This window comes from Cervus elaphus, chromosome 2, assembly GCF_910594005.1.
Source record: "Cervus elaphus chromosome 2, mCerEla1.1, whole genome shotgun sequence".
Taxonomy (NCBI): domain Eukaryota; kingdom Metazoa; phylum Chordata; class Mammalia; order Artiodactyla; family Cervidae; genus Cervus; species Cervus elaphus.
In genome coordinates, this window is record NC_057816.1 from 4592153 (window position 1) to 4661416 (window position 69264).

The following is a 69264-nucleotide window of genomic DNA, read 5'->3' on the forward strand; positions in this document are numbered from 1 at the left end:
AGAGTTCTCTATGTGTGGTCCCCGAACCGGCAGCGGCATTGCCGGGTAACTGTTAGAAGTGCAGGTTCCCAGGCCCCCAGATGGCATGTGGGCGGGGCCCAGGACTGGTGCTAACCAGCCCTCCTCCAGGGGATTCTGAGACCTCAGGAGGTCAGAGCAGGTGGCCAAGACCCCTGACCGATGCCCAGTCCTCGTCAGGCACCAGGCTTCAGAAACGGGTGCCGCTCGGCGTGGCTGCGGGTATCCAAGGCTCCTGTCTCCCCACACATCTTCGTGCCTATTAACCGCGATGAAAAAGCAAAGTTGGAGGGCGTGTCTGGCAAGTCTGGCTCACCTGGCGACAGGTGTTTTGGGGCCCAGGTGTGGATTAGGCAACTGCTGTGGGATGCAGGGCCGCAGCCGGGACCCGCAGGTGTGGGCCGGCTCCCCGGGCGGGCTCCGATTCTGCTTCCCAGGAGAACAGCTCGGCCACATGTTGGGGGGCGGAAAGGAGGAGCTGGGTGATGTGGCCTCTGCCGGCCACTTTGATGTGAGGGGTGTCACACGCCCCACACCCCCTTCTTTGGTTTTTAAGAGCAGTGCGGGTACCTGCCTTCCCACTTTTTTTTGTTTTAAGCAAGGAATCGGTCTAACGTTTTGATAAGAACCACCAATTACCAGAGAGGCAGGAAACCAAACCCTGGCTGTTTTGGTGAAAGACAAGATTCGGAGCAGACCACATGAAGGGCCCAAGCCCGCCGGCCGGGGCTGGCCTCTGAGGTTCCAGGCCCCCCAGGCCCGCCGGCCGGGGCTGGCCTCTGAGGTTCCAGGCCCCCCAGGCCCGCCGGCCGGGGCTGGCCTCTGAGGTTCCAGGCTTCCCAAGCCCGCCGGCCGGGGCTGGCCTCTGAGGTTCCAGGCCCCCTAAGCCCGCCAGTCAGGGCTGGCCTCTGAGGTTCCAGCGGCGGGTCGGGCCTGCGCTCAGGCCCTGTCCAGCTGCTGGGGCTGGGGGGCGGCCTGTGGGAGGGGCCCGGGAGAGGATCCCCGTGGCCGCTGTGGCTCCGAGGACCCTGGGCCTGCGGGACTGGAGGACACTCACTGATGCTGCCCAGGACCCCCGAGGCGCACGGAACACCTGGCTGGCCCCCACGCCCTCACCGCCTCCCTCTGCCCGCGTCCAGGAGGCAGGTCTGTCCTGAACTCTCAGCCAAGACGGCTGCAGCTCCCGTCTTTACTCCTGTGGCGCTGGGTGCTCCCCGGCTGACCACACAATTTCCCCACATAAACAACTGACTTCCTGACCCCACTTCAGTGCAGGTCAGTCGCTCAATCCTATCCGACTCTTTGTGACCCCATGAACTGCAGCACGTCAGGCCTCCCTGTCCATCACCAACTCCCAGAGCTTGCTCAAACTCATGTCCATCGAGTCGGTGATGCCGTCCAACCATCTCATCCTCTGTCGTCCCCTTCTCCTCTGCCCTTAATCTTTCCCAGCATCAGGGTCTTTTACAACGAGTCAGCTCTCCGCATCAGATAGCCAAAGTATTGGAGTTTCAGCTTCAGCATCAGTCCTTCCAATGAACACCCAAGACTGATCTCCTTCAGGATGGAGTGGGTGGATCTCCTTGCAGTCCAAGGGACTCTCAAGAGTCTTCTCCAACACCACAGTTCAAAAGCATCAGTTCTTCGGCGCTCAGCTTTCTTTATACAAAAAAAGAAAGCTGACCACACTGCCCTCCAAATGTCACCCCATTCTCTCTGCTCCCCTGGGCAGCCAAATTCCCTGGGGGAACCTCCCCCACCCTGTCTTCCACTCCCCTCCTCTTTCGCTCTTTCTTCATCATATTTTAATATGACATGTGGCACATATATAAAAGAATACTTGTAGGGGCTTCCCTGGTGGTCCAGGGGTTAAGAATTCGCCTTGCCATGTAGGGGATGTGGTTGGATCCCTGGTCAAGGAACTATTAATTTGATCCCATATGCTGCAGAACAACCAAGACCATGCACTGCAATAATGAGATCCTGCATGCAGCAGCTAAGACACAACATGGCCAAACAGATAAATATTTTTTTTAAAAAAAAAGAATATTTGTAAATGTGTGTCTATTATAAAGGGCTTCCCAGGTGTCTCAGTGGTAAAGAATCCGCCTGCCAATGCAGGAGATGCAAGAGATGTGGATTTGATCTCTGGTCTGGGAAGATCCCCTGGAGAAGGGAATGGGCATCCACTCCAGTGTTCTTGTCTGGAGAATTCCATGGACAAAGGAGCCTGGCAGGTTGCACTTAAGTTAAATTACAGGCCCATGTCATCCAGATGGGCCTTCTCACCCTGCCCGTCTCTCTGGAGCCAACCTCCCCCGGCCCTCACATTTCACTTTTAAGTCATCCTACTGCCCATGTGTACATGCCCATACTATAGTGTTTCACTGTGGCTTTGAATTTTATAAATAATATGATGCCGCGTGGAGTCTTCTCAACACTGAGTTTCTAAGACTTGGTCATGAGGTTGTTTGTGGCTGGAGTTCATCCAGGTTCAGTGCTATATAATATTCCATGGCGTGTGCACATTCTGTCGGGGGCATCTATGCTGTGTCCAGCTCTCTGCTGGACTCACTTTGCTCTGTTGGACACGTTACCCCCTGTCTCATGTGGGCAGGCTATTTCCCTTGAGTGTGTTCCCAGCAAGAGAACGTTCTTGTTGCTGTTGTTGAGTTAGTCGTTCAGTCGTGTCCGACTCTGCGACCCCGTGGACTGTAGCCCGCCAGGCTCCTCTGACCACAGGATTCTCCGGGCAAGAATGCTGGAGTGGGTTGCCATTTCCTCCTCCAGGGGATCTTCCCAACTCAGGGACCAAACCCAGGTCTCGTGTATCCTGCATTGGCAGACTAGTTCTTTACCACTAGCGCCACCTGGGAAGCCCCAGGAGAAACATACAGAAGCAACTTAGGTGTTTTTTGCATGTAAGTGTCATGTCAGTTTTTCAATCAGTTCTTCAGTTAGATTCCCAGGAAAAAAAAACCAGCACATTCTCTGTTCAAGCCTACAATCACAGATTTTAAAGAAATGGTATAGTTTTCCTGTACAGGCCTTGAACATCTCTTGTTCAGTTCATCTTTAAGGACCTTGAAGATTTTACTCTGATTCAAGTAGTACTTTTTATGGTGTCTTTTAAAATAAACTTAGGACAGTTTGTTGCTAGTATCTAGAAAAGCAATTGAGTTCAGTATATTAATCTTATTACAAACCATCTTGAAGAATTCTTACCATGTTTGATAATTTTAGATTTTCTAGGTAGACAATCTTATTTGTGAATAAAGTTACATTTCTTGTAGTTCTATTTATTACTTCTTTAGCCATCAGGAAAGCTCTTTCCTGGAGGTTTTTGATCGGAGGTGTCCGCAGAGCACTGGGTGGGGTGAGGAGGACATCTCCGGGGGGACAGGGTGGCAGTGGTGATGGAGACTGGTTATGTACCGGGAAACTGATCGAGTGAGTGCACAGATTAAGGGAAATGGGAATCATTTAGAGAAAAATGCTTAATAGCTGTGGAAGGGGATAAATCGGGGATATTGGTTGAAATCAGAGGGATTGGTGTAGTTCAGTGGTCAGTACAACAGACAGATGGATATATAGAGACAGAGATAGATTAGACAGAGAGAGAGAGAGATAGACAAATATATAGAGAGAGACAGACAGGCAGGCAGACAGATGAGCACATCGATTCCCTAGCTCTGTCCACTGAGGGAGTCTGGGTGCAGCAACACCTCAACAGCAGTGAGCACACCTCAGAACCACACCCTGGTTCCTAAAGCTTTTCTCACTTAAAGGAACAGGGGTCCTTGGAGAAATGGCTCATACCAGGGATGGGGGAAAGAAGGTACAAGATAGGCCTGAAATACCTTTTCATGCCAGAAAGCAAAGAAATGTTCAAAGGATGGTAGGTACATAGCCAACAGACACAAAATCTAGGACAAAGGCCTTTCCCCCGGCCAAAATGATGATTTGGGCTTGAAATAAAATCCAGTAACAGACTATAACCCACTGAATAAAAGAAACCACGATCCACACAGATGGAAGCAGGGCGGGAGAAGAAAGTTGAGTGAGAAACAGGATATTCACACGGGGTCAAAGCTCCTCCCCACTTATTCATCACAAACAGAGAACAAGTTACTTTATACCAGGCAGCCTAGCATCCACCACCCCAAAAATAGGAAGACTGGCCATCAGCTGTGGAACAACAATTGCACACCAGCTGCCAGAATGCACTCCTTCTGTGATATTCCTGCAAAGACCACAGAACCTGCAGTGCATAAGGAAACCTCACAACCCAGTTTGGGAGCCATTCTATTATCACTAGCTGTTCTTCAAAACTTTTGAGGTTGGGACTTTCCTGGTGGTCCAATGAATAAGACTCTGCACTCCCAATGCAGGAGGCCCAGGCTTGATCCCTGGTCAGGGAACCAAGATGCCACATGCCACAACTAATACCGGCACAGCCAAATAAATAAATATTTTTAAAGTGTTGAAATCGTCTGTCCTGGGAGATCACAGACACGACCTCAGCACCTCCAGCAGGAAGCTGGGATCACAGGAAGTTCTTGAGCGAGCTGCCCAGGTGTGAACCTGATCCTGCCAATCCCAGCCCTTCCCTGCAGATCAGGAAAGCAGCTCATAGCCGAAGTTCCAGGCAGCTGGTGGTCCCAAGCTGGCTGGGGCGAGAAGTGTGACCCGCCCCCCAAATGGGGGCTGCATGTGCCAGCTGGACAAGACTCTGGCCCCAGATCAGCCTTCACATCAGCTCTAGTTCTCTTCTGGACAAATGTTCTGCAGCTGACATCACTGGACGTAGGGAAACGATGTAGGCACAGGTGCCCCAGCCAGTGGTCACAAGGTACCAGCACAGTGGGACCAGCTCCAGCTTCAGTCACTCCCTCCCTGGGCAGAGCCAGCCTCTCTGAACAGCGCTGTCCCCCAGAGCCCAGCGTGGGTTGTCTGGAGTTATCTGCTGTCTGACAGCATAACTACAGGGGGCTTCTTTGCACACAGGCCGTGGAGCAGGGAGGTGGCAGACCCTCAGGGCTGGGACCAGCCTGAGGACAGGACAGCGGGCACACCGCCCACTAGAACCAGGCCTGGGTGGACAGGCTTGCGACCCAGTGAGGCCGGGCTCCCAGCCTTGTACCATGAGAGGGTCAAAGAGGAAGCAGGTCTCCAGAGGTCTGGGGAAAACAATGAGCTACCCCCTGGGGATCACATGTGTGTGCATGTTAAGTGAGTTCAGTCATGTCTGACTCTAGCCTGACTTTAGCTTGCCAGGCGCCTCTGTCCAAGGGATTCTCCAGGCAAGAATACTGGAGTGGGTTGCCGTTCCCTCCTCCAGGGGATCTTCCCAACCCAGGAATCAAAGCCAGCATTGGCAGATGGATTCTTTACTGCTGCGCCACCTGGTTAAGCCAGGGATCACGGTGTCAAGCTGACCGTCGACTGAACCTGAATCCACCACTAGATGGCGCTCAGACCTTGAGGTGGGGTGGAAATACAGCCAGCAAATAGGGCAGCTGACCAAGCTGGGTATGACTTCTAAACCGCTGCTCCGCAAAGGTCTCCCCACCCCAAAACCAGCCTTCCAGGAAGGCAGACTGCACGAGGAGCAAGCCTGGGAGAGACCTCACTACCCCCAAAGGTCCCCCAAACCTGAGGAGCATCAGATGAATACCCAAAATTTCAGATAAACTCTGGGGTCAGGAACCACAATGCAGTTGAATACGCAAAACACTACCAGGAGTTAGAATACCTCAAGCACTGGGGTTTGCAGACATTTTAGAGGTTTCTTTTTTTTAGCTGAACTTTCCTCTCATCCCATTTCCCAGACAAGCTGGGGAAGACTGGGATCCCTTCCTGCAGTGGAGTCAGCATCCATGCCCTGGTTTCCTCTCTGGGGCTCATGGCAGACATCACTAATAGATCCCAGCACTCCTTCCCAGAAAGATTCCAATCCTTCTCAACAGACCTTCTGGGAGCTACCACCAACCAACTACTGGAGGTGGCCCTTGAAATGAGCATCCCATTTATCAATCCGGATCTACGATGGGCCAAGTGGCAACGTGGCCGGCGCACACTGCTCACTTTCCCCTCCTCCTCCCCACAGTCCCGTCACACACCGTGAGCACACACAAAGTAGGGCCATCTCTGACTTTTATGTGTCTTTATGCAAATTAGAGGGAGGGTTCCTCTTACGGGGTAGACAGCCAATGCCAGGACACACCTTTGTAGCTGGGTACTCTTGCGCAGTGTACAACCTATACAACCATACCTGGGGTAGCAAAAGCCCGGGCAATAGTTCTCTTAAGCTTTGATTGCAGAGGCATCCACTTCAAACAGAGTATCTCAAACACACTGCCCACCTTTCTGCTCTGAGATTTGTTTTAGACATCTGTGATTTTGGTAACTGACCATTTGGGCCACTTTTTTTCTTCCTTCACTTTAAATTCCTGCTCTTAAGTTTTAAATCCACCAACCAAGAGTGAGTCCCCTGAAACCCTCAATTCCAATAAAAGCAGAACCCCAGGCCCACGGTCTCTCTCTACCTGTGACCTCACTGTATGGGCCCAGGTGCACTAGGCAATTTCCAGGTCTTGTAGGTAATAAATCTTTATTTTTTCAAAGTTTCCTGATGGCCTTTACTGAAAGGCTTCTTGCAAACACAGTAAGAACCGTGAGGACTGGTCCAGCCACAGCACTGGTTTCCGACTGGCTGAGCCCTGGCAGCCCCACGCCACAGAAGCAGTCTGGTTCCAGTAGGCAACAATGTCACGCTTCCTGAGGCCTACTGACAAGGATGACTGGCATTTTCACCCAGAAAGAAACACACTCGATCACACTCACACGAGCCATAAAATAATAAAACAACAGTCCAGATTCTTGTGTAAAACCAGGATCCCAAGCTTAATGCCCCGGAAAGCTGCCAGTCGGCCAGTGTGGGCCTTGCGGGGGCCCCTGGTCCCTGAAGGCCACCAGCAGCGAAGGCACCACGGAAAAGGCAGGGCCCGAGGCAAAGGCCGCTGCGTCTCCTTTCACACGTATCAGTGGTCCCCGCTGTATTTAGAAAAGGAAGTCCCTCGGAAGCAGCTCATAAAGGGAAGTGGCGCGAACAGCGCCCGAGGGGCTTGCGGAGTGGTCCTGTTCGGCTGCGAAGCAGGGCCTGCGCCTGTCCAGCCTCGGTCCGCACAGCGGGTCTGCCCAAGGGGAAGGCCCCTCCTCTGGGCCGCGGCCTTCTCCTCCCGAGGCCGCCTGGCCGCCGGCCGCCGCAGCCGGAAAGCGTCCGGACGTCACCTGCACAGCTGCAGGTGCGGGTGGCGGCTCAGCTTCTCCACCAGCTCCTCCTCCGTGGGCTCCTCCAGGACGGCCCTGCGGAACGGGGGAGGCGATGCATGGGGCGCCCTGGGCGCCTGCAGGGGAGCAGGTGCGCAGGGCTGACGGAGAAGCCTCGTCAGGGCTTATCAGGACCAGGAGCTACGCGGAACCACCCGCAGGGAGCTCGGGTCCACCTCTGAGGTGTTTACGGGGAGTCCCTCAGAGGCCGGGAGAAGCCCACTTTGTGCAGTTGCGACACACACAGACGTTCGGGGAGGGCGGTGCGGCCGCCTCTCTGAGCCAGCGGAGGAACAAGTTCCAGGTTACCATGGGGAGGAGGGGCCGAGGTTTCCCTTATTCCCTGCGTAAGCTCCTGGTGAGAGGAACTTAGCCTCGCGGCAGGAGCAGAGGCAGCCCGCAAAGTCCCAAGAGGAGCGCCTGCCCACTGCCGCCCTCCCTCTCGCCCCGCCCTCCCTCTCACCCCGCCCCCGACCCCCTCGCCCCGCCCTCCCCCTCGCCCCGCCTCCCGCCCCGCCCCTCCCGGCCCCGCCTCCGACCCCATGCCCCTCCCTCCCTCTCGGCCCGCCCTCCCTCTCGGCCTCGCCTCTGGCCCCCACGCCCCGCCCTCCATCTCGCCCCGCCCCCCCACCCCGCCCCCTCTCAGCCCCGCCTCCGACCCCCACGCCCCCGCTCCCTCTCCCCCCGCCCACCCCCACGCACCTGAAAGGGAGCTCCTCGGTCATCTCAGAGGTGTCCTCCAGCTCCTCCGTGAGGGACTGCAAGTGGCTGCGGCGGTCCCACTTGTGAAGGAAGTTCTGGCAGGAGGGAGGGAGGGACGGGTGGAGGGTAGGCCCAGGCCCTGCGTGGACCCCTCCCGTGCCGACCTGGCAGAGAAGCTCCCCCTGGACACGGACCGAGGCCCGACAAGACCCCCATCCCCTACAGAAGCCGTTCCCTGAAGGCCCTCCTCCAGCCCCACCCCACAGGTCAAAGGTCAGGAGCCTTCAGGACGAGCTGCCCCGAGGGAGGGCAGAGCCGCACCCCAGGGCCATGGGAACCTAGCACAGGCTCTTCGACCAAGTTCCAGGTGGACCCCACCTCAGCAAGTTAGAAACGCCAACTGAGAAGAGCCTGGGCCGGGGTGTCCGCTACCTCCAAAATCAGAGCCAGAAACAGGTTGACCCAGATGACGGACGACACCAGCCACCACAGCACAAAGTAGACCTCTGACCACCTGTGGGGGCCGGGGGCGCCCGTGAGCCCAGCGCAGCCCTCTTCTGGACCCCGCTCTCCCTGCTCCACATGGCTGCTTCCGCCCGAGCCCCAGGCTGGCCCAGCCCGGCCTTTAGGGGCAGTCAGCCGGGAAGCGCGGGGCTGGGGCTCAGACCCAGCCCAGCACCGGGGCCGTCTGAGCGCGCCGGGCTGAGCCCCTTCACCCCAGGTCACAGGCCCCCCAGAAGCCACCTGCTGCCCCACACGCCCCAGGAGGTAAGACCCCAGGAGGTAAGACCCAGACGCGCACCCCGCGCAGAGCCGCGGTCAGGGCGGCCAGGCCGGGTCACTCACGGGCCCGCGTAGCGCCGGAAGGCATCCAGGAACACCTGCCAGTTGTTCACAATCATCACGTCCCACAGAGTGACCAGGGCAGCCTGCGGGGGGCAGACGGGGCTTCCAGGATGCCGCAGGGAACAGGGGCGGCGGGTGGGGTACGAGGGGCAGGGGGCGCGGGACTCACTGCAAAGTCGTCAAAGTTGTTGGGCCAGTACTCTAGCTGTTCGAAGCTCCCGCAGGGCGCGGAATCATTGTCAGAGGCCAGGCTGCCGGGAGGGGTGGGAAGGCACAACCTGGTCAGTGTGGGGGCCATGGTGGCACACACGTCGGGTGCCCAGCCCCGCCTCAGCCCCTGCTCCACATGGACCCAGCGGGCCCTTGAGAAAGGGGGACAAAGAGGACATTCCCTCCAACTGAAGAGGTTCCAAGGGTAGCGAGGCCAGTGCTGTGGACACATGGGCAGAGGCCGGCCGGGGGAGGGCCACACAGTTTAGGCCGAGCCCTGGACACCCCTTTTGCAGCAAGCGGCATGGGCTGCAGGTCCATAAAGGGGCATGGGGTCAGGGATCACCCTCAGTGCAGATTGTAGAGAGGGCTGCTAGAGCAGGGGTGGGGAGGGGAAGAGGCAGGGAGACCAAGGAAGAAAGAGGACCCAGGAGGTCCCTCCTGGGGAGCTGACCCCACACCACCTCCGAGGCCTTACCCCAGCTCCAGCATCCCCGGAGGCACTCCCCCTACACCCCCAGAACCCAGCTCACCTGCTGTTTCTAGGAGCCACAACGACACCCCGGAACAGGCTGATGCCGATGATGGCAAAGACGTAGTAGATGACCTGGGGAGGCAGGCGGGCCGTCGGTATCGCATGCCTGTGGGGGGACCCCACACAGCCAAGCAGGGCCTGCTAGGGGCCGCGTGCCAGCAGGGGTTCCTCCCAGGGGACACAGGGACTCTGCTCCCAAGCACCCCTCCTGGCCACCAATGTGTCCCAGGGGGAAGCCCTGGGGACACACGGGGGCCCGGGGGGAGAACTGGGGCTGTGAGCCCTCCTCCAGGGCAGGTGCGGCAGGAGGTGGGCCCCACAGAAAGCTGGGCAGCAGGGGCTGCAGAAGGTCCCAGGAAGAGGGCTGGGAGCGGCCACGTCCATCTGGGAGAAGCCCACCGCCCTCCCCACATTCATCAGCAGGCATCCAAGGTGCACCCCTGGGCAGCTGTGTGCCACAGTCAGAGAAGGGGCTGCCGGCTGCCCCTGACCCATTGCTAATGTGCCTGGGGCGGGCAGAGGATGAGGCGCACCCCCAGACTAACCCAGCCCCTCTCCGGGCCTGCTTCCTCCACGAGGCAGATTGGGGCCTGTGGGCAGTGCATGAAGCAGGTCCCCTGAGCATCCCATGACAGCCCCAGGCCCCATGGAGCCCCCTGGCATCCACAACAGCAGGGCTTCATCACCCTCTCTCTTTCCTGCGAGGCCTCGTGCCTGGAGCAGCACCCGGGACCCCTGCTCAAGGCCCAGCTCCGGCGGGGCCACGTGGCGGGGGCAGGCGGCCTGGCCCAGGGTAGGGGACATCGAGACTCAGCAAAAGTGGCTGTGAGTTCCCCAAATCCTCAAGCAAGGATGGCTGACCACTCTGGGGCCTCTGTGGCCCTCGGGGGCCCCTGGTACCTCTAACGTTTTTCATCTTCTCAGTGTGGCCCAGAGCCCAGGACACACGAGGGATTCGGAAGTGACCAAGAGGCTCTCTGGCCCAGGAAGGCGGTGTGGTCAGGCCGTGCCTCCCACCAGACCACCCCAGCTCCTCTCTCCAGTGTCCCGCCCCGCCCTTGGCTTCCGGGGCCTCAGTCACCCACTGCCACCCGAATGCAGAGACCCTCCTTCTGAAGGCCGCCACTTCACACGGAGCTCCGGCTGCCCGCCCGGTGGCCCAGCCTCACTCCCCCGAGAGGCCAGCGCGGACAGCCAGACTCACCACCAGGATCCCGCCGAAGGCCCGCATGTTCTTGATCAGGTCCAGGATGGTGCTGGCCACCAGGGACATCAGCTGAGACGGCAAGAGAGCGGGTGACCCACCTCACCTGTACATGCATCTGCACACACACCCACACATCACCTGCACACATGCACACCCACACATTACCTGTACACACACCTGCACACACACATCACCTGCACACACACACATCACCTGTACACACACCTGCACACACACATCACCTGCACACATGCACATCCACCTCCCCTGTACACACACCTGCACATGCACCCACACACACCTCCCCTGTACACACATGCACACCCGCCTCACCCATACCTACACCCATACCGACCCTCACTCTCTCACAACTACACACACCCGCCCACCCCCCCACACACACACCGACATGTGCAGACACCTCCACGACTGCTGGTGAAGCCATGATGTGCAGGGCCTCGGCCCACACCGCCCACCAGCCCACAAAAGCGGGTCTGGAGGCTCTGGAGAAAGGCCAACCTGGAGACGGCCAGTCAGCCCTGGGTGACGGGGTTTGCGGTATGGGGCCGCAGAGACCCAGCCGGGGACCATGGTACATGTGAATCTAAGCCCCAGAGACCAGCTTTCCAAGCAGCCAGTTTCCCCACTTGGTAAGTCAGGAGAAATAGCACTGGACGCTAGCAGGCGGGAACTCCGCTATACGTGTGGGCACATGTGATTATATGCACATGTGTACATGCATGTGAATAGATGATCATGTATGTGTGTATGAGCACACACACGTCTATATATACACTTGTGCTTGTATTGTGCCCAACTGTATGATTATGTGTATGTGTGTGGCTACATACATGTGTGTATAATTGTGCAGTTACACGCAAATGCATCTGTTGGTGTGTGCATGCGTATGTGTGTGTATGTGAGACAATGTGTGTGATTATACGGGGGTATGATTATACATACACGTGTATGATTTTCTGTGTGCTCTGGGTGTGTGTGATCACATGCCGGTGTGCACTGCATGTGTAGGGTCACACAGGTGTGTGTACGTATGGAGGGCTCAGGGCCACAGTCCTCTGCACCCAGGACCCCATTCAGATGGGAAGTAGCGCTGGGTGACGATGGGTCCCCCCCGGCAAGGCGAGGTGCACAACTCGGCAGGACACACACAGGGGAAGGACCTGGACACTCAGAAAGGGGGCACGTAGGTGTCCTCGGGTTCTTTTCTCCTGAGAAGTGCTCAGGAAAGCAGACAGGAGAGACACCCCCACACCGTGCAGGGCAGGGGCTGGGCTTGCACACCCAGACCACCCCCCAACCCAAAATTGGGACTACTCCTGGTGGGAACATTATGAGAAACCAGGGCTCAGAGACGGTGGTCACAGGCCACTCCACTCCTGCACTGGGGGTCCTCGGAGGGGGCACCAGTAGCCGCCGGCAGCCCGTGCCAAGGCCATTCAGAAACTCAGGATGCCTGGGGGCACACTGGCTCCCCACAAAGGCCAGGGACCCCAAGGAGCACGAGACCTCCCCCAGGTCCCACCCATAGCCCGTTGCCATCTGGGCTGGATGCCCTTATGCTCCCAACCGCCTCCAGCATCGCCCAGCCAAGATGCAAGGCTGGGGCGCATGCAGAGGGACCCCAGGTATTGGTGGCACGGTGCTCAGCCGGTCCCTGGCCCTCAGGCGCGCCCGCACCCGGAGGGAGGCCCGGCAGGCGCGGGCGGTACCTTCATGCTGGGGATGATGCGCAGGAAGCGGAAGACGATGAGCACGTTCACCAGCCGCGTCATGTCCCACAGCGACAGCAGGCCCAGCATCGCCGGCTTCCTGCAGAGACACGCAGACACGGGTTGGCCGGCGAGGAGACGCCAAGAGACGCGTGGTCCAGAGACAGAGACGCAGAGAGAGCCACCAGGGGTGCCCGGAAGTCGCCCCACAGGCGCCGCCGACCGGAAGAGCTCCGTGGAGACGGGAGGGCAGAGCCTGAGCCGCCCACGCCCACGACCCAGGCGCTCATAGCAACACCTCCCAGGGCACAGCCCCCGCGTGGTGCAGGGCTACATGACCCCATCTCCCACGGGAGAATCCTGGGGCTTCAGACGCCCAGCTCCAGTCCCAGCAGAGCTGGCAGAGACGTCCTTGCCCCTGGCTGTGACCCTGTCCCCCACGTGTCCCTCATAGGGCTTACTGTGCTCTCGTTTCTATTTAAATGTAACCCATTCTCACCCAGGACGCACCCCTCACCACCTCCCACCAGAAGCGCCCTGTGGGTTTTCAACACGCGTGAAAAACACGGAGAGCGGGCCCCACAGCTGCCAGGCGGGCCCCGAGGCTCCACTGCCCCCGCCTCCGTCCTCCTCAACACAGACCCCTCCCGATACCCCAGGGGGCAGGACTCATCCAGCCCATCCTCGTCAGACAACTCCCAAACCGCTCCACGAAGACGAAGGCAGCCCAGCCGACGGACCGAGGCCAGGGCCCCCTGAGGGAGCGAGGTCAGCACGTGAGTTCACCAGGGCTGCTGTGCTTTGGGCAGCAAGACCCCCAAGGCTGCCACACGCCACACCGCAAGGCGCCCTGGGACCCCTGGCCAAATGTCCATACCTCCACGTGGCCAGAACTGGGGGCAGCGTGAGTTCAGTGAGCCCTGAGCCACCCTGACGTCTATGCGGAGGTGAACTGGCGCCCAGGCTGGGAAGTGATGGCAGGGGCCTCCCTGCTTCCAGCCCCTGGCACACCTGGGCCTCAGATCCCATCGCAGGGGCACCTCCAGAGCCTCCCACCCCAGCTCTGGGAACACGATCGTCCTGAAGGCGGCCACAAGGCCTTTAAGGCAGAGTCCCCAAGAGCAGAGAAGGCGCCTGACCCCACAGGCCTCGGCGGGGCAGGAGCTATGGCCACTCGCCTGAGAGTCTGGCCTTCAGCCCTAGAGCAGCCCGCACCAGCGGCTGGAGGCCGGACACACACCCTTCCCCAGGGTGCTAGCCAGGCCTTCCCGGGTTCTCCGTGACACATACCAGCCCCGGTGTGGGAAGCCGTACACAGCCAGAGTGGAGATCTCCAAAACCTTTAATCACAAAAGAGAAGAAGGCTCGCTACGGCAGGCCCACTGGTGGCTCTTAACACGCGGGCCCCAAGGGGATCTGGGGAGAAACCACAGCTGGTCCTGCCCCCTCAGCTGGTGCCACGTGGGGACGTCCCGCTGCTGAGAAGGATGCCCTGGCCTCGGGAGTGGGGCTGCACGTGCGGAGGGCAGGGCTGGGACAGGGCCTCGGAGTTCCGGGCTCGGGAGAAACTGTGGTCGAGGATGGACCGGAAGGCCCTCCTCTCAGCTGCCTCCCTGCTGCTGCTGGCGGCCCACGGCTCTGATCCGTCAAACCCGAGTACATATCACACTAATATCACTATTGTGACGTGCACACCAGGAGTGACCCCTCACTCCCCCAGGATCTGGGGAAACACTTCCCAAGACCCCCAGTGCCTAAGACCCTGCCCGTCCCTCACGCACGCCAAGGCCCCACTGTCCTTGGTGGGGCTGGGCTGGCTGGCTGGGTCTGCAGGTTCCTTGCAGGCGTCCCTGGGGTGTCAGGAGAGGCAGTCTGCCCTCACCCTGCCCCAGCCCCGACGACCCACAGAGGCAGCGGAAACCAGCCTCCTGTAGCCCCCCACCAGGCAGCTGAGCCTGGGGGAGCCAGCCCCTTTGTCACCGGAGGCGGGAGCCCCAGGCCCTGCGGCCCCCTGGGGTCCAGGGGCAGCGGAGAGACCCTGTGCACAGGTGAAGTGCACACCGCCCACCCGAGGCTGTGCCTCAGCTGTCTCAGACTTTACCAGCAGGACGATGGTGAGGAGCCCGTCGAACACATTGCTGGGGTAGGACAGGTAGCCCCGCGGGCCCAGAGAAAACACCTTGAGCACCATCTCCAGCAAGTAGTACAGGATGAAGATGCAGTTGAGAATCTGAAAGGGAGGAGCATGCCCAGCGTTCAGTCCCCGTGCCACCCGTGGGTGCCGCCCGGCTCCCCAACGTCCCTTGCCCACAACGGGACCAACGAGATCCATGCACCTCTGTCCACAGGGCCCCGTGGGTCCCGCCCGGCTCCCCGACCTCCCCCAACATCCCCCGCCCACAACGGGACCAACGAGATCCATGCGCCTCTGTCCACAGGGCCCCACAGGTCCCGCCCGGCTCCCCAACGTCCCCTGCCCACAGTGGGGCCAACGAGATCCATGCGCCTCTGTCCACTGGGCCCCGTGGGTCCCGCCCTGCTGCACATGGTGAAACCCATGGCGCACAGACACCCCCTCCCACGCTGGGGCCACGTCACCCTCCCCTCCCACTTCTCTGCTGCTCCTCACACCCCTCTGGGCAGCTCTTCCCGAGCCCCCTACCCCCAGACGCGGGCATTTCAGCACCCCCTTCTTGGTCCACATCCTCTCCTCGGGGGACCTGTACCCCAGGCACAGCTTCAACCACAACTGGCACCCCTGTACCCCCCAATCCCGGCTCCCCCGGCCATCGGACAGGCCCTCGACCCCCAGGCCCTACATCTCCCTACTCCACAGACTCCGCTGTGAAGCACCAGGATGGCCCTGCCTCCCAGGGACCCAGGCCCGAGGTGGGGAGGCTGTGCCCTCTGCCCCCTCACGCCCCATCACCCTGGATGACAGCCCCGCGGCTGCAGAGCTCACCCCCAGCACGAAGTCGTCGCGGTCCTTGGGCAGCACGTGTGCGTCCAACACCAGGAACACCTGCGGAGCCAGAGCGGTCAGCGGCTCGGCCCGGGGGCCGGTGAGAGAGCCGGCGGGCAGCGACGCCAGGGCAAACCCGCACTCACGCAGATGGTCACGAGGTTTCCGAGGGCCATGAGGTTGCCCAGGTAGTCAAAGTAGTGGTGGCCGAAGATGAACTGGGTGTTCCGCAGAAACGGAGACTGGTACTCAGGCCGCGGCGGGTGCTGGCGGGACACGCACACTCAGAAACACGATGGAGCCGGCCTCGGCCACGGGGGACCGAGACGCCCAACCCCTTTCTCCTGGGACTCAGTCTTCCCACCTCGCCTCCCAACCCAGACTCTCCAGCCTCAGGAAAACTTCTCAAACATGGTGTCAGTTTTATGCATGAAGATGATCATCACAGTTGTCTAACACCGAGAGACGTGGAAACAACCCAGAAGGGCACTGATGCTGCAAGCAGCCCGAGACGGACAAGCACGCAGTCGTCTTAAATGCATGCCAAGTGTCATGTGAAAATATACGTATAAATTACTTGCTAATAACTATGAAAACTTAGCACAGAACGGGGGTAACTCACACACCGTCACCAGACTGCAGTGGAGCCTGATCAGAGGAGGGCAGCTGGGCAACAAATATGCCGTGAAGATGCCCGTGAGACCCTGCACTCCCATGTCAACCTGCTCCCCTCGGCAGAAATCCATGCCACCCTGCTCCCCCCAGGGACCCACACCAGCCCGCTCCCCCCCAGGGACCCACACCAACCCGCTCCCTCCCAGGGACCCACACCAACCCGCTCCCCCCCAGGGACCCACACCAGCCCGCTCCCCCCCCCAGGGACCCACACCAACCTGCTCCCCCCAGGGACCCACACCAGCCCACTCCCCTCCCAGGGACCCACACCAACCTGCTCCCTCCAGGGACCCACACCAGCCTGCTCCCCCCAGGGACCCACACCAGCCCGCTCCCCCCCCAGGGACCCACACCAGCCCGCTCCCCCCAGGGACCCACACCAGCCCGCTCCCCCCAGGGACCCACACCACCCCGCTCCCCCCCCAGGGACCCACACCAACCTGCTCCCTCCAGGGACCCACACCAGCCCGCTCCCCCCAGGGACCCACACCAGCCCGCTCCCCCCAGAGAGGCCCCCGCCTGTGCACCAGGACAGAGGCGCAGAGCAGTCATTGCAGCGCGAGACGGGCCATCCCACGTGGGGGCCACTCACTGCCCATGGCCACTTGATTCAAATTTAAATCTGATCAAACTGAACACTTGGCTCCTCTGTCACAATAACCATACCTCAAGTGGGGGAAGGACACCTGTGGAGCTCTGACCCAGCCCCACACTCAGACGCAAGGTTCCCCGGTGACCTGAAGCCACAGCTTAACCCCATAAGAACATCCTCCACGTGGGTACTGGTGCCCAGAGGCCGCCAGCCAGCCCCGGTGTCCAATTTCCTCTGCACTCCACATGCTCTGCTCATGGCCAGCGCCGGCTACACCCTAAATGGTGGTATCCTGCTTGCCTAGTGACCACAGACCAGCTCCAGCCCAGGTAAACCAGCAAACATCTCTGTCCCCCTGGGGTCTGTACCACAACTTCTCCAAAGGCGTCCGGACCCTGGCCTTGGGGAAGGGGTCCCCTCCCAGGTCTGTTCTTCCCCAGGCATCTTCCTCCACCCTCGGGGACCACAGAGCTTCCCCATATGTTACAGTGACTCTTTTATCACAGTTAATACTTTTCGATGTTAAACTTCTACTGTCTCCTGCCTGAACCCAGACTGATATATTGGCCAAAAGAGATGTCAGCATTATCCGTTAGGTTAAATTATTACAAGAGGAATGAATTCGTATATCACATCATTATTAAAAAACAACAAGCCTTGAAATGATTTCCGTGAAATGATTTCCTGGAAGATGGACAGTTGGGTGGGTTTTTCTATTTTTCTCTACTATCTATAATGAATGCCCACTATGTTTTTAACCTCGAAAGCATCTTACTAAAAGAAAAACAGGGACTTCCCTGATGGTCCAGTTGTTAGGACTCCGGGTTTCCACTGTAGGGGTCACAGGTTCAATCCCCGGTCAGGGAACTAAGATCCCACATGCTGTGTGACGCAGCCAAAAAAAAGTAAAAGAGAAACAGGCTTTCAGAAGCTGGCATGGTACCTTCTCTGCAGCCAATAAGCACGAACTGACCCGCACTGGACCAAGGCCTGGTTGATGGACAGAAGGTGACCATACATAGGAGGTCTCTCATGAAGGCTCATGATTTCCTGCTATCAGCCACCTAGAGAACACCTCTCTTCAGCGGTGATTCTAAAACCACAGCCTGTCAGGGGACCTGGGACAAGCCTTCATATGCTAACAATCCTTGAAGCACCTGCCTGCCGGCTTGCAGTCAGCACTGAGGGGGGAAGGAGGATATCATAAAACCAAGACAAGGACATCACAGCCCCCCAAGCTTCTAGGACCCAAACTCCCACCTCAAATCATAGTTCTGGACTTTAGATCTAGAGCATACGGAAAGAGAGAGCATCTCATGAACCACAGTAGGAAAGGTGTGGCCAGAGGGGCGTGGGCAGAGGAGGGTGTGGTCTGAGAGGGGTGAGGCCAGAGGAGGGGCGTGGCCAGCAGAGGGTGTGGTCGGTGGAGGGGCGTGGCCAGAGGAAGGTGTGGTCAGAGGAGGGGCGTGGCCTGCGTGTGCCACCAACACAACCACAGCACCTCCTTTTGATATCAGATCCTGACTCAAGACAAAGGGAGAGTGGTCCTGGACGACCTGGACCTAGCAGCATCCTACAGGCCAGCTGGCAAGTGCCCAGGGAGGGTCTGGATGGCCCAGCGAACCCTGAGAAAGGAGCCCGCCCACCTTCCCAACATTTTCTCACCCAGGTCAGGCTGCACCCAGAAAAGGGCTGGATCACAGCAAATCAAAACAACTGCCAAGAGCTGCCTCCTGGCCTGGCAAACTTCCTGCCCCAAGACCATCATCTAGAAAGTTATTTCCGGGTTTACTATCCTTTGAAAACCATCGTCACAGTTTCTATAAAACCTGCACCTGATGGCACATACTTACTATTTCCTTCGAGGCACCTGGACACAGATGGTGTAATGTATGTTAACATACCAAGTGTCCACCTGTCTGTCCCTATAACCATCTCCCGTACCCCATGGGTCCTGCAATGAGGATGCTGCTGACAACCCAGGAGCCCAGGATACAGCACCCACAGCTCCAGGCCAAACAGGACTTGCCTCCGGGGGACCTGGAAAGGCCTCATGTTCTCAGGGAAAACTGTCTCTGACTGGGGCCTGAGGCCATGGAGGTTGACCACAGACCTGGAGAAGACACCTGTGGGCTAAGGTGCATCCCCGCAAATTTCTATTTTGAGACCCTAATCCCCAGGACCTCAGATGTGACTGTATTTGGAAACTGGGTCTTTCAAGAGGCAAGTAAGTTAAAATGAGGTCCCTGGGGTGGGTCCTAATCCCACAGGAACTGCTGCCCTTATATGAAGGGGAGATCAGGAGACAGACACACAACAGAGGGAAAACCACATGAAGACACAGGGAGAATACGGCCATCCACACACCGAGGAGAGGAACCAGCCCTGCCCATGCCTGGATCTCAGATTCCAGCCTCCAGAACTGGAGACAGTAAGCCCTGGTATTTAAGCACCTCCAGACTTCGCACACACACGCACAGGCTGTGATACTTGTTACAGCAGCTGAGCTGACTGACTCAGCGGTGACACTGAGCTGCGAGGGATCTGATCAACAGGAGACGACGGACTCCACCTCTTCAATCCCCACTCGAGCCCAGCTCAGCCCTGTCAAGGCCAGGTGGCTGGAGAGGCAGCCCCCTCCGCTGCCCCACAGTCTGCCTGGGAATAGCTCGGCTGTCTCCCCGCACCTCCTCCCGCGCTGCCTCCCAGACACCTGCCACATAAAATGCAGGCGGGCCAGGGTCCTGTGGACACAGTGTTAAGCTGGATGCTGAAGCCCACCTGCTAACTTTAAAAATCAGTGTCAAGGCCAACAGACAAAGGTTTTGGACAAACTCAGGAACCTCCCGGGTTAGGACATGTGAGAAGAGGAGAAAAGTCTATCATGAAGAATGGAGAAAACTGGGAAGTTCCTCTGGGTCAGGACTACAGTCCCTGTGGTCTGGGAATTTCATGAGGTCACAAAATCTCCCCAGTTTCCAAGAGCCACACCAGCTCTGCTCCCACGAACACCCTAGGGGCCAGAATCCCTGGGAAGGTGAGTCCCAGCGCCAGTCACTAAAAGTGAACCAGGTGATCAATGCCAAGAGACACCAAGGACTTCCCCGCTAACCACAGGTGCCCCTGGCCCGGCCACAGTTACCTCTTTAATCACCCTCTTATCAAACTCGTCGAAGAGTTTCTGAAACTCGTCAGTTGACAGCAGGCCACCACTGCGGGAACGCAGCTTCTGCAAACAGGAAGGCAGAGGTGTGCCGGGCAGCCAGGCCGAGGGCAGGGAGGGGGCCGCCCCCAGGCCCGTCAGGACCAGGCCAGCCGGGCTGATCTGAAACGACACCCACGTCACCTGGGGAGCCCAGAGGCACAGGCAGGGTGGGGGGGGAGGGGGGACCAGTACCTCCGTGATGGCCTGTCTATGGTCACTGTCCAGCTGGACCTTCTGGAGCACTTGCAGGAAATCCTCGGGCTTCACCCCAAGTCTGTGGGGAAGATGCCCTCAGTGAGCCCAGCCAACTCAGCACCCTAAGGCGCCCTGACTGCTGGCCCAGGCAACCCGGGCAGTGACAGGTTCCCCAGGAAGGAGCGCTTGATGGCCTTCCTGTCTCCAAAATCCCAAGACCCCATGATCCTGCCTTAGAGAGGAGCAGCTGAGGATGCTAGAGCGTGCGACCCACAGGCCTGGGGCCAGTGAGCGGTGGGGACCGGAGCTGCTCTGTGACACTGCCTCCAAGCGGTCACAGAGTGGGGCGCAGAGTGGACGTGGAGAGTGGCCTTTCTCATCCTGGACCCCAAGTCCCAGCTCGGGTGTGCGAAGGGCGCCTGGGGACAGGCCGGAGTGCGTGGCCCCCGCCAAACCAGGATCTCCAGTGGGTCACCAGGACATGAGTTAACTCGGACACCAGGACCGTGGAACCCGCCCAGGGACGCTCGACTCCAAAGGAGCCTTGCGACCCACTGCCAGCAGGGAGCTGGGGAAACACCCCCCATGAACACCCCTCCCAGAGCAGCCTCGGGGGAGGGGCGGGAGCCCCCGCTCTCACCGCTCGGGGTGGGCTTCTCCCTCTGCTGTCACGGACGAGAGGACCTTGTAGGCAGCCCGGGTCCCCAGCCGTCTCCGCAACAGTGAGGTCTGGAGAGACATCTGAAAAGGGGATGGGGCTGAGGGGCTTGGCCCAGCGCTGTCCCTGGCCACCCTGCCCCTCGCCCCAGACAGCCCCGGCTCACTCGCAGCCCAGGGAGCAGCCCCTCGCCCTGTGGGCAGCGGGGGGCAGTCACATACGACAAGGGCCAGGCCCTGCCGGCAGCCGCCGCTGTGAAAGTCACTAAGGTACGCATCCCTTCTCGGTGGGCTTGGGGTCCCTGGCCCACCTACGTGGGGGTGGGGGGTGTGGTCACTGCCCCGGGAGCTTCAGTCTTCTTGCAGTTTCCCCCAGAGGAGACGGGGCAGGGAAGGGGCCAGGGATGGCTGTGGGGCCAGCACCCGCTGGGGGGCAGAGAGGGGAGATGGGCCCAGTCCCCCTCACCCGCAGAAGGGGGGCGGGGGCAGTGCTGAGGCCACCACAGACCCCGCCCTCCCACCCAGCCCCAGGGCCACCCCGCCGGCCAGCTCCCTGCCAGGCCTCCAGGGGCAGCTCCAGGCACAGCCGGGCAGGGGGGCAGCTCAGCTCACCATCAGGTAGCCCCGGAACTGGTTGTAGATGATGGCCGTCATCAGGTTCATCAGAAACAAGCTCCCTTGGGAGAGGAAAGGCCATGGTCAGCAGGGACCAAACGGTCAGCGAGGACCGTGCGGGCAGGGGGCAGGGTCTGGAGGAGCAGCAGCATCCGGGGCCCCGAGGGCCGAGACGGGCCCAGCCCGTCAGCAGCAAGCCGGCTGAGTGAGCAGGGCAGGGACCCGAGGCCCTCGTGTACGGATGGGGCGCCACCTGGCCTGCCCAGCAGGCACTGAGGACAGGCCACCGGTGGTCACACAGAGGGGAGGCCACAGGGTTGGGGAACACACCCAGAAGCTTGCCCCAGTGACCCCTGCAGACCCGCCCAGACTCACCGATCAGGGTGTAGGCTATGAAGAAGATGGCGTAGGCTCGGTTCCTGGAATACACAGGAATCATCACTGAAAGAAATCAGAGAAAATAAAACACTTACAATCCCAACGTCCAGCTGATCCCCTTCATCGCCTTATATCACTGTCTTTTCAACAGAAAGGAGGGCCCTGTATCGGTGGACCTGGAAGGGCTTCTTGCCCAAATTCTGCCCCCTCACACCTCTGCTTGCACACCCGTGGGGACGGGGAACTCGCTACCTTCGGAGGATGCTCCGTGTGAGCACTCCCTGCAGACAAAGCCCAGCCCTCCCTCGGTGGCCGGAGGACGCACAGGACACGTGGGGGCAGTGCTCAGGTCCCGGGCACAGCTCTCGCCAGGTATGGAAGCCAGTGGCTGACCTCTTGGGAGGCCTCTATAGTTGGTGACCACCCCCAGCCCAAGACGAAAGGCCCCAGCCAGGCTGTCCAGGCCACAGCTGAGCCCAAGAACCGCAACCCCCCCACCTCTGGGCCACACGCCCGGCCCGAGCAAACAGAGGCTCCATCAGCAACCCTGACCCAGTCAACGTCACAGCCACCAGAGACCCCGCGGCCTCACACACGGCAGGGCTGGGCCTCAAAGAGGAGGAGGCCGCCAGGCGCCCACTGAGCCCAGGTCGGTCCATCACCACAAAGAAGAGCGTACCTCTAGCTTCTCAGGACTCAGAAAACAAGGGGAAGAGGAGAAAGAACAGAGAAAGAAAACTAAGAAAGGGGAAGAGGGTGGAAGCAGGGGAGAGAAGGAACACAAGAAAAAAGAAAGAGGGAAGAGGGGGTGGGGGCTCCACCTTTAATCACCAGCTCTCGACAAAGAGGCTCTGGGGGCCCCCACGCCCAGCATCAGGCTCAGCTCTAGCCCCGTGCCCCCGCCCTGCCCCCGGCCCCCGCACCGTCGGGATTGTTGGCGGTGGTCAGCAGCACCAGGAGGGTGGTCAGCGCCTCAGGCAGGTTGAAGAAGTAGGTCAGCCGCTCCCGGTCCTGCCCGGCGTCCTGCGGAGCAGACACAGCAGCACTGAGGAGCCAGCGGGTCTCGGGCCGCAAAGCCCAGGCCCCAGACCCAACACGCCCGGACCTCCCACCACGGCTGCACAACCTCAGGGCCCATCTCTCCACCTCCCCCAGGGGGCTCCGAGCTCCAGGCCGGGAAGACCGCACTCAGGACCTTCGGGCCGAGAGCCAGTGTCCAGGGACGCCCCACACGGACACCGGCCACGGGGGCAGGCCTGCTTGGAGCCACAGTGAACAGCTCTCACCAGCCTGGGGGCAGCATCACAGCCTGGGCCGAGAGGGCCCGGCGGGGGCCGGCCAGCCCGCTCCCAGCCAGACTCCACCGGCCGTGCGTGTGCCCTGGACACAGTGTGGGCGGGAGGCGCCCGCCCAGGCACAGAAAACCACCTCATCACTCAGGAAGCCTTGCAAGGCCACTCTCCTAGCTGCCACCTGAGGGTCAGCCCTCCACGGACACCTCGGGACCCTCGTGTTCCCAGGTCAGAGGCCCACTCCTCCCCCCATTCCCGGGGGTGCACCCTCGCCCATCCCACGCATCGGGCGCTCCATAAACAGCAGCGACACTGGACAGACAACGTGGGTCCTGAGATACCATTACTGGTCCCACCTCCCAGCCTAGCTGCCCCCGCCACCCAGACTTACACACACACACAGACACCCTCATGCATATGCACACAGTCACACACACACACACACACACACACACACACACAGACACCCTCATGCATGCACACACAGAGACAGAAACACACAGCACACACACAGTCTCACACACACACACACACACACAGCACAGACACAGTCTCACACACACACACACAGTCTCACACACACACACACAGCACAGACACAGTCTCACACACACACACACACACAGACACCCTCATGCATATGCACACAGTCACACACACACACACACACACACACACACACACCCATGCGTGCACACACACAGACAGAAACACACACACAGCACACACACACAGTAACACAGACAACACCCCCACCCAGCAAGAAGCTGCCGGGGGCCAGGAAGCAGTGAGGGGCTGGGAGCGGAGGGGTCCAGGCAGGAAGGAGTCCCGTCTGGAGAAACAGGCAGGGGCTGAGAGGGGCCACCCTGATGGCCAGTCTGAGAGGCCTCCATCTATGCGGGGTGCAGAGAAGGAGGGTCCGTGAACGGCTGGGGAGAGTAGGGCGCGGAGAGAGCAGCAGGAGCCTGGAGGCCGGGGGCAGGGATGCCCAGCAGGACGCAGCAGGAGGACTTCCTGGTACCAGGCGGGCAGGCAGCCTAACGGGACCTGTCTCTGCCGACCGAGAACTAGCCGGGGGGCTGACAGAGGCGGCCTGTGGGTGACCGGGCAGGGTGCTGCCTGGCGGCGCAGAGCGGAGAGCACCGTACCTTCTCGCCGGTGAAGAGCAGCATTCCAAACACGGTGAAGAGACACAGGTGGACGGCCAGCAGCAGCCCGACGCTGGGGAAGGTGGGGAGATCGGCACTCAGCGCTAGCAGACGGGGTCCCGGCTCCGCTGACCCGGCCCAGCAGGGAGCTCCCTGCCGCTACCCGCCACCTGCTCAGCCGCTCCGTGCCCTCTGGCAGGAGACGTGCAACCCGAGCGAGCCTGTCCCAAGAGAGACAGCTCCAAGGACCCCCGGGACTCGCAGAGAAGAAAGGCCACTGCATCAACCTGGGCCAGCGGTGAGGGGTCAGCCACATGAGTCATGGGGGTGGGGGTGCAGGGGGCAGGGGGGCCAGGGACGAAGGGAAGTGAGCAGTCGCAGCCAAGGCAGGAAGCATATGCAGGATGGAGCATGGGGCAGGGGTCAAGGCAAGGCAGTTAAGAGGGCTGCCTTAGGTGCGAGACAGAGACCCCCAAATGCCTGCCAGCCCACAAGCAGCCCCCTCCCCAGCCAGAGGAAGTGAGCTGCAGCCCCCAGCAGGTAGCAGAAATCCCCGCCCTGCCCTGTCAGCCCACCTGACCCAGCGCCCACCTGACCCAGGGCCCACCTGACCCAGTGCCCACCTGACCCAGCGCCCACCTGACCCAGGGCCCACCTGACCCCAGCGCCCACCTGACCCCAGCGCCCACCTGTCCCCCAGCGCCCACCTGACCCAGCGCCCACCTGACCCCAGGGCCCACCTGACCCCAGCGCCCACCTGACCCCAGGGCCCACCTGACCCCAGTGCCCACGTGACCCCAGCACCCACCTGACCCAGCGCCCACCTGACCCCAGGGCCCACCTGACCCCAGCGCCCACGTGAACCCAGGGCCCACCTGACCCCAGCGCCCACCTGACCCCAGGGCCCACCTGACCCCAGCGCCCACCTGACCCCAGCGCCCACCTGACCCAGCACCCACCTGACCCAGCGCCCACCTGACCCAGCACCCACCTGACCCCAGGGCCCACCTGACCCCAGTGCCCACGTGACCCCAGGGCCCACCTGACCCCAGCACCCACCTGACCCCAGGGCCCACCTGACCCCAGGGCCCACGTGACCCCAGCGCCCACCTGACCCAGGGCCCACCTGACCCAGGGCCCACATGGCCCAGCGCCCACCTGGCCATCTCCGGCAGTGAGCGCCGGATGCACTTGAGCGTCTTCTTCATCATGGAGGAATTCTGCATCAGGAAGAAGGGGCGCAGCAGACGGCGCACCCGCAGGGGCTGCAAGAGACCCGCACCCGCGACCCTGAGCACGGCCCCCAGGAGGGCCCAGAGATCCGATGCTCTGTGAGGACGGCCCCGGCCCCGGCTGTCCCCAGGCTGCCTGCTCGCCCGACCTTGACCTCCACATCCCTCCAAGCCCAGGTCGGAACCCAGGGCCCCCAGGCCCCCAGACGCGCCAGCACCAGGGCCGGGGGGTGACCAGCCTGTCTCCCCAGCCCCCCTACCCCTGCTCTCACAGAAGGAGGGCGCCCCTGGACTTGTCTGGGAAGCCGCTGTCGTGCCCTCCGAGGGCTGTCCCAGGCCTCCTCAATCTGTGGCCCCCAGCCCCTCATACACTCTGGGTCACAGTCTCCCACATAGACCAGACAGGCAGAAGCTGAGCACGAACCCCACAACACCACGCTCACACACACACCGCACCTCCATGCTCATACACACACTCTGGACCTCCACGCTCACACACATACACGCACACACCTGCACCTCCATGCTCACACACACACCCCCTATACCTCCACGCTCACACATACACACACACGCCTGCACCCCCATGCTCACAAACACACACGCTATACCTCCACACTCACACACACACACACACACCTGCACCCCCATGCTCACAAACACACACGCTATACCTCCACGCTCACACACATACACGCACACACCTGCACCTCCACGCTCACACACACACACCCTATACCTCCACGCTCACACATACACACACACACCTGCACCCCCATGCTCACAAACACACACGCTATACCTCCACGCTCACACAAACACACACACACACACACCAACACCCACCCCTTCCTCTCCCCCTCCTGTCACACCCGAGGGCCCGCCTCCCTGTGCTCAGAACCCTGGCCCCTCAGAGCCCCCCCAGAGCTCTTACCCCGTCCTTACGTGCACACACACACCACGTGCTTCAATACCTTCCACTCACAACAAAAAAGCCACGCTCCCCTCTGCTCATCTGTTCCTTGTTCCTGTTCCAGCCAATCCACCCTCCCGCCCAAGGGCTCTGGACCGGCCCGCGGTGACCATTGAGTCTCTGAGCCCAAGATCACCTCCTGTTCTGCCTGGCCGGCAGGCGCCTCCCCCCACGTGACACCTGGGTCACCCGCTCTCTGCCCGACCACGTGCTGGATGCCCCGAGCCCCTCGTCCCGTCTCACTGGCCTCATGGCCCAGGGAACTGGTCTGTCCTTACAGTATTAAGGGCCCCTCCACATTCAATCTACAACCCAAGCTGTCAACTCCACACATGTCCTAGCAGGCACCTGCTGGTCTCACAAACACAAAGCTGATGGCCTCCCCTCCCGGCCCAAGCCCTCCACGGCCGCCTGGAAGCCCAGGGCACCTACCCCTCACCTCCAGCTGGCAGCCACGCCGGGCACCCTCACCCCCACCTCTGCTCAGCTGGCCACCTGCCCCCTGCAGCTTGGGTGGATGGGGATGGGGGTCATGCTCGGGGCCAACACTATGGACATCCCCACCCTGGCCACTGGCAAAGCCCAGCGCCAGCCCCCATGTGGCCCCTGGCGGGACTCGCCAGCCCCTCCCCAAGCAAGGCAGTCAGCTGTCCTCAGCAGACAGGCAGGCAGGCAGGTGTGGACTCTGCCCCCTGCCCCCCCACCTCTCCCAGGACCACCCCTGAGGAGGGTGTTTTTGAACCACAGCTGTGAAGAGGACTGGGGGCTGGTGGGCAGGGCACAGAGCTCCAGTTACTATGGCAGGCTTGGGGAGCTGCCACCCAGGGGGACAGGGAGGTCTGTGTCGGCTCCCCCGAGGGACGTCCAGGATGAACAACTGTCCCAAAACTCCAGGAATAGAGAGGCAGATCGCCACGGACTTGGACCCCTTAGGAGTGAAGGTCCCTGTGTACACAGACCCAGGGATGTGGGGCTGGGGCAGGGAGACTGCAAGCGTGAGTTCGGGTCCCCGGCCCCCCAGCACACAAGCCACGCGGTCCTCCCCGCTGGTCACATGGACAGTGTGCACTGTAAGGGCCCTCGTGCCTATCTCTTCCCTGATTTCACCGAAGACCCTCACCCAGAAAGTTCGGTGACACTTGATGGACACAATGACCATCGCTCAGAAATGGAGCCGGCAGTGATTGGGCTGGCCTCTGCCCTGTCTGGGGAGGGGGCGAGCCTTCTCCTTGGTGGGGAGGGGGCGGCAGCTCCTCAGGGAGGGTCCTCATGCAGGGACATGGAGGAGGCACGGGGGGGGCTTCAGGGGGAACCGTGGCCCCCCCACCCTGCAGCCCTGCTGTGAGCTGGGGACCCACCCCTGACACCCGCATCGGCTGCTCCACTGGGTGGGAGGGCGGCGGGAGGGGTGGGGGTGCCCGCTGGCCTCCGTCCACGTGCCGTTCCCACTGGCAGCACCCGGGACCAGCCTCCAGCCCCCCAGCACTAAGTCACCACCGTGCCTCTTGGAGGCACCAGCACCCCCCAGAAGGCGGGCCCCCCCCCACCGAGTGCCACAGCCCCAGTCTCTTCTTTACTCCCCCTGCCCCTGGGCAGGGGGGCTGCTGCCTTCAGAGCTGGGGTCGCCGGTCCCCTTCTCGCTTTCTTGGTTCCTCAAGCCCTGTCTGAGCCCCTACGGTAAATCCTAACGGGGCTTCTGTGCCCCCAACCAGCCCTGAGGGCTACAGACGCCCCCAAACCGACACCTGCGAGCTCGGATCTATCGACTCACAGGCGGTGCCTCTGAGTGTTCCAGGCAGGCAGTGCGCCTGGGGGCAGGACTGCTGATGGCAGGGGGGATCAGGACCCTGGAACTCGCCCCCAGGGCCTCACGCCTTCCCTGGGACTGAAGGTGGGGACAAGGCTCCGGCCTGTGGGTGACTGACGTGGGCCGGATGGCGCAGAGCTGGGCCAGAGGGACGCAAGGCCCCACGGCTCTTCCCCGCACCCCACACGGTTCATCTGCACCCCCCACCCCCTTCCAGAGCTCCCTGCCCCCCTCAGAGCCGCCCGACCACCCACCTCCTGGCAGACGAGACTCAGCGACACGATCCAGTCCAGGAAAGACACGACCAGCACCACGAGGTAAGCCAGCAGCCAGGGGTTCCTCCGGAACTGGGCCCACCCGATCAGGTAGCTCTGCAAGGCAGACGGCGGCTGAGCGGGGGCAGCGATGCGGGGCCTACGCTATGTGGAAGCAGGGGCGCTGGGCAGCCTCAGGCAGCCGCGTGGTCCCCACGTGACTCGGAGCAGGAAGCTGGGCACCGAGCAGGCGGGAGGCCACACGCCTCGCCCTGCCTGCTCGTAACCACGGGCGCGGCTCTGACCCGCTCCAGCCTGTCCTTACGGCTGTCCTGCCTGTCCAGTCACCACTGCGGCTTGTGCGTGGGGACTGTTCCAGAAAAGACCAGGAACCAGAGCAGCGGCCCTGGGAGCGTGGGTTTGCCATCTGGGTGGCCGGCACCTAACTTTCTATCACTGGCCCCCCAGAGGTCACCGCTTGCAGATAAAACCCACGCCGTCTCCCACCTTCCGAGACTTCCCAAACGGACCGGCTGTTCAAAAAAGGCCAATGAAAACTCACCAGTTTCAGTTCCAGGTTAAAACCCCCAGACCTCCTAACCACATTATAGGCTAAAAAAGGAGAAATAAGACACCGTCCAGGGCTCTCGGTCACACTGAGGCTCACCCGTGCCCCTCGGGGTCAGACCACAGAAGCTGAACCGCCCCCTGAAGGGCCCGTAGGCAGGGTCCAGCTGGCTCAGCCCTGGACGTGCCCCTGGAGCATCACCGCTGTTTATCAGAAGTGACGGGAGGCGTGGCCAGCAGCGGCAAGTCCCTGCGGCTCTGACGCCCTGGCATAGCCCAGCTTGCTCGTCAGGTCAGGGCCCACCCCCGGCTTCTGGAAGGATCCGGGTCACGGAAGTCAGGCTGGCACACGGAGGGGGGGTGGCAGCGCCCCCACGCCGGCCCCGCCCCTCTGGGCTTCTCCTCGGTCTGTGGGGGCAGTGAGGGCTGTGGAAAGACCCCTCCAGCGCCCTCTTGTTCAGCAGGGGTCTCTCCCCAGGGTGGCACTGTGGACCCTCAGCTGCGCCCTCCCCAGGTCCCGCGAGGCCATGCACCCGCCATGGCTCGGCCGACCCCCATCAACGGTCTGGGCGGGGGCCGGAGGGGTGCCGTCCAAGAGGCAGGTCTGTGCCCTGCGGGTCAAAGTGCATGGTGGGGACAGGCGGCTGGCTCCGGGAGGGAGAAGAATGAACCCGGGAAGCCGCGGCCGGGCGGGAGGGCAAGGTGGGCGAGGTGCCCCCTCACCTTCACGGAGACGTCGGCCGCGAAGACCAGCAGGCAGAGCGCCTCGATGCCCTCGGTCAGGCCGCAGGGCGCCTCCCAGGGGGCTGGGCGGTAGCGCACGTCCGAGGTGCGCGTGAGCGAGGAAGGGGTCTCAACGAAGGCCAAAGCCAGGATCAAAAAAATGGTGAAGCTCAGAATCCTGGAAAATGAACCGAAACTGCCAAGGCGCGAACCAGCCACGCTCGGGGGCCCAAAGAGCAGACCAACAGGCGGATGCCTGGAAGGCAGCAGGGCAGACTCCGCGGGTCCAAAGGCCGAGGCCCACACCTCCCGCTCCGGGGCCACCCGTGTGTGGTCAGACCACACACACCGGGTCCAAACTCAGGTGCCACGGCTGGCCGGAAGAGTCTGGAAAGGAGCCCTCACCACAGAGGGGCCCTTTCTGCCTCTGCTCCGGTAAGGAGGGGAGACGGCGGCTCCTCGTCCACCCCACGGAGGGGAGCCTGCCTGCCCCCCGAAACCCCCCCCGGGGCCGGCCGCAGGAGCCCCGTGGGGCACGTGCCCGCTTACCACTGGCTGGTGCTGGAATAGTACCGCCTGTAGAGCCACAGCGACCGGGCGTCCATGCGGTGGTTGATGGAGCGATACTGGAGTGGGGGTCACACGGGGCGGTGAGGGTCCCCTCGGTGCCGAGACAGCCCGTGCAGGGCAGCCCCTCACCCCACAACACGTCCACGGTGGGGACACGGCCCGGGGATCACAGAGTCGGCTCCACGGGGACTGGGGGCTCGTGGCCGCCCAGCAAGGTCAGATCCTCCCAAGCTCCGAGGTTTCCTGGCAGACGGAGAACGCCCGGGGGCCGGACCCCGGGGCCAGCCAGTGGACGGACCCCGGCCTGCTGGACGCACAGCTGTGCACACAGCCGAGTCTGCCCGCGAGGCTCACCTCACGTCTGTGCAAGGCCGACCCCACCCCACCTCAGCTGGGCCACCCTGCAGGATGCCCCCAGCCTCATCCCCCACATGGAGCAACACTGGCTTCCACAGTCTATCTCCCGGATTAACCCGGGGAGTCGTCTGCAGGCGAAGGCAGGTCGTGCCACCTCTGGACATCTTTAAAAAACCCAGAACAGTACGGCACACGACAGGCCCTGGGCAGATGGTGAATCGGCGAAATGAGTGACCGGGGACCCAGAAAGGCACCTGGCACACGTCTCCTAAGGAGGGTTGGAGAGGACCAAGCCCCAAATCCCGGTCAGCACGGGGATGATGACCACACAGCCCAGCAACCGCAGCCTGGCCCCAGGACGGCAGGATGAAGGGGCCAGCGGGGCCGGCAGCCCCCATGAGCCCCAGGGCAAGCGCAGGCCCACCCACCTGGATGGCGTCTTCGATGAGGACCACAGCCTGGTCCAAGCACAGATCCCGCCTGGCCATGGCGCCTGCGGGCAGAGGGGACACAGCGGGTGAGGAGTGGGATCAGGAGACGCTCGCCCACCCCAGGACTCCTGGGGAGATCATGGCGAGGACCTTGCTGCGACCTTTCTGAGGCTCTGGAATGAGATGCCTGTGCCCTGGGAGGGGCAGGGTCTGAACAACAGGCTCCAGCCCCAGGATAGGAGCGGCTCCCACTGTGCCCATCGCCCTCTATCCAATGGGGGTGTTAACAGCTGCCCCACTGGGCCCCCAAGGTGAGTGCAGGACCCCCAGGGCCGGTCTGGGGCACGGACTGTGTTCATGGTCCCCCTCCCCGCCCCATCCCACCGCGGGCCTCCGGGCTGCCTTTGTCAGGACACCGCGGCCTAGCTGCCTCGACTGTGAGACGGCGTGGTGCTCCCAGCCTGCCCTCCACCAGACAAGGGCACGGGTCCCACACTGACGCATGAGCGTCACGTCTAGAAGCCCGAGGTGCTGCCTGACCCTCCACCAGATACGGAGACCTAAGAAGGGCCTTCTGGGGCCATCGTGTCCCCCACCCCCGGCTTGTGTCACAGGCCCGCAGGGCCCAGGCAGCCGCAGCCGAGACGGGGGTCCTCGGGGGCCAGGGGGAACCGACTACCAGGGGCCTTCGGGCAGGACGAGCCGAGCGGCTCCAACCTCAGCCCGGCACCCCAGGCCCCCATCAGGGAGCTCCGGGCTGTGTACCTGGTCGGGCCCCTTGGCCGGGCGTGCTGCCTGCCGCCTGGTGAGCATGAGCGTCGCTGCCACTCCGCACAGGACCGCTCCCTGACAGAGGGGAGTGAGAAAGGCGTGAGGAGCTGCAGCCCAGGGTGACGGGGAGACCCCCGGAGAGGCCGCGGCGGGCGGGCGGGGTGCAGCCCGGGTACCCAGGACAGCAGAGCCGGCACACAGCCGCCCCAGCGGCTCACGGGGCTTTGAGACGAGCTGAACTGGCTGGTCACCATTCCTGCCGAAGACTCTACTCTCACGTCTGGTCCCTGGAGGTCAGTGGCTGCCAAAACCACCCTTCACGGGTACCGAGAGAAGACAGGCAGGCAGAGAGGTGCCCGGGAAAGGGGACGCTGGACACCAGGGCAGCGCTCCAGACCACTGTCGTCTGCCGTCTTGTCTTGTCTTGTCTGCCGTCCCCAGGGAGGCCATGCCACTGTCCTCCGGGCCCGTGCAGCGGGGTCCAGGGACCAGTGGGGGACGTGGGGGACCGTGGACAGGAGACGGGACTCTGCCATCACCTTCCCGTGTCACCGAGAACAAGCACTATGGCCGTCAGCATCTGAGGGCCCCCCACGGACAACCTCCACACTCACCCCAAGGGGCCCAGGAGTTCCCCCGGAGAGGCTCTGAGGGCGGTGACTGCTGCTTCCCCGGAAAGCCTCCCGGGCACGCTGCGATCTGAGGGCGCTCGGTTTTGCTCCCTGCTGCGTCCCCTGTGCCCAGGCCGGCACAGGGCCCCGCACACAGCGGCTGGGGACACCTGTCGACCCACTGAATGAATGAACAGCCGAGGGGAGCCCGGGGAGGCAGAGCGGCCTGAGGGCCCCGTGTCACAACAACCCAGGTGAGAGACGGAGCTTGGCCTGAGGGGACCCAAGGAGACAAGCTTCCTGCATAAGACAGGCAGCCAGAGGCCCCGGAGCTCGCTCCAGGACCTGGACTGGGGGCCGCTGAAGGGGCTCGCCCAACTCTGACCACCTGGCCCTCGAAGCGCCAGACCTCCCGGGGTCCCTCCCGCCCTGTCCCCCCTGCAGCAGCCTTCCACCTGCATCTCGAAGCTCCCCCTGGGTCCCCCGCCCCAGGAGAGAGTCCACGCTCCGCCCGCACATCTCCGCCCCTGCCGCTTCCTCCACCCTGTGCCCTCCTCGCCACTCACCCTGAACTTGGCTCCACCAAGGCCAAGCTCTCCAAAGCCTCCTCACCCTCGCCCAGGGCCTGCGGCTTAGCAGTCTAGGGACTCATTGCCCCGGGCTGGGGGGGTGGGCAATCACCTGTCCACACCCCCGTCTCCCCACTGGGCACAGCAGGGTAGGATGTCAGAGCACAGAGGATAAGACGGTTCAAACACTGTGTCCCATGTCAGCCCCGCGCTGGTCCTCCTGCCCCAGGCCTCCCCTCCCCAATATCCCAGAATAAATCCCCTTCCCTGCTGGCTCCAGCTCCCCTCACTCCCTGGCTGGGCCTGTGTGACCCTGGGCGAGTCCCCTCACCTCGCTGTGCCTCCGTTCCTGCAGGCCCTACACAACAGGACTGATGTGCAGGCTGAATGGGTTACTGTAGCTAACGTGCTATGCACAGTAAGCCCTTCATCAACACTTGCTATCAGTATTCTTCTCAAAGCTCCTTCTATAGCCTAACAATCCCTTGTCCTCTGACTTTTCCATAACCAGTAAGAGGGTCATTCCCCGACCAGGAAGGGGAAGAGAAAACGACTATCCCCAACCCTGCAGTGGTGGTCCATGAGGATGGGCTGCGTCAGGACCTGATCACAGGGCCCCACTGGGGCCCGAGGGGCACCCAGCAGCAGCCTGCCCCCACCTTTGTTCCTAGGAGAGTCCGGCTGCAGGCCAGACAGACCCTGAGCTCAGGGTGCTATCCAGCAGCCCCGCACGGGAGCTGGGGGGAAACTCAGCAAGGGTCCGCAGAGCCTAGCTGGACAGCCTGGCCAGGGAAATCCAGAACACAGAGTGTCTTGTCTGTGTTCTCAGGAGCCCTCATCAAGGCCACAGGGTTGGGACAAAGAGCCCTCCCCAGAGTCCCCCCCACACCAGCCACACTGCCTGCCCCAGTTCTTGCCTCTACAGTAAGGGTCTCATCTGCCTGGCCGTGCGTTCTCCCGGGGCTGGACCTGCAGTGATCATAGTTCCCTGCCCAGAACGGCTATCGGCACCAGTGAGCACCAGCTCTGCCACGTGGCCGGGCACCTAGACTCTCTCTGAATCCTCACAAGGCCCCCCCTCCAGGGCAGCCCTAGTGACCATCTCCGTTTTACTGAGACTCAGAAAGGTTGGCATCATCGATTCAATGGATGTGAATTTGAGCCAACTCCGGGAGATGGTGAAGGACAGGGAAGCCTGGCATGCTGCAGTCCATGGGGTCAGAAAGAGTCAGACACAACTGAGTGACTGAACAACAACAGAAAGTTTACACCTGCCAAGGTCACACAGCCGGGAAGTGGCAGCACCAGAAAGGCACCCGGACCTCCAGACACAAAGTCTGCTCCCCCTGACATCACCAGGTCCTATGTATCTTGTCCAGGGGCCTGGGAGGCCTGGCACAGGCTGGATGGAGAACTGTCCTGGGACATGCTCTGAGATGGGCAGGTGGGCATGTTTCCTATCTCCGGTCAGGCACCCACCCCAACAGTCAGGCACACTGTAGACTCCCAGCAAGCAGGAGCCCAGGTGGCCCCTTAAGGAGCACCCCGGGCAGGGCAGCAGCAGCTGCGACAGGTCCCAGGGCTGTGATCTTGCACCAGTTGTGGACATTCTCAGGGCCTCAGTTTCCCCCTCCATAAAAGGAGGCTGAGGCCCTTCCCTCCCAAATCCAGCACCCAATGCCCCTGGGATGTAACAGGGACGGAAGGCCTCCACCCTCCCAGGCCTCCCCAGGAATTAGCAGTCTTTCTGCGGATAAACAGGAAGGGCAGGCCAGAGCTGCAGAGGGCAAAGGCAGGAAGCCGCCCCGGTTTGGGAAGCCTCACAATTCACTCCCAGCTAGGTTCGAAATTCACCTCGGCCACTTCCTGGCTGTGTGACCTTGGGTAGGGAAACGCCCCTCTCTGTGCCTCACTTTCCCCGGTAAGAACTGGGGAAAACCGAAGTACTTCCTCCTAGGGGTCACCAAGGCGATCCATGGAAAGTAGGAGGCCCCGGGCCCACAGAGAGGACTTGGGGGTGGGGCGGGGGGACTGAGCTGGCTGCCCCCGGACTGAGCGAGGCCTCTCTGTCCAGCCGGTCGGTGGAGCAGGGCGAGACATCCCCTCCCCAGCGACCCCGCGCTCCCAGCTCCATGCCCAGGCCGGGATCCGGGTCCGCAGGGCGCAGCCGCCCAGCCCTCCACAAGGCCCGATCGGACCCCGGCCGGGGGAGGGGGGCGCGCCCGCAGCAACAGCAGGGACGCTACACCGGCCGCCGGGACCCCGAAGCGCCGCCCCCGCGCGGCCCGGCCCCTCCCCAGGCCGCGGCTCACCAGGGCCCTCTAGGACGCTGCTGCAAGTGGGTACGCCCCTTGGGCAGTCGCGGCCGCTGCCGCCGCGGGCCCGGCTCAGAAGGGGTTCCGATTCTTCCCGGGTGTCCGCCATAGAGTCTCCGCCAGCCACCCGGACCGCGCAGAGGCGCTAAACGCTAGCTCCACCACGCAGGCGCAGTGCCCCAGCCCAGGGGTTCAGGCGGAGGCGGGGACAGCACTGTGATAAAGGGGCGTCCCTTCCCATCAGCCAGTAAGGATGGAGAACTTGCTCGTGGAGGCGGGACTTACCGAACCACACGCCCCCTGGTGGGCGGGGCTCAGCTTCCTGGTGGGAGGGGCTATAAAGGCCTTCTAAGGGCAGGGAGAAGCGCGTTCCTAACCGGTGGTCCCGCAGGATCAGTCCGCCCCACGTGGGCACGGGTTAGGAATGCTCATTCTTGGGCCGGCTCGACCTGCCTTCATTGGATTGATGCTTCATTCATTGATGCTGAAGCTGAAACTCCAATACTTTGGTCACCTGATGCCAAGAACTGACTCATTGGAAAAAACCCTGATGCTCGGAAAGATTGAAGGTGGGAGGAGAAGGGGAGGACAGAGGATGAGATGGTTGGATGGCATCACGACTCAACAGACATGAGTCTGAATAGGCTTTGGGAGTAGGTGATGGACAGGGAAGCCTGGCGTGCTGCAGTCCATGGGGTTGCAAAAAGCTGGACACAACTGAATAATATCTGATTAGTGTCCTTAATTATATCAGCAAAATCTCTTTTGCCAGCTAACCCACCACAACCACAAGCATGATGGGGAGGGAGAGGTCATGGGACCTAAAATTCTGCCTCCCACAGAGTTCTGAAAGATCAATAAGAAAAAGATTAAATTCCCCATAGGTGGTGGTGTTCAGTCGCTAAGTCATATCTGATGCTTTGTGACCCCATGGACTGCAACACACCAGGCTTCCCTGTCCTTCATTATCTAGAGTTTGCTCAAATTCCTATCCATTGAAGTCGGTAATGCCATCCAACCATCTCATCTTCTGTCCCACACTTTTCCTGCCCTCAATCTTTCCCAGCATCATGGTCATGGGGAAGGGTCAAAGGATAAGAACCAGAAGCTCACAAAAGAAGAAATATGAATAATGAGTCCTTGAAGCAAAGCTCCACCTTATCAAAATAAAGATACACAAATTGCAATAACAATGAAATCAGTGAGCCCATCACTTGGCAAGTATTTTAAAGATGATACAGCCCTGGCAGGCAAGACTGTGGTTATCCCAGGATGGTAGAGAGAAATCGCAGGATGTGTTTGTGGGTTTGGTTTGGGTTTTTTGTTTTTTTTTTTTTAATCAGTTTGTATCTTCAAATCTGGGGGAAACTAAGATATTTTTATTCTGAAAAAGCAAATAATAGATGCACACAGCTCTGGGCTTCCCTGTTGGCTCAGACAGTAAAAAATCTGCCTACTGTGCAGGAGACACAGGTTTGTTCCCTGGGTCAGGAAGAACCCCTGGAGAAGGGCATGGCAATCCACTCCAGTATTCTTGCCTGGAGAATCCCATGGACAGAGGAGCCTGGTGGGCTACAGACCATGGAGTTGCAAAGAGTCAGACACAACTAAGCAACTAACACTTTGCAAAAATGGCCCATCCCCCAAGGACTCGTCTTTATTGCAGTTAAAGAATTCCTTTGATGTTTGTACAAACTCACGAGGCCAGAGTGGAATGCAGTGCTGAGTAAGCATTTATGTGGACTTTTTGGTGTAAGCAAGGCTGGTTTGGATGCTGAACACAGGGTTAACAGAAGGAGCTCTAGCAAAAGGAGAGGCAGCAACAAGGCTTCTCAGATGCCAATGTATGTCCTTGGTACAACCAAACTGTCCCTGGGGCGCAGACAGATGGCCTCTGGGCCATGTCCATTACTAGCTTTCAGTTAGTCGGTTAGCCTTATGCTTCGAGGTGACTGTGGGGAGAGTAAAGCCTGGGAGGGTCCTCTGGGTAGGCTGGTGGTCCCATGTGTGGACCTCCTGGGGCCCGGGGCCCCAGCTAAGAGGGGCAGGGTCAAGGGAGCAGTGCTGGCCCAAGAGAGACACCAGCCTGATCTCGATGTGACTGCTTCAGGCAAGTCATGGCCCTTCTGGGTGCCTCAGTTTCCTCTTCTGTGAAATAGGATCAAAACAAAACCAAGACAGCTGTGAAGCTTGAAGGGGGTTGCACTGACCCTCAGGAGTCTCTGGGCACTCACAGCTCCCCACCCCCACCCCCACCCGTCAAAGGCAATGTCACCTTGGCTGAGGTCAGTCCTTGGGTGAGCTGCCTCCTCCAAGCCCAGCCACTCTGTGAGGGTGACCAGGAGCCGTCACTCAGCCAGTCCTGCCCAGCAAGTGTGCTGAGCACCTACTGTGCTGCAGACACCAGGCTGGGTGCTGGGATACAGCAGTGAGCAAAACAGGTGCCTGGGACGCGGACATTCTGACTGCTGCTTCTGCTGCTAGACCATCTGAGGGCATGTCACACCCCCCTCTGCCTGGCTCCCCATCCATAAAGCGGGGAGAGACTTACAGCAGCCTCACATGGCTGTTAGACTCCCCTGGTGGCTCAGACAGTAAAGAATTCGCCTCCGATGCAGGAGACCGGAATTCAATCCCTGTGTCGGGAAGATCCCCTGGAGAAGAAAATGGCAATCCACTCCAGTATTCTTGCCTGGAGAATCCCATGGACAGAGGAGCCTGGCGGGACACAGTCCTTGGGATCACAAAGAGTTGGACACGACTGAGCGACTGTCATACACACTTGACTGTTGAGAAGGTTCAAGCAAGTGACGCGTGTCAGGCGCTGGGCAGAGGGAGGCCCTCAGTGACAAGGGCCCGCCGGCCCTCTGAGCTCCGTCTGTCTGTCCAGTGGAGGAGGCCAACAGAAGAGTTAAAAAGGGTGCTGTGATGGCGTTCCCCAAGCTTGGAGGTAGGGAGGCAGGCTCAGTGGGCTCTCTCCACACCCCCCGTAAAAGGCCATGGGATGGGGAAACTGAGGCCAGAGGTGACAAAGCTCTGCCAGGGCCTCCTGCTGTCTGTGGGTGAGGTTGTAGGAGGTCACCAGGCTTCTTACCAGCTCTGTCCGTGGGTCCTTCTGGTGCCCCAGACTGGGAAGCAAGCCTGCAGGAGACCTGGGGTGTCAGCTGACACCCCTACCCCCATTTTCCTCTCTCCTTCCTCTTCCTGCCACGGACCTGCTGGCCCTCGTCCTCAGCCTGATGCTGAGCAGGGCTATGTGGGTCTCCTGGGCACGGAGGTCTTTTCTTCCCCCATTTCTTATAGGCAAGACTCCAGCCTCCACTACCTGAGTTCCAAAGGGCAGAACAGTTAGGAATCAAAGGAGAAGACCAGTGAAACCACCTGAGGCAAAACTAAAGGACCAGAGAGATTCATCAAGATTACCTGAGACCCTGCACACACCCTAATCTGGTCAGCACCTTATCACATCCCCCTGCCTGACTGTTTCACCTCCCCCTACTCACCAGGGAGGCGGGCACAGGTCTTGAGGCGCTAGCCTACTGTGCCCGCGCTTTGCATGACAAGACACTCTTCCCTTCTACTCCATGACTCCGTCTCCATATTCCTGTTTGGCCTTGGTGCTCAGAGAGCCAAGGTTTTGGCAACAAGCCCACAAAAGGGAGGTGATTCTGCCACATTGAGAAGCTGCCCTCGAACCAGGGCTCCCAGATCCTCGGGCCCCTCAAACACTGGACACTGGGCTAGAGCCAAGAGGCCACAGAGTCACCGCCGCCCCCCCCCAACTAAGGGATACTGTTTCCCTGTAGGCTGTGATGTGGGGAGAAGCCAGGGAGGGGTGATAACCTGGATGCATCCCCACCCACTCAGCGGAGCGGAACTCAGCCAGGGAAGAGGCAGCCCTTGCTGCCCCCAGACACAGCCTGGGATTACCCCTTACATTGAGCACGCCTGCTGTGGCATCCGTGACCATCTTGTCAACATCTCAGTGGTCACCCAACTTCAGTCACCGTCGGCCTCCTCCCAATTCCTGCCATCCCATACCCATCTGTGTGCTTATTTATCCTACAGGTCTCTTCAAATGGATTTAAATGGGTCGCTTTTTCCCTGCTCAGAGTCATTGCAAGCAACAAATGTCCCAATTTCCTGTGCTGCTTACAGCCTTTCCTGGTGGCTCAGAGGTAAAGAATCTGTAGAAGACACAGGTTTGATCCCTGGGTCAAGAAGATTCCCTTGGAGAAGGAAATGGCAACCCACTCCACTATTCTTGCCTGGGAAATCCCACCAGGCTCCTCAGTCCATGGGGTCACAAAGAGTCGGGCACGATTTAGTGACTAAACAATGACAAGCAATAAATGTCCCAATTTCACATGCTGCTTATGTGTTTCGTAAGACACATTCAGTGAAATACGTATAATGGCTATCTACAGCTGCGTAACAAATAACCCCGAAATGTCACATTTTAAAACCATGTCTGTTGTCTCCCAGCTTTTCCAAGACTGGAATCTGAAGGCAGCTTAGCTGGCTGCCTCCCTGCATCTCTTGCAGGCTGTGATCAAGGTGTGGCCGAGGCTGCAGATCTCTGCAGGGGCCCGGCTCACTCAGTGGCTATAGGCTGAGTTCAGTTCCTCACGGGCTGATGGACCCAGGGTCTCAGTTCCCTGGCTGATGGCCTCTCCATAGGGCTGCCGATGACAGGGCAGCCAGCTTCATCAGAACAAGAAAGTGAGAAACGTCAGAGAGGACTCACACAGTGGAAATCACTGTCTTCTAGAACCTAATCTCAGAAGCAACACCCATCACTCCTACTGTGTTCTGTTGGTTAGAACGAGTCACCAGATCCAGCCCACCTGAGTCCAGGAGTGCAAGACCCACTCAGGATAGAATGCAGACCAGAGAGTCAGGCCGCCCAAGAGGACGGGCCACATCAGACCAGGCCTGGGGCAGGGCCACGGGGGCCTTGGCATAGGCTCGGGTGACCCTCCAAAGCCACAAAGCAGCAACTTTTCCCCTGCAAACAAGGCCAACCCAGAAGAAGCCATAGGCAGTCACAGAATCCCTGGTTTGCAAAGCAGACAAGAAAGAGCATCCTTGTCATAAACTCCATTTCCTGCCCTGCCCCCAGGCAAGAAAACAGACATGAGAGGCATCAGGGACCAGTGTCCTGTCTCCAACCACCCCTCCCCACACACACCATGAATGAATGAGGAGCCCACCCGCCGTCCAAAGCTGCCCTTCCAGTGTGGTTCTTGTCGTCTGCGTCCCTTGGAACCTGCAGTGGAAGAAGGCGTCCTCTTGGTGGGGAGAGCGACTTTGGGTCAGCCTGGGCATCCTTCACACTGTATCAGGGCCACTGTTGGAGGCTCACTCTGTCAACAGAGAACTTTCTCTCGCGCAGGTCACGCCAAACTTGGTTTGAATGACAGAAATGCCCCCGGGCTTCCAAACGCATGCTTGCAGCCATGTTATTTTGGGCAACGAGCTCCGTGTCTCATCCCCACATTGTTTGACGAGGAAATAATGGAACCTCTGCCCTAGTGAAGTTAAAGCTCCAATACTTTGGCAGCCTGATGCGAAGAGCTGACTCTTTGGAAAAGACCCTGATGCTGGGAAAGGTTGAGGGCAGGAGAAGGGGACGACAGAGGATGAGATGGTTGGATGGCATCACCAACTCAATGGACATGAGTTTGAGCAAACTCCGGGAGACAGTGAAGGATAAGGAAGCCTGGCATGCTGCAGTCCGTGGGGTCGCAAAGAGTCAGACATGGCTGAGCAACTGGACAACAACAGATGGAGCTGCCCTGGGGAGGCTGCCAGGACATGTAGGAGACCCGAGAGGGGCCCAGACGCCCTCCCAGCCTGGGGCCATGACCAGCACCCTGGGCTTGCTCCTGACACTGCTTGGCCACATCCATTTCCCTCCTGGATGCACCAGGCCAATGCTCACCAAGGGGCTGGGTCTCCCCTGTCAACTGCAGGAGCGGAAAGCAGACACCCATGGTTTGTGCATGCGTGTGTATGTGTGCTCAGCCACTCAGCCATGTCCCACTCTTTATGACACCACGGATTGTAGCCCAGCAGGCTCCTCTGTCCATGGTTTATGTGCCCATAAAGCCAACATAGCTTTATGGCTTAATTCATTTAGTCACTCTTTCATCCACGCATCTATTGAGCGCCTTCTGCATGCCAGGAATCGTTTCTTGTTGATTGAATAAGATAAAAGCTGCTCTTGAGAACAAATGATTTCTAAAAGCACAGAGAAAGGGCTTCCTGATGGTGCAGTGGTTAAGACTCAGCCCTTCCAAAGCAGGGGACATGGGTTCAATCCCTGTTCAGGAAACTAAGATCCCATATGCAAGTAAGGCAACACCAAAAACAAAAAAAGCATGTAGAGAAACATTTAAATCACCTGTCCTCAAAGGGGAAATCATTCAGCTCTGAATTCATATCCTTGTCCACAACCACTGTCCTGAGCTCAGGTAGCCCCACTCCCTTGCCAAGCCTCCGTCTCTATTTCCATAAAATGGAAACAATGCAAGTGGCCACGCCCATTTGCAGAGACAAAGGACACACAAAGGGCCTCAGACCCTGCTCCTGCTCCTCCCCTGCCTCCCTCCTCCACCGTCTCTGGGAGAAACGTAACTGAGTGTTTTAAGATCAGAAAGAATTCTCAAGGCCCTTGTTGCACTTCAGTCCTGAAACGACCACCAAGATTAGCAAAGCAACGATCCTACCTTTGCACTTGGGGAAACTGAGGCTCAGAGAGGCCACGTGCTTTGTCTACAGCCTCACAGTGAGTGAGGGACTCAGTGGACATGAAGCCTGCCCGAGCCTGGGAAGAGAGTATGTCAGCTGAGCATGGGGCCAAAAGCTGGGGCATTGGTGAGCAAGACCTCATGTGTGCCCTGGGGACCAGCCCCTGGGAAAGCCATCTACTTCCCAGGCTGGGCATAGGCTGCACTGGCTATTTTGAGTTCTCCCACACATGACACGAACAGCAGGAATCTGGGGAGACCCGGGTCGTTGGTCGCGTTGGGAACTGAGAGGCTTGGGGTGGCGGCCAAGGGAAGGGTTGTGGGTGATGGAGGTCGGCAGAGCGGGGCCAGGAGGGCAGAGCCCAGAAGGCTTCGGGGTTGGGGTGCCTGCTGGAGAGAAGGCCCGTGGGGAGCCCGAATGAGAGCCTGGGAGATGGGGGGCCGTGTCAAGCTGGGAGGAATCCAAGGCCTTTCCAGAGCAGGCGAACACACCCAGGTCCCCCTGGGCTGGGAGCCCGAGACAGGGTTTGGGCGGTGGGTTGAGACGATGATGCTTTTGAACTGTGGTGCTGGAGAAGACTCTTGAGAGTCCCTTGGACTGCAAGGAGATCCAACCAGTCCATCCTAAAGGAAATCAATCCTGAATATTCATTGGAAGGACTGATGCTGAAGTTGAAACTCCAATACTTTGGCCACCTGATGGGAAGAACTGACTCATTGGAAAAGACCCTTATGCTGGGAAAGATTGAAGGTGGGAGGAGAAGGGGACGACAGAGGATGAGATGGTTAGATGGCATCACTGACTAGATGGACATGAGTTCGAGTAAACTCTGGGAGTTGGTGAGCATGTTGTGTTCTTAGTCACTCAGATGCGTCTGACTCTTTTGGACCCCATGGACTGTAGCCCACCAGGCTTCTCTGTCCACGGGATTTTCCAGGCAAGAGTACTGGAATGGGTTGCCATTTTTTCCTCCAGGGGATATTCCTGACCCAGGGATCAAACCCAGGTCTCCTTCATCTCCTACATTGGCAAGCAGATTCTTTACCACTGCCCCAACTGGGAAGCCCCCACAAGGGCATATTATTTAGCCATAAAAAAGAATGAAGTAAAAAAAAAAAAAAAAAGAATGAAGTGCTGACTCCTGACAATAATTATGCTAAGTGGAAGAATCAGATGCATAAGACTTTGTATTGTAGGATTCCATTCACATGAGATGTCCAAGAGAGGTAAACCCACAGAGATGAGACAGGCAGGTTGGTGATTGCCAGGGCCTGGGCAAGGGAGGATGGGGAGTGACTGCTGATGGATAGGAGGTTTCTTTTGTGGGTGATGAGAGTGTTCTGAAATTAGAGGGTGATGGCGGTTGCACAACCTTATGAACATACTAAAAACCACTGAATTGTATACTTTAAAGGGGTGAGTTTTATGGGGTGTGTGTGTGTGTGTGTGTGTGTGTGTGTGTGTGTGGTCAGTCGTGTCTGACTCTTTTCAACCCCATGAACTGTAGTCTGCCAGGCTCCTCTGTACATGGGATTTTTATAGTAAGAAAATTCATTAAATCTGAATTCCAGGGACTTCCCTGGTAGGCCAGTGACTAAGACTCTGTGCTCTTAGGGGGTTCGATGCCTGGTCAGGGAACTATATCCCACAAGCCGCAAATGAATTTGCATGTCACAGCTAAAAGATCCTGCATGCCACCACAAAGACTGAAGGCACCACATACCTAAACTAAGGCCCGGCTCAACTCATTAAATCAATTAACTAAAACTTAATAAAGCAAAACAAACAAGCAAAAATCTCGACTCTAAAAAACCTACACAGAGAGACCATCTTTACATGGGACGGTCTGGGAGGGCCTCTGGGAGGAGGTGACATTTTAGCTGGGGTCTGAGGGATGAGGAGGAGTTGGCCACGGGTCAGGGCAGGAGGGGGCATGGCATTTAAGGGGAGCGAGAGCAGGCTGAAGACAGCGAGCTGGAGGGGAGGGACCAAGGTAGAATGAGGGGGCAGCAGCAGACCCCACAGGGTTTGGCATCCAGGCTAAGGGGTTGCTTCTTCTGAGAGCAACAGGGTGCATCTGGAGGGTCTGAAGCTCAGGAGACAAACACGATGAGATTTCTTCTTTTCAAGTGTGGTGGTTGGAGGCAGTGGATTAGAGGGGGAGGAGGCAGACACCTCCCCCCACAGGAGACCAGATGCCCCCTGGGAATCCCTTGGGACTGGAGGTGACGCAGTGCAAATATGTCTCAACCCCATGCCTTAAAAGGGGCTGTGGGTGGGGTCACCTGGCTCCATTTATATCCTGCAGCATCTTTTTTTTGTTGTTTCAGTATGAAATTAGTTTTTATTTTGACTTCAAAATAAATGCTTAACATTTTTCCAAAACTAAAGATGAACACTTAGAAACAAGGGTAGAAGATCATTTTTTCCTTCCCGGGGGGAACCAGTAAGGCAGACGTTCTAACGTGGCTCGCAAGACGCTTTTATTGGACCAGTCTAGACACAATAAGACCCTCCCTAAATTTTCCTCTATTGTCATTTGTACCTGCCAGGGTTATGGCTGGCAAGGGATTTGAAAAGTTGCAAAAATCACTGAACATGTGACCAAGCGTTCATGTAAAATCCTTTCTAAGGAGATTGAGTGAAGCCACTATGCCTCAGCAACTCAGCCAAGGTTTCCACCTGCTCAGTCCCAGCAAAGCACGTTGGGTGAGTTCACACCAGTCCCCAGGCTGCACACCTCACGGCTCACCACCGTCTTAAAGCTGAACTTCAGCTTCTGCAGATACTTCAGGTGGGCCTGGGCAATATCGTAGGCGATGCACAGGATACACGGTAGACAGGCATCGTTCACTCCAGGTGGAAGCCCTGTCCCGAAAGTCACCTCCACACCGTCCATAGTGATACTAGTTGAAGGTCAGGGATAACTTTGCCTAAACCTTTGCCAACATGGTCTCCAAGAGTGCCAACTACTACCACACAGCCCAGCGAGACCCAATAGGCTTGATCCTCTTGGGAGAAGTTGCCCTTGGAAACTTGTATGAACCGAAACACACTTCTTCACACATCAGCAAGTTACCCAAGGGCAAGCAGAGTGTCAAAGGTTAAGGCAAAACTAGCCCTCCAGTATCTGAAAGGCCCCTTTGCCCTCAGACGAGGAATGGAGAAAGGAAAGGCACAGCACAGAAAAGGGGCTGGTGGTCCAGGGACTAAGAGTCCGCCTTGCAATGCAGGGGACTCGGGTTCGACTCCTGGTCAGGAAACTGAGATCCCACATGCCAAGGGGCAACTAAGCCCCGATGCAACTGGAGAGTCCACCCACTGGGGCAGGGTCAGCGGGAGATCCCGCGGGCAGCAACTGAGAGCCGAGGCAGCCAAACAAACAAGTAAATATTAAGAGAGAGCGGGAGAAAAGAAGGAAAGAACAGGGGCTGAGCGGGAGGTGGCCTCAGGCCTCAGGCAAGGTGAGTGGGAGACTGCGGGGCAGGGACGGAGCAGACCCCACTGCCAGCCGCCTGGAAGCAGCCCGGACTTTGAACAATGCTGCCAGCCCAGCTGCCCAGGCTCCTCTTGGGGCGTGGGCCCAAGGCACAGACGCTGCCAGGACCAGGGCACCGGTCCCTGGACAGGGAGGGACTGGAAGGCATCCAGGCTGAGGACGGCGGGTCCTGCCAGGGATCTAAGCCAGGCCAGCGGACCTGGCAGGTCACGGTCAAGGTCTGTTCTGTGGGTGGAGGGGAAGTCCCCACACCACTCAGGAACATGTGAGTTCCTCGGAGAGCCGGCAACGTCCCAGAGCTGGGAAGGGAATTTCACTGCCCTTCAGAGCTGGCTGAGGGAGCCGCACTGGACCCGTTCATCCCGCATCGAGTGGCTCCAGGACGTGTGCCAAGTCCTGGCAGGGCTGCGGGGGAGGGCTTCCTGGAGGAGGTGACATTTAAAAGGGACCCTGAATATGGTGGAACTCCTCCAGGGACCAGCAGGTAGGGAGAACTCATGAGCACAGAGGTTGGAAAAGGCCTGTATCAATCGGGGAACTGAGCAGACTGTGTCTGGGGCGGAGGTTGGAAGGTTGGGGGGACTCCTCCAAGAGGGTCGTCACCCTGGGGTCTCTCTAGGAGGCCCCTCCAGCTGGGCTAAGCTAGGATAGGCCAGCAGCTCCATAACTGGCTCATCCCTTTGACTTTCCTGGCTCTGCTTGTCCACCTGCCTCCGCTCCCCAAGGCCCTTCCCCACACGAGGCTGCAGGTGGTATGGGTGACCACAGAGGTGAGGGAACCCTGAATTTCTGCTGGGAGGGATTCGGGGCGGTTCAGAGCCAGGAGGGCAAGCATTCGCCTGGGATGGCTCTAACCATCTCAGGGAGAGGCCCCTTTGCAGACCCCCAGGTAGGGAATCCCACCGCAGAGAGAGGCCTTCAAGACTGGCCGTCTCGCCCTCCCCATGGTCAGCGAGCCCGCCGGCACAGAAGCGGGGAGGGCGGCAGCACCAGCGCGGGGCCCCGGGCTCAGGCGGGAGCTGGAACCCAGCCCCGCTCGCCCTCCCGGTCAAGTGCACCGAGGGCTGTGCTGGCAGCCTTGCCCACAGCTCTCCCCCTGGGCCTGGCGGCAGGCAGTGGGGGCCGGAAAGACGCAGGTCCCTGCGGGTCTCCTGCTCCGCTCTGTGGCCCTGCTCGTCTCTGCTGAAGAGCCCGCCTCAAGCTGCTGTCAACCCAGGACTTTCAGAACAGATGCTTCTGCTGCTGTTGTTTTTCATTCGCTAAGTCATGTCCAATTTTTTGCAACCCCATGGACTGCAGCACGCCAGGCTCCTCCGTCCTTCACCATCTCCCGGAGTTTGCTCAAATTCACGTCCATTGAGTCGGTGAGGCTATCCAATCATCTCACCCTCTCTGCCTCTCCCTTCTCCTTTCGCCTTCAATCTTTCCCAGCATCAGGGTCTTTTCCAGTGAATCGGCTCTTCGCATCAGGCGGCCAAAGGACTGGAGCTTCAGCTTCAGCGTCAGTCCTTACAGTGAATATTCAAGGTTGATTTCCTTTAGCATTGACTGGTTTGATCTCCTTGCTGTCCAAGGTCAAGAGTCTTCTCCAGCATCACAGTTTGAAAGCACCAGTTCTTCAGTATCATTTCTATTTCAAGTGGACTCGAAGGCAGTTTGGGGAAGATGGAACAGTGATGCTATCATGTTTTGATCTCCCCCAATTCCCTTATAAAAATGAACAGAGCACCAGGAAGAAAGACTTAGGCTTGAATGATATGCTGGTATCACCTGAGAGTAGACAGCTGAAACTCTGCAGCTCCAGGGGGGTGGTCTTGAAGGAGTGGGGACAGAACTTCAGACATCAGCCTGGTTGTTCCTTTTATTTGTAAGGAGAGAAGGTCAGAGATGTGCGTCCATGCTGACTTGTCAGCAAGGCTGAATGGACGGTCAGTGACTCCGAAGGAACGAGATTGGACGATTAGTCACAGGAGGTCAGGAGAAGAGGCCAGAGAAAGAACCTCTCAGAGTGGGCGCAAGGCAGCTGGACAGGTGTCTGTGTCCCATGTAAGTGCTGACCAGAGGCCACCTTCACGGAGGAGGCTGTCTGTCTTCAGAGGGACAAGATGGTCTGTCTGATGGCATCAGCTAGCCTGTGTCCCCAGCCACCCTGCTTTGCCCAGCAACCTAAGCTTCTCTGCACCAAAACTGACCAGCAAACCCCCCAGCCTTTGCCGTATGCCCAGCTACCCCATAGGAGGACGTCATTCCCCAGGGGACTGCCAGCCAACTGGTGGCAGGTTGATTTGACTGGACCACTTCCATCATGGAAAGGGCACCAATTCGATTTTCCTTGAATAACCACTTGCTCTGAACAGGAATGTGCCTTCCTTACCAGCAAGTTTTCTGAGGAAACCTCCATCTGTGGATATCTGGAAGCTCCTTGGCCATTAGTATATGCCCACAACACACACTGCTTGTCATCAAGAAACTCACTCTCCACAAATGAAGGGCATCATCAGGATTAAGCCCGCTGGCTCCTCTATCTCACCACATTCCCCGTCGTCCTAAGCATCACTGAACAAAGGGATGGCCCTTTACTGTCTGAGTGATGATGCTTTGCTGTTTCCAGAACACCGTTTATGCTCCTAAAGAAGAGATGACGTAGGGGGTTACTGTACCAGCAGGTATGACTGGCCCTGGTTCCAAGGGGGAACGCCACAGAGAGCCTACGCCTGGAGTCCGGAAGATCCTCTGGGCATCCCTGAGAACTCTCATGGCCTGTACATGAGAACTCTCATGTACAAACCTAGGGGAGCCTAAACGACCCGTGAAGGGCGTAGATCCTTCAGGAATGAAGTGTTGGGCACCCCACCAGGCAAAGAACCAGGATGAGCTGAGATGGGGCAAAGGGACTGGGTATAGAATGAACAGAGGAAAAAGAAGGCGTATCCACCTAGCTGGAATTACAGGACTAAAGCTGTCTGTGTTTTCTCCCCAGATCCAGTTGATAGTCCAACGACTATAAAGTAGGTTAATAGCAGCTCAAGGAACTTCCCTGGTGGTCCAGTAGCTAAGACACTCCACTCCCAATGCAGGGGGTCCAGGTTCAGTCCCTGGTCAGGGAACTAAATCCTACATGTCAAAACTGAAGATCCTGAGTACAGCAGGTAAGACCCAGAACAACTGAATAATTAAATAAATTCTTTTAATTTAAAAAAATAAACCAATATCTAGTATTTTAAGTCACAAGATATAGAAGGGGATTGCAGCTCAGCTAGAAAACACTGCCCAGAGGTGGAACTTTGCATCTCCTTTTTTGGATGGAGAATTAGTGTCTTTGATTGTACAGGGGACAATGGGGTTCTGTTAGGTAGAAAGATATGATTTTCTGTATTCAACATTAAATTAAGGGATCCCCTCACACCCATTAGAATGGTTACTGTGAAAAAAAAGCATAGAAAATAACCGGTGTTGGTGAGGCTGTGGAATAATTGGAAGCTTTGTGCAGTGTTGGTGGGAATGTAAGATGGGGAGTGAAATGGTCCCCCAAAAAAATTAGAAATAAAATGATCACGTGATCCAGCAACTCTGATTCTGGGTATTTCCCCAAGAGAATGGAAAGCAAGCTCTCAAACAGGTATTCCCAACCCAAACATGGAAACAATCCAAGTGTCCATCGACAGATGAATGGATAAACAAAATATGGTCCATCCGTACAGTGGAATGTCGTTCTGCCTTAAGGAGGAAGGAAGTTCTGACACATGCTACCACATGGATGAACCTCAAGCATGTAATGCTAAGTGAAATAAGCCAGTCCCAAAAGGACAAATGCTGCATGACTCCACTCATATGAGGTCCCTAGAGTTGTCACATTCATGGAGACAGAAAATAAGATGGTGGGGGCCAGGGACTGAGGAAGGGGATGGGAAGTTAATGTTTAATGGGGACAGAGTTCCAGTTTTACTAGATAGAGTTTGGGAGATGATGGAGGAGACGGCTGCCCAGCACCGTTGAATGTACTTAAGGCCACAGAACTGTACGCTTAAAAGAGGTTAAAATGGGGACTTCCCTGGTGGTCCAGTGGGTGAGAATCCACCCGCCAATGCAGGGGACTTGGACAGGTTCGATCCCAGGTCCCGGAGGATTCCACGTGCCGCAGAGCAACTAAGTCCACGCGCCGCAACTACCAAGCCCACGTGCTGCAACTACTGAAGCCCGCGCGCCTAAAGCCCCTGCTCGGCAGCAACAAGACAAGCCACCGCAATGCAAAGCCTGCACACCGCGACTGGAGAAAGCCCACTCAAAGCAACAGAGACCCAGGACAGCAAAACTTTAAAAATGTATTAAAAAAAAAAAACTCCACAATTAAAATGTCAAGTTTTCTGTTAGATGCATTTTACATCATTTATTTTAAAAGATACTGGAATTTTATTTCTTTAATTTTTAACGACTTGAAATACACACACATACCAATCAGCATAATCTGTTCAGCTGGCTCAGGCCTCGGGGGGGAAATTCCAGATCCAACAGCTCTACGAGGAGCTAAACAATTCTGAGTGTTATCTGGAAAACAGCTACTTCTGCCAGAAAGTTTCAGAAACATGGACTCCCACAAAGAGGAGACAACGGAGCACTCAGACTGGAGAACAACTCCCCAATTCTGCACTAGACCCATGGAAAACTGTGACTAATTCCATGTGGGGATCAAGGCATATTTTTGTCTTGTGTGTCCACTTGCACCAATAGCGGGCCCAGCGGAAACGCAGAAAGTGACCCCGGTACTTAGTGCAACGTCATTCCTCGCCTGCCTCCCTCCGGCCCCCCTCTCCAAGTCAAGGGTGGGTTTACACCAACCCTCCCACACCCCGACTGCCAGCCTGTCCCCTTCCCCTCAAGTCACCCTCTCTGGGGCACCTGCAAACATCTTGCTGTTGTCATGGTAACCCACGGATGGAGGCTGGGGGCTGGCGAGCTGAGGACCAGACGGCTCAAAGCCAGGCAGAAGCGAATTCTCAAGTCTTTTCCTTTCTGTCTCACTTCCCCATCTCTGGATAGTGCTTCCTGGGACCACCTCTCACACAAACTACTTGCGGCTCCCCCAAGAAGTTAAGCATAGTTAAAGGGGTGGGGTGGGCTGTGCTGGGCTGTCTGCCCCACCCCACTGCATCCTCCCTAGGTGACGCTAGATCAAGCGCTTCCCCAGCGTCTGCACCCACACCGGTGGGTGAGTGACCGGGGTCCAGACGGCCAGTGACTGCTTCTCACATCCTGTGGTCCCAGCCTTCGAGATGTCCATGGTCCAGCCCCACCCACTTTCCTGTATGAAACCCCTGATTATTTCCCTGATCATGTGATGTGTTTGTTTCCTGATCTAGCTCAGAGACAGAGAAACAGAGAGAGAAATGCTGCAGGGGACTGTTGTTCAGTTGCTCACTCATGTCTGACTCTTTGCGACCCCGTGGACTGCAGCCCGCCAGGCTCCTCGGTCCGTGGAATTTCCCAGGCAAGCATACTGGAGTGGGTTGCTATTTCCTTCTCCTGGGGATCTTCCCGATCCAGGGATCGAACTCACGTTTCCTGCATTGGCAGGTCGATTCTTTATCACTGCACCAACAGGAAAGTCACACAGCAATGGAACCTATAACTTAAAACAGGAAAAAGAAGCAGATCAACCCGTGCATCTAGTTGGATTCTGATTCACACACACAATCCTGTCAATAAATCAATAAACGTGGACACTGGATATTTGTTGATTTTAAGGAATTATCCTTCATGACTTTTAGAAATGATCGTGGTAGACTTTTAAAATGAAAATGTGGTCTTTTAAAGGTTTCCTTATTTTTCAATCCCGTGCTGAAATGGCCACAGATCAAATGATGTGATGACTGGGGTTTGCTCCCAGGATACAGGTGTGGAGGGAGGGGAACAGGGGTATAGATGAGCAGAGGGGGACCAGAGCTGGTGTCGAGACTGGCCAAGGAGTTTGAGGCAGGCAAGCACGACGATGCTGAGGGTCCCCACGGGCTGGCCCACATTAAGGAGTCTGATGAATGGGCAGAAGCCACGCTGTGATGATGGGAGGCTGTGGCACCAGCAAGGAGTCCGAGGGGGACACACACGGGCCTGCCCCGGGGCAGTGGCCACGCAGAGGGAGAGAAGCGGACACAGGTAGGAAACGTCTGGGCAGCAGGAAAGTGAGGAACTGGGCAGAGAGCCTCAAACTAGGAGGACGGGAGACAGCCAAGGCCCCACTCCCAGGACACCCCACCTCAGATCCCAGGAAGGCATTCTGCGCTGGGCTTGCAGGGGGTCTGGAGGCCCCAGCCACCTCCCCAGCCTCATCATACCCCCTCCCCCTCCTGCCCTCCCACCTCCCTTTCCAATCTTCCACAACAGCAAATTTCTTCCAGCCTCAGGGCCTTTGCACCTGCTGTTCTTGATCCCAGACTGTTCCTGTGAACTCCAGTGAGTAACTAGCTCCTCTCCCTCCCTTCCTCCAGCCTTGACTCGAGCAGAAAGAGCTTCCAGCCTGGCCTTGATGGAAAGGCCTTTCTACCATTCTGCCCTAGCTTCCTATAGCTGTTGTAACCAGTGGGTGGCTGTAACCACAAACTGGGTGCCTTAAGACAACACACACTTATTTTCTCTCTCTTTTTTATTTTGGCTGCCACAGGGCCTGTGGGATTGAACCCACTGCAGTGAGAATACCAAGGACATCTCCACACATTTGTTCTCTTGTAGTTCTAGAGATCAGAAGCCTAAAATCAAAGTGTGGGCAGAGCTGGAGACTCTAGGGGACAACCCATTTCCTGCCTCTTTCAGCTTCTAGAGAATAATGCATCCTTGCCCATGGCCCCTTTCTCACATCCCCCCAACCTCTTTTCTTTGCTCATCACATCTCCTGCCTGATCTCCTGCCTGGCTCCTGTCATCACATCTCACGCTGACCCTCCTGTCTCCCTTCTATGAGGACCCTTGAGATTATACAGGGCCCACCCAGATGACCCTGGGTAAGCTCCCCATCTCAGTATCCTTAGCTTCATTATATCTGCAAAGTCTCTTTTGCCATGTAAGTTCCTCTAGTCTCAGGATCTGGGGATTAGGACATATGTCAGCATCTTTGGGGGGCATTATCCAGACTACATCACACCTTCTCTTCTCCTACCACATCATTTTCTATCACCACACCTGTTCATTATCCTACCTGCACTGATTCCAGTTGGAATTCTTGAGTTCACATGTTTCTGTTTATCACCTGTCCTTCTCTCCCTTCATGTCTGATTTCTTCACAGTTGTTTCCCCAACGCCAACATTGTTGGTGTTCAGTCAATATGTGCTGAATGAAGATAAGAATGGATGGATGGATGATGGATGGATAGATGATGTATGCATGTATGCATGGATGGGTGGATGGATAATGGATGGATGGATGGTGGATGCATGTATGGATAAATGGATGATGGATGGATGGGTGATGGATGAATGAGTGATGGGTGGATGCAAGATGGATGATGGATGGGTGGTTGATGGATGATGGATGGATGAACAGATAGGATGATGAATGCATGAATGAACAAATGATTAGTCTTCCACATGTAGGACACAGGAGAATGCAGGTTTCTACAGAGATTCCCCACATGCACTTTCCATCTCAGATGCTCCAGCTGGAGAAGGGGTGAGAGGAGGGAGGAAGTGTCCTCCTCTCTCTTCCTATTAGGAAAACCAGCTAGACCTTGGAGAGACTTTTTCAGTCTCAAGGGTTGAAACCAAAGGGCCTCAGGAACTAACCCGGGAAACCCAGACCATGCACACATTTGCCTCATCTCCTAGAGGAGCTTAGTCAAGAGAAGGGGGGGCCTGGACCCTGAAAAGCCAGCCTGTCACCACCAAGAGGAATGTAACACTGATACGTGAATCCACAACATGTAAAAACCTTGAGAACTTTACACTTCATGAAAGAATCGAGACACAAAAGACCTGTGTGATTCTATTTCTACAACATGTCCAGAATGGGTAAATTTACAGAGATTAGATGAGTGGTGACCAGGGCCTGGGGTGTGGGTGGCTGGAAAGATTGCTAACGAGTATGAGGTTCTTCTGTTCTTCTGAACATTGACAACAATGTTCTGTAATTAGACTGCGGTCAAGGTTCACAACTCTGTGAATCCAGTGAAACCACTGAATCATAGACTTTAAAGATGTGAATTGTCTGGTGACTGCAGCCATAAAGTTAAAAGATGCTTGCTCCCTGGAAGGAAAGTTATGACAAACCTAGACAGCATATTAAAAAGCAGAGACATCACTTGTTCAACAAAGGTCCATATAGTCAAAGCTTTGGTTTTTCCAGTAGTCACGTATGGATGTAAGAGGTGGACCATAAGGAAGGCCGACTGACGAAGAATTATGCTTTCAAATTGTGGTGTTGGAGAAGACTCTGGAAAGTCCCTTGGCCTGCAAGGAGATCAACCCAGTCAATCCTAAAGGAAATCAACCCTGAATATTCATTGGAAGGACTGATGCTGAAGCTGAAGCTCCAATACTTGGGCCACCTGATGCCAAGAGCTGACTCATTGGAAAAGACCCTGATGCTGGGAAAGATTGAGGGCAAAAGGAGAAGAGGACAGGAGAAGATGAGATAGTTGGATGGCCTCGCCGACTCAATGAACATGAATTTGAGCAAACCCTGGGAAATAGTGGAGGACTGAGGAGCCTGGCGTGCTGCAGTCCATGGGGTCACAAAGAGCCAGACACGACTGAGCGACTGAACAACATCGTTTGGTATGTGAGGTGTATCTCAAAAGACCTGTTGAGAAAAGAGAAGCGCCAACCTATCAGAGCTGGAGCAGAAGGTGGGGACAGGGTGTCTCAAACCCCACCACCTTCCTCTGCGATACCACTGGGAAAGAGGCTCAGTTTCTCTTGGCTCATCAGAGGCAGGACAGGACCGGAACGTGGGCCTCTGGAGCTCCCCTCCCACCTGGACACCTCCGTGCCCAGTGCTGGAGCTGTAGATACAGAGAGCTCCCAGCGCCCCAGCTCGAGTTCTGCCATTGGATGGGGCGGTGGCGGGGCGGGGGGGGCCTCCAGGAGCTACACAGAGATGCTCCCTGGGTCTGAGTTTCCTCATTTCCGGAATCTGGGCCCCTTGTACACAGGGGTCTTTATCTGTTCCTTCCTCAGTGGATTCCCAGGTTTTAGAACAGTCCAGGCACATAGTAGGTGCTCAGTAAATGTGTGTTGCCCGAGCACGTCGAAAGGGCGTGCTGTGAGGATGAAGTCATTCCACCTGGCTCAGAGGACCAGCTGTAACTGTCATCATCGTCACTGCCTTTGTCCCCTGAGCAGATGGGACAACGGGCAGCAGAAAGGTGAGAACAGGACACAGAGGGTGAGATCCTGGGCCAGGAAGGGCCATTCAGAGCGGCCTGGCCTGGGGGCTTCATCCACACCTCTGCCCTCCCTTCCTCCCCCTGGCCTCACCCAGCCCCCGGTCACTCGTGGAGCTCGCATCCCTGCCCCAGGGCTTTTGCTCATGCAGTTTCCTCTGCCGGAGATGCCTTCCTCCCCTCCTCACCTGAATCACTCCTTCCCAACTTTCCCCATGGGCTCCATCATCACCTCCTCCGAGAAGCCATCCTAATTTCGCTGGCATGCCCAGCCCCAGGGCCTTCTGTCCAGGGGTGGTTTTACACGGGTCTGGGTCCTCTGATTCTGGTCTGCCTCCCAGCTCGACGGCAGCTCCTGCCAGCTCATCAGCTCACAGCACAGTGCCTGGTGCCCGGCAGGTGCTCTGATGGGTGTGGGGGCCTGCCTGGGGTCTCTGCACCTTCCCCGTGGTCCCGGAGGGGCCAATCTCCCATCCAGGGAGCATCTGGCAGTGAGGGACCACAGGAGGGCCTAGCAGAGGAGGTCCTGCCTGCACTCTTGTAGGGGGCTAGGGCAGGTGTGACACCTGAGGCCCACGGCACACGACCACTGAAACTAAGTCCTGTTCTCCCGGGAGGGGCGGAGAACATTGGCTGGCAGGGTGGTGGCTTGTTCGGAGTGTGAGGACAGAAGAGGAGGGTTGGAAGTGTCGGGACCGTGTCTCAGTCTCCAGGTGCCCAGCACTGGGCCAGTCATCTCCAAGTCGCCCTAAGCTTCGCTGAAGGGGGAGGGGCCTCGCTGAAGGGGGAGGGGGATGAATGACACATGTTTCTGGGGTCACCAGCACCCTGATTCCCTCCTCACTGCAACTCCAGGAGGCCCAGGGCCACCCAAGACTGGAGGCAGCCAGGGGAGCCCCACGTGCGGCCGGGGTTCCCTCCAAGTCCCTGCGGGAGCTGGGCCTCCAGGCTAGAGGACGCTGGGTGGCAGTGGGACGCAGCACACCCAGGCAAAGGATGGCTTTCCCATTTACAAGCACCTCTCTTAGTTTTGAGAGAAACAGATTTCCATACCAAATAAGGCGGTGGACTTCAGAGCCGCTGCCCACTTCACACAATTCCTTTTAAGAGTCCAAACGCAATTACACTTGGAACTTGCCGGGATTGGCCCCCCCACCCCCACCCCCTGGCCTCCGCGTGTAAACAAGCGGCCCAGCTGGGCCCCAGCTGGCCGGCCTGGGAGAGGAGGGGAGGGTCCCCAGCCTCTCCTCCCCCTCCTCCTCGGGCGTGGCCGGGAACTGCAGCATCCTCGACTCCTCACCCCACCCCTCCCTAAAAGCAAAGGCCCCCCCACCCCAGGCCTGCCGGACCCAGTAGGGAAAAATCCGCGCCCCCTCGGAGGTTCACAGGCGGCAGGGACATCGTGCTCCTCTGGGCACGGAGGTGCTGCAGGCCCAGGGCAGGTGCAGGAGAGCTCTGTGTCTGGGTTCTCTTGCCGAGTCGAGGCCCGCCGAGGCAGCCCCCAGCCTGGGCACCGTGTGTTCCGCAGAGGCTGTGCTCAGAATTCCCCCGGGCTCCGCGGGGCCATGAGAAAGTCGGTCCAGGGCAGCGGAGCCTTCCCTGGTGGCTGCCTGGGAAAGCCGCTCCTCACCCTCCGCGTCCTCAAGGCCACCCCCCTCTGGCCCCTGCGCTGCCGCCCCCACCCCCAGGCTTTGGCTCGTAGCCCCAGGACCCCGCGCGGGGCTCGCCCGGCTGGGGGGAGGCGGACTCATCCTCCCGCCGAGCGGCGCACTCACCAGGCACCGCAGCCCCGCCCGTTTCCCTGCTCGGTCCGGCCCCAGGCGAGCGCTGTGATTTTCCACTTGCGCCATCTGATTGCTATTAGGGCTGGGGAAAGGGAATCCTGACTCCAGAAGCCCGCAGGGGGGCCCTGGGCAGCGTCCGGGGTGGAAGGGGCTGTGGGGTGCCGCCTGGGTGGCCCTGCTGTGCAGTCACAGGTGGGCCTCTGCGAAGGCCGAGCGCCGCCCCAGCCTGGAGCCCTCGCCCTCTGCCTCCTTGGCTGCTCCGCTATCAGTGCCTGGGTACCGGGGGGCTCACTCCACCCCCCCCCACCTCCACCCCAGGCCCACACGCCCAGAGATGCCCAGGGAGGGGCCAAGAGAAGGCACCGGGCAGGCGGAGAGCCTGGCGCTCCCTCTCCGCGTGCCGCGGGCAGCCCCTCGGAGCTGCAGATTCACAGCTGGACTCGGGCCGCAGTGCTCGGGCCAACGTGACGTCACCAGGCGGCGAGCTGAGTTCCCAGTGGGGCTCGGGGTGGGAGTGGGGGTTGGGGTGGGGGGGTCCGGAGCGGGGCATTCCTTCCCAAAGCCTCATCCCGGCTAGGCCCCTCCTGCTCCTCCCCGACCCCGCCCCTCCTGCAGGGCCTGGAATTGGGTTTGGGGCGGGTTACACTTCCAAAGCCATCTCCAGCAAGCAGGCAGGCAGGCAGGCGAGGCTCTCCTGCACTCGGAGCACGCCTTTCCTGAGCCTCCGGGCAGTGCCCCGGGCTGGCCTGCCCGCCCCGGTGGTTCGGGACCAGAGGTGGGCATCGCGGGAGGAGCCCTCCGCCAAGGGGAGGCCTCCGAGGATCAGGCCCGCAGCTGCAGGTAGTGCCACACACCCGGGGCCCAGGGGAGGGCATCTCGGCAGCCAGGGCTGCAGGGTGAAGGCCTGGGCAGGGAAAGGGAGAGAGGTGGGCACCTTCAAGGCTGGCAGCCCCTGGAAATCACATGGCTCCAAGCAGGAGCCCCCCCGGAGACCCCCAGAGCAGTGCTGTCAGCATCCGAGGCCCCAGGAGTCCCGAGGACACGGGGCCACTTGAGAGCCCCCGTCTTGTGCAGCAGGCCCCGGCACTCCGACCCCCAAGCCATCTGTCCTGGGCTTCCAGCTCCTGGTCTGTCCTCCGGAGGGTGGGGGCTCCCCCTCCCCGCCTCCCCTACTCTTGCCAGCCTCCAGCCGTCCAAGTGAGTTTTCTGGAAGGGCAGGAAGGGGAACACCCAGCAGGCAGCATCCCACTGCTGTCACGCAAGCAGACTGCGCTTCCGGCAGCTCGGGGCCTGCCCTGGGGTAGACAGCGAGGAATAAGCCGCGGAGGAGGCTATTCAGCCACGGAGGCTGGGCGGCTGCGTCCCACCTTCTCCCAGGCGGGCAGTGCCTGGTGGGGTGTTGGCGCTGGGCGAAGCTGTCTGTTCCTGAGGCATTCCAAAAGGTCTCCCCTGTGTCCGGTGGGGAGGGACAGCCGCAAGCCCACCCCACAGCCAGCTGTTTCAGACCCAGCCCAGGCGGCAGCCCCCCAGCCAAGGAGACAAGGGGCCGGGAAGACGGCAGAACTGGAGACTGCTCGCTCCCTCCAAGCCAGGCCTCCTGGAGCAAAGCCCTGCATAGCCGGCTGGGCCGGGCTCAGAGACCCGGGCATGGTGGGTGGAAGTGAGAGATGCGGGGCTTCCTGGGACCCTGGGAGGCAGACAGGTGGCTTGAGGCCCATCCCTGGGCTCCTGCTTTGAGGGGAGGGTCCACGGTGAGCTGAGCTGGCAGATTTTCTTTTGTCTGCGTTAGTGCAAGCTAGCCCTGTCATAGGCCGGATCCCAGTGTGAGGAGCACATGCACTCAGGCGCATCCATCCCTCATACATGTCACACACATGTCCTTCCACGGCCCACGTGGGGTTCAACTCGGCTCTCAGGTCCCTCCATACGAGTGCAATAGCTTTTCCGATGGCCCGTGGCAGGGCAGCGAGAGCTCAGACACACACAGTGACAGTCACCCCTCGAGTCAACACTGCGTGCCCAGCCCCATTGTGGGCAGGTCCCAGCCAGCAATCCTGGGGGGCATCTGTGTGCTGGGGGACGGGGGGCGTCTAGCTTGGCGGGAGGGGAACAGTGGAGGCCCTCCAAGTCAGGACATCAAGCCTGGGGCCCGAGCCTGGGGCCCAGGCCTGGGGGTGGTTTGGGTCTGGAAGGATGAGCAGAAGAGTAAGGTCGGTGGAGGAAGAAGAGGGTGGAAGGGCAGCTACTCCCCGGAAGATGGGCTGAGGCGGGCAGTTTGAGGGCTGCAGGCACCCGGAGAGTTTCAACAAGTCCCAGCGTGTGAAGGAGGTTGAGATTTGTCCATGGCAACGGGGACAGGGGTCCAACGAGAGTCAAGACCGCCACGGGGGCGGGGGTGGGGGGCACAGTTATATGCACGCCTGAGACCCATTCCCTGCCCCGCTCCTTCGCTATCTGCAGACCCACACTGTTCAGGCCTCACGAGCTGGATCACGCAAAAGGGCTCCCACCCCGCGCGCAGCCAGCGGCTGCGGTCCGCGCCAGCCCCGCCGGTGTCCCCTCCAGGCGACCCCGCGCCGGGGGCTCCGGGAGGCCGGTGGTTAAAGAGGGCGGGCGGCTCGCAAGAACCGCCTCTCCGCGCAGCCAATGACCGGCGCCCGCCCGGGCCCACCCTCCCGGCCCGGGGCGGAGGGGCGCAAGGCGGCCTCGACTGGCTGCGGCAGGGTTGGAATTCCGGGGGAGTCAGGAGGATGAGGAGGGGCCCAGCACCCCGCCGCCCGGCTGGGCCCCCCGCAAAGCCCCTCCTCCACTCACAGCCTCAGTTTCCCACCTGCACGGTGGAAGGGATGGGTGCTTGCCAAGTTGGGGCTGAGCTCAAGTTGGGGATCGCGGTCAATTCGAGTGAACTCGTGGCAAGTCGACCGATGAGCTCTGCCCGGCCAAGATGGACAAGTCTCAGGCCACCCCTCGCTTCTCCCAGCCGCCCCCCACCCCTAACCCCGACCTGAAGTCCTGGCCGAGTCCAGCTGCTCCTCCTCCGGCCTGGAGCTAGGGCCACCATAGCGACTTTAGGGCTGGCCTCTCCAGCCTCCCTGCCTCTTCAGCCTGTCTAGGCTCTGCAGACACAAATCTGCAAAGCCGTAGTGTGCCCCCCAACCCCCGCAGGGAGGTGACCTCACCTCCCTGTCCTCATCACAGGGGCGTGACTACACCTGCCTCCTTGCTGGAACCCAGGACCAGACAGGAGGACGGGTGTCCGTGAGCAGGCTCTCACTGACCCGGGGTTGATGGTGGGTGATGACAGCAATGCTAATGCTGCCCTGCCTTCCAGGCACGTGTACGGGAAAGACCAGACACCTTCAGTTCAGTTCAGTTCAGTCGCTCAGTCGTGTCCGACTCTTTGCGACCCCATGAGTTGCAGCACACCAGGCCTCGCTGTCCGTCACAAACTCCTGGACTTTACCCAAACTCATGTCCATCGAGTTGGTGATGCCATACAAACACAAGGCCCAGGGGAAAGCCTCCTCCTCCAGGAAGTCTTCCTGCCAGAAATGATCTTTTCTCTCCCACGCTCCCTCCTGGAACTAACTGCCCGGAACCCCTGTCCCACCCCTGGCTGGACACAAAGCTGGTGCCCAAGAAGTGTGTGCAAACGTATCCCCAGACACCATCTGGCTCCAGAAATGTCAGACAGAGCTGGGAAGGAGAAGGACTTCTTCCCCAGGAGGTATCACTAAGGTATCAGCAGCAGGGTGAATGAGGACCCCCTCCCCAGGGAAGGAGGGGACAGTGCACACGGATGCCACCCACTCTGGACTCAGCAGGAAGCCCCGTGCCTCCCACAGGGCCCTGCCTCTGGGGAACCAGGGGATGGCTCATGAACCTGTCCTCCAAGGGGACAGCCCTACGGGCCTGGGGAGGGGCCTGCCCAGGCGTGGAGGACACCGCCCCCCTGATGTGACCCTTTGTGCCGTTCTCAGTGCCGGTGAGCTGTGAGCGGAGCCCTGAGGAACGTGGACTGGCCAGGCCTGGAGATGGCCGGAAACTGCTCCTGGGAGGCCCACCCCACCAACTGGAACAAGGCAAGTGCCTCCATCAGCTCCGCACAGAGGGGGCTCCTCCGCCGGGGCCTGCGGGATGGGTGTGATGGGAGGGGCACGCCACCCCGATACGTCCTGCTCACACACACTCTGCCACCCAGAACCCATCCTCTAGCTCGGGACAGACAGGGCCCCTCTGCGCTGTGTGGCCTGGCACTGCTTACCAGGTCCCTCGGATCCCCAGTGCCTTCATCATTGGACACCCTCAAAACCTGTCCTGTGTTACCAACCTCCAGAGGTCTCGTTCTCTCCTCCCTGTAGGGATGGGGCGGTCAGCTATTTCTTATGGCTAGGCCCTGCCGGGAGGCCCTGCAAAACTGGCTCCAAAGGGGCCCTGAGGTCACATGCTCCGTGGGGCTCTGGCCCACCCCACCAGTGTCACCCAGGGCCCGCCGCCACAGCTTAACTCCCCCCTGCAGGCGCCATCCTGCAGCTGAGACTCTGAGAGTCCACCAGGCTGACCCACCCTTCTGCCCTTGCCCCTCTGGTCCCTACTTCTCTGAGACTGTTGGAAACTCTGGAGTTCTTTTCTGAATCCTGGGCAAAACCCTCTCAAGTTGGAAGGACCTCTTGAGTTTAGCGGGTACAACGTTTGAGGAAACGAAGGCTCACGCCAGTGTAGTGACTCAACGGGGGTGAGTCCAGAGGCCCAGCAGAGCCCGGACTCCTGCCCAGGACCTGAGCCATAGCCCCAGGCACCTCCCCGCCACGCCTGCAGCCCCGTCCTGCTTCTGATGGTGACCGCTGTGGGGTGGCCGCCACGGGAAGCAGAGATGGGACCAGCTCCAGAGTCTCCAGAAACCCCCAGAGAAGAGGCAGAGCCCAGGGAGGGGACCAGGCTCCAGGCAGGCATTTTACAAGGTGGTATGTGGCCGGGATGGCAGCTCACGCCCAGTGACTCACCGGCCCTCCCGCTCTGACCCTGCGGAGAGGATTGCAGATTTTTTCCAGCCTGCGAGAGGCTCTGAGTGATCTGGTCTGTCAGCTGCAGCCCCTGCTGCCCTGTTCCCTTGGGCGCAGAGCTGGTCCTCCACCGACTGCTTCAGTCAGTGGTCTTGTAGATTACGCCTCTCTTCCCCAGCTAAGAGGAGGTTCTTAGGAGGCCACTCTGTGGCCTGGAGTAGCCAGAACCACCAACAGGAAAGACTGAGATTAGAGCAAGCTAAGGCGTTTGATGGGCTTCCCATGTGGTACAGTGGTGAAGAATCTGCCGGCCAATACAAGAGATGCAGGTTCGATCCCTGGGTCAGGAAGATCCCTTGGAGGAGGAAATGGCAACCCACTCCAGTATTCTTGCCTGGAAAACCTCATAGACAGAGGAGACATGACGGGCTGCAGTCCCTGGGGTCGCAAGAGTCAGACACGACCACACACACACACACACACAGCACGAAGGGTTTGAGAGCTGACAGACAGACAGATGTGGAGTCATCAGTAAATGTATTTAGAGAATGCTGGGCAGTGGCTAGCACCCAATGCCCTGAGCTCACGGGGTCAACCCAAAGTTTACCAACACCCTCCAGTCCCTGCTTGCAGATGCCCCTTGACCAGAGCCAGGCCAAAAGTGCTCTCCCTTTGTTATGGAGTGTCAGGCCCAGAAAACCATCTTTCAGGACCCAGCTTTCTGCCAGAGCTGGGGGCCATCTGGAAAGCAGCAGAGTGGGCTTGATCTGACAACCTTCTGGGTTTTGTTTGTGTGTTTGTTTGTTTTGCTTTTGTTTTGGAGGGAGAGTCATGAGCAGTGGGAACTGATACCCTGCAGGCGTTTAAAGGGAGGTGAGGTTCAGGCTCTGTGGGAAAGAGCACTGGGAAGGATGAGTGATGTCTGCCGGGGTGTGGCAGGGGAGTGACAGTGTTCTGGGCAGCCTCGGCCACTTGGGACGAGAGGTCAAAATCGATAGCCTGAGAACAGAATCAGCTTCTAAAGACGTGTTGTGCTTGGCCCAAACAGTGTTTTTTTTAGATGTGAATGTTTAAAGATCGGGATAGTTTACGTTAGGGCTTCCTAGATGGCTCAGTGGTAAAGAATCCACCTGCTGATGTAGAAGACACAACAGATGCGGGTTGGATCCCTGGGTTGGGAAGATCCCCTGGAGAAGGAAATGGCAATCCACTCCAGTATTCTTGCCTGGAGAATTCCATGGACAGAGGAGCCTGGGAGGCTGGAGTCCATGGGGTTACAAACAGTCGAACATGACTGAGTGAGCACGCACATACAGAGCTTACAGTCTCGAGTTCTGCCTTCTCTGGGGAGTGGGGGAAAGATGATCCGTCATAGTCTGCCAGTCCCCACTGGAGCCCCCGGCTGGAGCAGAGCGGCTGCCCACTTGCTCAGGAGAGGTGCCCTCCAGTTTGCCATTGTCCCCCCACTCGCTGGTTTCTTGCACCTGGCCCACCTTCATGCATTTCTCCACCAGCCCAGACCCTGCAGCCAAGACTGACATTTAGCCAGATGGACTCACACAGCCAGACCAAGTGTCAAACCACAGAAGCGCTCCCCCACAGCTCTATAAATAGCTGCTGCCTCCAGCGTCTCCCCCTCCAGGGACCCCCTGGCCAGGCCCAGTTCCCTCATGATCCAGAAAGCCAAAGGGTCACCCAGACCCAGCAGGGGACCACCCTGATTCCCCAGGTCTCTCTGATCCCACTGTGGGTCACGGTTCACTTTTGTTTTGGTAACTTGCAAGTGATTTTTGCTCTTCTAAATAAATGTTTTCATGTTTTAGTATGAAGCATTGCAAGTTTTGTAAATTTGCCTAAACCTTAATCGACTCTTGTTAGCCTGTTGTCACTTGTACTTTCTATCTAGTATCTTTTTTTAAAACTTTTTATTTTGTATGGGGGTATAGCCACAAACTAATGTGATAGTTTCAGGTGAGCAGCGGAAAGGAGTCAGCCTTACATATACATATACACATACAAGTATCTATTCTCCCCCGAACTCCCCTCTCATCCAGGCTGCTACATAACATTGAGCAGAGTTCCATGTGCTATATTGTTGGTTATACATTTTAAATGTAGCAGTGTGTACATGTCCATGCCAAATTCCCTAACTATCCCTTCTCTCCCAGCAACCACTAGTTCGTACTGGAAGTCTGTGAGTCTCTTTCTGTTTTAAAAGTGCACTGAAGATACTTTCTTTCCTAAAGCTATTTGCAAGTAAGTTACAGGGACTCCCCTGGTGATCCAGTGGCTAAGACTCCAAGCTCTCAATGCAGGGGGCCCAGGTTCGATCCCTGGTCAGGTAACTAGATCCCACATGCCGCATTTAAGAGATCATATGTCACAATTAAAGACTTCGTTTGCCACAAGGAAGAGTGGAGATCCTATGCGCCACAACTAAGACTCAGCACAGCCAAATAAATATTTTAAAAGTTTTTAAAAAGAAAGTAAGTTACAGACTCCAATGCCCTTTGCCCCCAAACAGCCTGTATCTTCTTAAGATCAAGGACCCCCCCAAGCAGCTACAGTGCATCTTCAGCGCACTGCTGTTCAGAAAGCGCAACATGGGTCCAATACCGCTATCTAGACATAGTTTGCATTCCCACTTCCCCAGTCATTCCCGTAACAGCCTCCACAGCGATGGCTAGACCCACAGTACAATCCAGGCTTACAGCCCTGCCATGATTGGTCATGCCCCTTTAGTTTTCTTCTGTGTAGAAAGGCTCCTCAGTTTTCTTGCACCATATGGACATTTTCTGGGCAGTGGGATGTCAGGTCCCTTGATGAGGGACTGATCATTTTCACTGTTTTCACCATCACTCTGGTAGGCTGCCAGCTCCAGACTCGGGCACAGAGTGGTAGATCAGGGGTGTCTTGTTCTCCAGTTGGAGCCAATTCATTGCTCCAAAGCCAAGTCTGTCATCAGGACCAATAGACCTGGAAGCAGATGTGGGTTTTGGGATGGAGCCTAGCTCAGCTAGAGGCAGGCACGGGTTTGGGGGTGGAGCTTGCATGCATGCTTAGTCCCTCACTCCTGTCTGACTCTTTGCTACCCCATGAACTACAGCCCGCCACCACTTCTGACCATGGGATTTCCCAGGCAAGAATACTGGAGTGGGTTGCCATTTCCTTCTCTAGGAAACCTTCCCCACCCAGAGATCGAACCTGGGTCTCCTGCATTAAAGGCAGATTCCGAGCCAGCGGGAAGCCCTGGGGGTGCAGCCTAGCCCACCTGGAAGCAGGCGCGGGTGTGGGGGTGGAGACCAGCCCCCTCACTGCGTCTGCCCCTCCGTACCTGCGCAGATGTGTCCCGGCGTGAGCGAGGCCCCCGAGCTGTACAGCCGCGGTTTCCTGACCATCGAGCAGATCACCATGCTGCCGCCGCCGGCCGTCATGAATTACATCTTTCTGCTCCTCTGTCTGTGCGGCCTGGTGGGCAACGGGCTGGTCCTCTGGTTTTTCGGCTTCTCCATCAAGAGGAGCCCCTTCTCCATCTACTTTCTGCACCTGGCCAGCGCGGACGTCGGCTACCTCTTTAGTAAGGCCGTGTTCTCCATTCTGAACACGGGGGGCTTCCTGGGCCCCTTTGCCGACTACGTCCGCGCCGTGTCCCGGATCGTGGGGCTCTGCATGGTCCTCACCAGCGTGAGCCTCCTGCCAGCCATCAGCTCGGAGCGCTGCCTGTCGGTCATCTTTCCCGCCTGGTACTGGCGCCGTCGGCCCAAGCGCCTGTCGGCCGTGGCGTGCTCCCTGCTCTGGGCCCTGTCGCTGCTGGTCACCTGCGTCCACAACTACTTCTGCGTGTTCCTGGGCCGCCAGGCGTCCGGGGCGGGCTGCAGGCACATGGACGCCTTCCTGGGCATCCTGCTTTTCCTGGTCTTCTGCCCGCTCATGGTGCTGCCCTGCCTAGCGCTCATCCTGCACGTAGAGTGCCGGGCCCGGCGGCGCCAGCGCTCGGCCAAGCTCAACCACGTCATCCTGGCCGTGGTCTCGGTGTTCCTCGTGTCCTCCATCTACCTGGGCATCGACTGGTTCCTCTTCTGGGTCTTCCGGATCCCGGCGCCCTTCCCCGAGTACGTCACCGACCTGTGCCTCTGCATCAACAGCTGCGCCAAGCCCGTGGTCTACTTCCTGGCCGGCAGGGACAAGTCGCAGCGCCTGTGGGAGCCTCTCAGGGTGGTCTTCCAGCGGGCCCTGCGGGACGGGGCCGAGCCGGGGGAGGCGGGAGGCGGCACGCCCAACACGGTCACCCTGGAGATGCAGTGTCCCTCAGGGAATGCCTCCTGAGAGGCCGGGCGCCTGCAGGCGAGGCCGGGCTCACGTGGCCTCCAGAGACCCTTGACAGAGGGACAGGAGCTGGCAGCAGCCCTGGGGCCCAAGCGCAGGGAGAGAAAGCTGCTTCTGCCTGCGAGCCGCCTTCTCCCAGGGCACAGGTTCCCCTGGGGAGGGGGGAGCGAGACAGACAGCCCCCTGTGACCCTGCCAGGCTCCCCCGGCCACCCCCTCCTTCGAGCCGCGGTACAGAAGTCGCCCCCAGGCCGCGGGCTGGGTGTGGGGCTCCTTCTGGCCCCAGGGTGGTCAGGAAGGGAGAGGAGGGCGTCACCCAGCCCTGTCCACCTTCTGCCCCTTGGTGAGGCAGCCCTCCCCGAGAAGGACTCAGCCCGCACCATCGCCTGTCGGGCCAGCAGCTTCCTCCTGCCGTGAAGACACCTCCTGGCTCCGTTCGTCCTCTTAAGGTGACCCTGTGAGCAGACGGCCACGAAAGGGCCCTGTGGGGGAGAGCTGCCCCTTAAGCACCTCGGGGTCCCATCTTTCTGCAGATGACGTTCCCGCCTCTGGGGAGCCCTTGGACGGCCCAAATGGCGGGGCTTCTGTCCTGCCAAGTAGCTGGACGCAGAAAGGAGCCGCGGCCGGCTTGAGTGACTCGCTGTCTTTTCTGACTCCGCGCCGGCTGGTGCATCCGAGCCGCCGTCTGCCTGGCCCACGGGGCTCTAGGGGGCCGTCCAGGCCATCACGGGGCTCCGGGGGGCCGTCTGAGAGCGGGCACTGGCTCTCCCTGGCCACCCCAGCCCACCTGCAGGCACGGGGGCCCAGCTTGGTCATCGGAGGTTTTATGAAAGACAGTAAATGTGTATCAATAAATGTTTTCTATCTTGCACTGAGGAAGACTTCCTGCTCTCTGTCCTATTCGTGGGCTTGTGCCCACACTGAGGACCCCACGGGCATCCGAGGCCCAGGTGGGCTGCCCTTCCGCGCTCCCTTCCCCGCACGGCCTGCTCCGTACCCCAGGTCTCATGTCCCGGCTCCTGGCGGGCCTGTCTACACCCCCAGTTGCTCCCTCTCCGGGGACGGTGTCCACTGCTCTGCTTGGGGGAGCGTGATCCCCACTCTACCCTCTGTTGGCTAACCCCCGTGCCCTTCCCACCCACCCACGGCCCCCTGCTCCCTCTGGAAACTTAGCTTTCATCACACCTCCTGAGTTCCAGGCTCTGTGCTGGCTGATACAGTCCAGCCCAGGAAGAACACTGCGTGTCCACACGGAGCCTCCCACATCCCCTGCCCCAGGGGGGCCGCTGCATCTGCTGCTGTGTGCCCCTCCCGCCTTCCAGAACTCTCTGTCCTGAGGTCTCTGGGGTAGGCTAGGGACCCTGTGCCCGGCACCTCCCAACTTCCCAGCTAGAGCCTCGAACCCCTCCCAGGAGACGGCCTCCACTCGGGCCGGGCTGGCCGACTCCCTGACCGCCCCTCACCCCTGACAGCCCATGGGAGACAACCATTTTGGATCCAACCTGAGACCCCCGCCCCTTTGTGGGAAGATCTGGGGAAACCGCTCACCGCACAGGCCCCGGGGAGAGACCGAGGGCAGAGGCATCGGGGGCCCTTGGAGTAGAGCGCCCCCTTCTGTGGAGACGGGGGTGGGGGTGGGCAGGGCGGCCGATGGAGGGAAGTGCCCTTCAAGGGAGTGGTTCCGCCCAGCGGCTGGCATTCTGTCCGGAGACCCTGGATGCCCTCCTGCCTCACCCAGGCGATCCTGGAGCCCAGGCCGCAATACCCTCTCAGGCCAGCTGACCCCCAAGCGCATGGCCCCGAGGACCGGCCCCCTCAGACCCCCACTCCTGACCTCCCTGTTCTCACAGCCCCGGCTGCATCTCCAGCAAGGCCCCTGCTCCATGTGGCCCAGAGGCCAAGGTTCCGGGAGCTCTGGTATTGGGGCCGGTGCCCGCATCCCCTGTCCCAGCCCCTGGGGTGCACCCTCCCAGCACCCCCTTCACACACCAGACGGAACCCCCAGAGAGCAGAGCTGGGGACCAGCACCGCTAACATTCCTGAGGACCCGGAGAAACCAGACGGGGTCCTGACAACACGCATGGGGGGGCCGGGGCCGGGACTTGGGCCCTTCACTTGGAAAGCTCAGGCCTCCACACGGCAGGAAGGCCTCCAGGCCTTCAGGTGCCCAAGGAGGCCGACCAGGGCTGGCTCCTCAGGGCGCAGTGCATCCCTGGAGTTCACCTCTTCTCAGGAGCCCCCACCCCAGGCCTCCAGCCCTGAGTCCCCCGTAGGAAGCTGTCCGCAACCCACCCAGGAGCTCAACCGGGGCCTCCCTGCCGGCTGCCTCGGTTCAGAACCCAGGCCTGGTGGGTGGGTAGGTGACCTTGGCCCACAGCAGGGCCTGGAGGTCAGGGCAGGGCTGCAACTGTATATTTGAACACACATGTGCCCTTAGCAGGTGCTAAGCCAAAAAATGCGGGGGTGGGGTGCAAATTCCAGAACTGAGGCCTCTCCCAGCCCCTAGCCCCTTCTCCCCACAATCTTGCCAAGGAGCCAGGCCTCTCTGCCCCACTGCCGCCCCAGCCCCCTGCCACCCCACCCTGGAAAGCTTTCATGCATAACCTGCCCACACCCCGACCACCTCGCTTCTGTGCTAATGGGTCTGTGCTAATGGTGGGTAAAGGCACGGACGCCCTCTAGCAGACGCCTCAGCCCTGGACCACCCTCCTCCTCCCTCCTTTGGTGTTTAATTATTAAAGGGGCCTCCAGAGTCCACTGCATCGGTGGGGAGATATGCCTCAGCCATCCTCACCCCCGAAACAGCCCAGCCCAGCCCCCAGCAGTCCCTTCCCAAGCCTCCTCCTTTCTGGGTGTCCCATAAAGGCAGGAAGCCGAGGGTCCACCCAGCATCACAGATTTCCACCCTGAAACTGCCTGGGGCAAGAGGTCTGATGGGTCTCCCCTGACAACTGCTGTCAACGGTCATAGAATTGGGGAGTGCGGTCTCCATACCCACTAGGCAGCTTCTCGGTGGCAGGACAAAGCAAGAACCCTTGTCTCTCTGCGCCCCCC

At 59.0% G+C, this 69264-nt stretch overlaps 2 protein-coding genes across 7 annotated transcripts; one reads left to right on the top strand and one right to left on the bottom strand.

The window, feature by feature from the left end:
- Positions 1–6614: 6614 nt before the first annotated feature.
- TPCN2 (two pore segment channel 2) lies at positions 6615–35672 on the bottom strand. 5 transcript variants are annotated; one of them, XM_043924421.1, is made up of 27 exons: positions 35477–35610; positions 32203–32299; positions 31979–32059; positions 31211–31275; positions 30405–30481; positions 29856–30033; positions 28566–28682; positions 25458–25564; positions 24300–24372; positions 22783–22882; positions 21857–21922; positions 21479–21543; positions 20850–20950; positions 20207–20288; positions 19952–20038; positions 15689–15808; positions 15543–15602; positions 14682–14810; positions 13871–13920; positions 12581–12680; positions 10848–10919; positions 9642–9715; positions 9068–9149; positions 8899–8981; positions 8485–8566; positions 8053–8147; positions 6615–7386 (listed from the first exon to the last, which is right to left on the bottom strand). In XM_043924421.1, exons 4-27 carry the CDS (start codon positions 31268–31270, stop codon positions 7308–7310), a joined length of 2139 nt encoding a protein of 712 aa, XP_043780356.1. In that variant the 5' UTR covers positions 31271–31275; positions 31979–32059; positions 32203–32299; positions 35477–35610; the 3' UTR covers positions 6615–7307. The 5 variants fall into 5 exon arrangements, 4 of the variants coding, with proteins under 4 accessions (XP_043780356.1, XP_043780340.1, XP_043780365.1 ...); XM_043924405.1 differs by lacking the exon at positions 32203–32299 and having other exon boundaries at positions 35477–35670; XM_043924430.1 differs by lacking the exon at positions 35477–35610 and having other exon boundaries at positions 32161–32299.
- A 21747-nt stretch (positions 35673–57419) lies between these two features.
- MRGPRF (MAS related GPR family member F) lies at positions 57420–67085 on the top strand. Of its 2 annotated transcripts, XM_043924447.1 has the most exons (4): positions 57420–57722; positions 60511–60620; positions 60863–60964; positions 65228–67085. In XM_043924447.1, the coding sequence occupies exons 3-4, from the start codon at positions 60917–60919 to the stop codon at positions 66209–66211; spliced, it is 1032 nt and encodes a 343-aa protein (XP_043780382.1). In that variant the 5' UTR covers positions 57420–57722; positions 60511–60620; positions 60863–60916; the 3' UTR covers positions 66212–67085. The 2 variants fall into 2 exon arrangements, with proteins under 2 accessions (XP_043780382.1, XP_043780375.1); XM_043924440.1 differs by lacking the exon at positions 60511–60620 and having other exon boundaries at positions 57423–57722.
- Positions 67086–69264: the final 2179 nt, after the last annotated feature.

What these genes read in the sequence shown, in the direction of transcription:
- TPCN2 (XM_043924405.1), bottom strand. Translation starts at nt 35,588, where the DNA reads ATGGCGGACACCCGGGAAGAATCGGAACCCCTTCTGAGCCGGGCCCGC. An exon ending in TCATCGAAGACGCCATCCAG is followed by an intron (nt 30,482 to 31,210) that starts GTGGGTGGGCCT and finishes CCCCCACTCCAG; the next exon opens with TATCGCTCCATCAACCACCG. An exon ending in GAAACCTCGTGACCATCTGC is followed by an intron (nt 15,603 to 15,688) that starts GTGAGTGCGGGT and finishes CTGGCTCCGCAG; the next exon opens with GTGTTCCTGGTGTTGGACGC.
- MRGPRF (XM_043924447.1), top strand. Translation starts at nt 60,917, where the DNA reads ATGGCCGGAAACTGCTCCTGGGAGGCCCACCCCACCAACTGGAACAAG. An exon ending in ACCCCACCAACTGGAACAAG is followed by an intron (nt 60,965 to 65,227) that starts GCAAGTGCCTCC and finishes GTACCTGCGCAG; the next exon opens with ATGTGTCCCGGCGTGAGCGA.